Source organism: Brachypodium distachyon, chromosome 3 (genome assembly GCF_000005505.3).
Source record: "Brachypodium distachyon strain Bd21 chromosome 3, Brachypodium_distachyon_v3.0, whole genome shotgun sequence".
Lineage (NCBI taxonomy): Eukaryota > Viridiplantae > Streptophyta > Magnoliopsida > Poales > Poaceae > Brachypodium > Brachypodium distachyon.
In genome coordinates this window covers 49296744-49361044 of record NC_016133.3, presented here as the reverse complement: position 1 = coordinate 49361044, position 64301 = coordinate 49296744, and the positions used below count along the sequence as shown (strand labels likewise).

The window sequence follows — 64301 nt, the reverse complement described above, 5'->3', positions numbered from 1 at the left end:
CCACGATCTGAAACAATTTTCTTGGGTACTCCATGCAAACACACAATTCTGGCCATGTATATATCCGCTAGCTTGTCGCCCCGGTACTTGGTCTTCACTGGAATAAAATGCGCTGATTTTGTGAGATGATCAACAATCACCCAGATTGAGTCATACCCTTTTGGTCCTCGGCAGTCTGGTCACAAAATCCATGCCCACTTCTTCCCACTTTGACTCAGGAATCAGTAATAATTGAAGTAGTCCGGTTGGTTTCTGGTATTGAGCCTTCACTTGTTGGCATACATGGCAACATGCTACATACTCATCAATGTCACGTCGCATCGACGACCACCAATATTTTTCCCTGAGGTCCAAGTACATTTTTGTGCTTCCCGGGTGAATGGAATAGGTTGAATCATGTGCCTCCTTGAGGATTAGCTCTCTAATTTCTTTGTTGTCTGGTACAAAGATTCGGTCCTGATAAAGAATTGTACCCTTTTCATCATTTGAAAATCATGGTGCTTTACCTTTCTTCGTGTCTTTCCGAATATCAATTAGATCCTTATCTACTTTCGCACTTGATCTTCTAAGCTGTAAGTTATTTCCATTACTTCTCCACTTCCAGCCACTGTCATATACAAATGGCAGACGCCATTGTATCTTAGACCTAATTTTTGAGATAAAGAAGAGACCAGAAAAGTCCCAATGTTTGGGGGGCGCATATTGTTGTTCTTGTTTGCTGATCCTGAAGGTCTGGTGTTGTGCCATGCGGGGGAGTTGATTTTAATCAGTTCCAACGCGGGGAGTTGAAGGGATTTTGGTCTGAATTATTTCAGATTGATTTCTCTCGGTTGTTTTTTCTGCTGGTTCGTTCAATCGCCGTGAAAGATTTGGCCTAAAACGCTTTTGGATCACGTTGATCCTTATCATCTTCGTATCAGATTCGATCTGCTTGCACCTGATGATCGATCTGCTTGCAGCCTGTCCGAGTCGGAGCCTGGTCGTCCTCGTCCTAGTCCCATCGTGCGATTTCTCTGTCGAGTCGTCTTCCTGTCCGAATCGTGTTGCATCCTACTCTTTTTTTCAAAAGAAGGAGAGGATTTCCCTCTCCAATTTCTATTAAAGAAACCAGCTGAACTACAAGAAGGTCCAAGCCTTAACATTGTATGCAGAAAACAGAAACCAAAGCCAACCAGCTCCAGGAAGCTATGAGTGACAAAGTAAACAGGAAAAGGAACCTATTATACTACTTCATCAACTAAATTCACAGCCATCAATCCTACGGAGCTTGGCACATTTCAGAGGAGCGCCACAGTACTCCAGCATCATTCCTTCAGTTCATCAACACCAGCTCCCAGACACCAGGTAACAGCAAGGAGCAAGCACCACCAGAAGCAGTCACTAAGTTAGTCTTTGTTGCAGCGGATTCCAGCCATTCGCCGCCTCGAAAATCTCCTGGGCGACTTGCTCAACCAGTCTTGTCCCCCACTGAAGAAGATTTCGATTTACTTCCTTTTTCTGCATAATCGACCAAGAATTAATCCAATAGCAAAGCATCTTAATCACTCCAAATGGAGATGTTAGTCTAACATTCCGAAAGCAGGCATTATTCCTGGCATTCCAGATAGCCCAGAACAGCCCTGCTACCCCCACCATAACCAATCTTCTTGATCTCCCAGCAAATTTAGGCAACCAACTGTCCCATATTTCAGAAACAGTTGTTGGCAACGCTGGTAGATCAAAAGCACATCTGATAACATTCCAAACAAATCGAGCAAGAGCACAATGAAGAAACAAATGATCCAAAGTTTCTTCCATGCCACAAAATTGACACAGTGTGTCCCCCTTCCACCCTCTATGTTGAAGAACATCTTTGGTCAGAATACTCCTATGAGTTATAAGCCAAAGAAAGATACGGATTTTAAGGGGAATTTTGATTTTCCACAGAAAGTTTTGGGGGAATTCAATCCCTTCCCACATCAAACTGGTATAGAAAGAGCTAACTGAAAATTGTCCATTTTCAGTTACTAGGATGCCCTAGTTCGAACCATACTTTTTAGAAAGCTGTCGAAGCAAGTTTTCTTGTTTTTTTGAACAAGGCGAAGGGTCTAGACCTGACGGGGGAGAAAAATGGCATGTTTTGGCGAACCATAAACGGATGAACCGCGCTTAGCACTGCCAAATTAGCCTTACGGGCTTTGACCATGTCTCCCGAACAATTTCAGTACATATGGCGCAAAACGATTCCACATATATATCGAGGTCGGAATGGGATCGGGTGTTTTCACGTCTCACCGTAGTGCCCAGTTTGTCTTGATTGGTGATTGATAAAAAGAAGGAAAATGGAAAAGTAGAAAATCTACATAAGCTTCCGTTGAGGTCCTTAGTTTAGTCAAGTAGGTGAGCGAACGAGCCCAACTTTCAGACTCCTTTCCACTTTCAACAAATAGAGAAATCTCCGCTATGCTAGCAGTGGGTAACCAACGTAGTGCCCCATTTGTTCCATGACATCCAATCAGTTCTCCTCGGATTCCAATCTCCCGATCAGTGATAAATAGATGGTCGGATGAGATCTCGAACGTTGTCCCTAGCTAGGTGGAAGCAATTGAAAACTCCTCATGATATGAGGATGTAGAGAGCTTCTCAATTAACTCCAAATGAATATTACCATCGTGAAGATTGGACCCACCATATAATTCTTCAAGTTTGGTCCACTCCTCATGAGCCGTCTTACAATGGTTGATTAACAAGAATACTTCAAAAGTTATAGCTCGGTCAATGGCAAGCTTAGCTTCAATATCAACATTCCAATCATCCCAAAAGGAAGAAACTACAAGAACAACTCGCATAGTATTTGGACCCATGGCCTTAAATTTACAAAGCATGCGATTTTTCCACAAGTGATAATTTGTGCCATCTAAATGAAAAGTGTCATCGTGCACTATACCACTAGTCAACATCTTTACTCTCAAGGCGGTTAAGCCTAAGCAAGAGAGACCTTGCTCTGATACCAATTGAAAATACCTCGATGTCGCCTAGAGGGAGGGGTGAATAGGCGTTTTAAAACTTTTACGGATTTGGCTCTATATATCCTAAATGCGGAATTAAACTAGTCGGATATTTTCAAGCACAAATCCTAAATATGCTAAGCTCAACTAAGTGCACCAACAATAAAAGCTAAAGCAAGACGAGCACTTAATAAACAAAAAGCTAGCACAATATATAAGATATCACAAAGCACATATAAGATAATATATGACTTCAAGCACGATGGCTATCACAAATTAAAGCACAAGTGAATGAACTCGGTTTAGGAATACCCGAGGCACGCGGAGACGATGATTTATCCCGATGTTCACTTCCTAGGAAGCTAATCACCGTTGGAGAGGTGCGGGCACCACAAAAGGTTTCCTGAATAGCCGTGAAAGGGCACACCCAATTCCTTGAGCCTCCCACACCAAAGTAGGAGCTCAATCACTAAGATGGCTAGCTTCTTCCTCCACTCCAGAGATGGCAAGCTCCACAACCACTTCACAAAGCCCACAAAGGGGAACCTCGGGCCTCTTCACAATCTCCACGAAGAGGTCACCAAGGCAACAACCACTAAGCCGTCTAGGAGGAGAACCTCCAAGAATAACAAGCTCACGGACTCTCACTCAAACTAATCAAGGTGGAGAGCTCAAACCAATGCACAAAATGCAAAGCAAGAAAATGCTCAAATCCCTCTCTCTCAAATCTCACCCAAATCAACAAATGGATTTGAGAAATTGGAGAGGAGGAACAAAGGAGGAGATCAACAAATGAACCCTCCAAATAGATCTACAAACTCCCTTCAAATGGATGGAAGATTTGGGGCTTGGGGAGGTGGAGAAAGCTCTCAAAGATGGGAAAATTTCGGCTCCAAGAACCCTAGGCCCAATGGGGAAGAAGACCCCTATTTATAGTGCCCCCAAAATCTGCCCGTTAGACTCAGATTTTGCGACCCGGAGGCAATCTCGGAGGCTCCGGGATTAATTCCGGACCAAACCAGAAGCTACTGGACACACACACGAAAACGATGATAGCTTTTGCAAACGAACTCCGATTTTGATGAACTTGGTCTTGTTTCGAAGAAGACAACGAGCTCTACGTTTTAACATAGAAAACCAGAAAATATCAACCAAAAGAGATGATGAAAAATATGCAAAGGTTTGAGCACTCTATGCACGACGAGCTCAAATTACCGCCCGAAAACCCCTCTTGATAGAATGGCTATCGAACCTATAAACTGGTCTCCCACCAAACTCCTTGAGACCGTAAAACTAGGAGAACCTAACTAGAATATACATTTGCCTTGAACAATCCACTTTAGGTTGATGCAGGCGTCAATGCTCGTCTCAAGTTGGAATCCTTCACTTGATCACGGTCACTTGGTGAAGATACTCAATTCGCTCCCCCATACTCCAACGTGGGAGACCTTCACTTTAAGCTCATCTTCACATGTCCATTATCACCAAATGGATGGCAAGCTTCAAGCATGTATCTTCTCGGATGTTTATATTGAGCTTGCCCTTTGTCAATCTTGATGACCGTCTCCATATGTGCTATATAAGATTGTTTCTTCAAAGCTCGCCCATATGTATCACCTAACCCTCAACCAAATAACATAGACATAATATTGGTTAGTCCATAAGTGCAATATACAATTGCTTACCATATGATTCATGTATATAATCCTCGGACTGCTTTTATTGATCTTGCTCTTCTCAACCTTGATGAATCATCACCACTTGATCTCATCTCTCATGGGCTATATGAAATCTTCCTTTTTAATCCAAACCCATGAGTTTCACCTAACCCACATATAGATATACAAAATACATAGTTTATGGGTTAGTTCACAAAGCACAATTGACAAATGCTTACCATACCACTAGATCTCATGAGGTACATAATTACGCTTGTGAGTTGATCAACTTGAATCCAATATTTGCACTTATTCTTGGTCAACCTTTATCTTTGCTTTACTCCATCTTTATGATATCACGAAGCCAATAATGAACTCTTCACTTAACCTTCATTGCTTCAAGACTTAATCACCAAATGCACTCTCATGACCATACATGGGATTCACCATGAAATCACTTTGGTCTTCTTTAATCTCTGTCGCAATATCTTAATCCTTCATGGCTCAAATCATGAGCCCAACATGCTCATCTTCATGTCTTCAAGTTCTCTCATTTTCTTCTTCTTGGTCATATTTGATTCACACATTGAAGTCCAATAACTTCATGTCTTCAATTCAATATACTTTTCTTACTAGCATTCTTTGAATTAAAGCTCAATGCAAACAACTTATGCGAAAGGATTGTCATCGAATACCAAAACCACACATCCAATTGTCAATAACTCAATGTATATCTTTATCTTCATGACATTTATCATTGAATTAACCAAGTGGTCTTCATTCATTGCCTATGAAACATTTCTTCAAATATATCTCAACTAAAACATTAGTCCATAGGGATTGTCCTTAATTACCAAAACCACACATGGGGCAACATGCACTTTCAGAAATCACACCCCTTCAAACGTATTTGACATCTCCGTGGATGATAGGCGTTGAGGCTGCGGAATGAAGATAAGCCAGGCATTTCAAATTTCTGCCTGGAGTCTATCACAAGTATACCGGGCACGGGTGGCCTGGCCCGGCCCCAAGCCCGACGTCCCGGGCCGGGCACGGGCCTCACTTTTAAGTCCCAAGCTCACCCCGATAGCCCGAAATGACTAAAAACGGGTATTTTTTTATAGTAAAAATAGGTATAAAAATCATTTATTTATTCTGAAAATAATTATTTTAATGCTTAAATGGCCTATTCTCGAGGTTTCGGGACGGGCCGGGCTCGGGCTTCAGGCTTGACCTTCGGGCTTTTATGAAGCCCGACCCAAGTCCGGTCCGGGGTTTATCCAGGTATAATCACAAGTAATTACATTTCTTGTCTGAAGTTAAGAGCTGGAAAAGGTATCCTATGGCCTCTACCTCGAAAGAAAGAGAAATGGCCTCTACATCGTGCTTTCCGGCCTCTGATGTCACTATTTCATGCATGTCATGGCCACATCCGACAATGTGTTGCTATGGTAATTAGCTTGGCATACAACTGAAACATACACACAAGTTTTCGGTAGCTTACCAAGCAAACAGTCAAACAGTTGACACTGCATGGCTCTCTGCTTCAGCAAGATAATTAAATGAAAAAGGTCTTCCGATTTCCAAAAACCATCACAGAGTAAAATCTGGAAAGCTGATCAAGTCAGAATCATAAATTAGCAAAATTTTAGATTCCAAAGAAATACCACTAGTAAGAGATGTACTTTTAATTCTAATAATCATGGTTTGAATATGGGAAATTTAAAGGATATTCCGTAAGATTCCTATGTTCCAAACAAGTCGTTGCGTTCAAGTGCAATACAATGTTCGTTCTAATTTTTCGCGTGCAAAGATGATATTTGAAATAAGGTCTTCATGCTGTTCAACCCAAATTTAGCATGCAACAAACAAAAGAATATTGAGGAAATAAGTATGGACACCGGAACACATTCTGAATATGACTCCTAACAAACTGGATTCTATTCTAGGGATTATGACAACAAAAAAGATTGTCCGATTATCCCCCTTCCGTTAATGGTTCCAATGTCGACGGAAGAACCGTGTAATACTCCTTCCGTTCTTAAATTGTAAGAAGTTTTAGTTTTGTACTATGTCAAACTTAAACAGAAAATCCACCAACATTTATGACTTTAAATTAGTTTTCTTAGATCTATCATGTTATATATTTTCAAATATACTTATTTGATATTGTTGATACATTTTTCTACAAATTTGATCAAACTTCAAAAAATTGGACTTAAAAATTAGGACTTTTACATTTAAAAACGGAGATATTACTTTGTAAAGCAATGAACACAATTCACACTAGACAGGAACAACACAATTTCTCCACTCCACCACAATAAACCACATGCCCTAGTCCGAGAAATAATACAAGATGGGCTGCAAATGAGCCTTCGTAATAGACTGACTAATTCGGCTGAGGCCGAATTGCTAGCATTGCAAATGTTGCTGCAGGATTTTCAGCTCTCCAATGGCCCCGATTCTCGGCGCTTGCTCGATGGACGCCCCTTCAGCTCGCGTGGCATCTACAAAGCTCTGATGCAGAACCAGCCCGCGACGCACCTGGACATCATTTGGCAAACTGCTGTCCCCAAAAAAGTTCAGATCTTCACATGGCTCCTCTGCCAGAACAGACTAAACACAAGAGCAAATCTCCTCTAGAAGTCCATTATTCAGGATTCTGCATGCCCGCGGTGCTCATGCTTGATCGAAGATTCAGGCCACCTTTTCTTCCAATGCAACCAGTCAAGGGCTATCTAGCAAAAACTAAATGTTCACATCGCAACGACGACTCCGGCCGAGCTCTGGAGCACCCCCTGTCCCCTTCCACAGGGTCAACCGATTTGGCCTACTGTCATGTCCATCATCCTTTCGCGTAGCCCAACATTTCAGCTCTCGTATTGTAATAAGTAACATCATAGATGACCTTACTCTCTGGTCCATATACCGACGTAAGCCTCCTCAAAAGGTACTCGCAAATCTCTGGCGAAACTAGTCTCCGCATGTAACTCGGATTCATGAGTTCTCCTAATCAAACTCGGACTCATCGGATTCTCTTCGACATAATGGAAATTTAGGTGGGGAGCCTCCCCCCTACTCAAAAAAAAGAATACACCAAGTAACTAAACGACAAAACGCCCATGACGCAAGCATCACGACAAAGGAATCCATTCTTAATGAAACATCAAATCCCGATCTAGAATTAAAATCACGCGCTACAACCACAGCAACCTGAAGCATAGAAATTCGAGAGAGTTGAGAACCGGATGCAGAGGTTTATCGATCGATTCCCGCATAAGCTGTGACAAGAAGAAAAAAAGTATCCAATCGCCGCCCGGCCCAGGATCAGTAGCACAAGGCAGGGAAAGGATCGATAAACCACTGCGCCCAGGCATCACCCCTAGGTAAACCCGCAAACAAACCAAAGTTAAATGCGACCGGGAAAACAACAGCGAGAAGAACACAAAGAAACCACTTGCGAGATCAGATTATGCAGCTGCTGCGCGTGCGGCGAGCGTTTGTTCACATCGGAGACAGAAGGCAGAGGGGCGGGAGATCTGGATCTAGGGATTTGACGCGAGCAAGGAGTAGGAATCTTTCTGGTGCTGCAAAGCGAGGCTTGTTTAATGTTCCCGGTAGAAGAACACAGGAAGGAATGGCTCGGCTCTGTCATTCCTTCCTTTTCTTCCTATATATTTGTTTCTGGGAACCCTCGGGCTTTCTGCTTTCTTTTGTGCCTTTTGGAGGAGAGGTAGAGAGGGGTGGAAGGTGAGGAGTTATTAGAAGGGCCCTGCCTGAGTGCCTGCTGACGGATGATATACTATAAAGAAACAATCTGGAGTATAACCTAATCTAAATGAGACCCACACCCACTAGGAACACATAATAAGGTCAAAAGGTATTAGACAAGCTGCATCCAGAAACAGAAATAAACACAGTATGTAGCTTCGATCCACAGTTTTGATGGGATGACAAGACATAAGGAGGCCACAGCATGTCTCGACAGAACCCAGAATCCAGCCACATATTTTTGAAGCCTCTACTTTGTCGACGTATGAACATTGAAGATTAAACTACCGCACAAGTCAAGGTTAGAAAGCCCATAGCATGCAGATGCATCGAGTGTTAGAGAGCATCTTAACGTGAGGTCAAGGCTACAAGAATTGCCAGTATGGACATCATTGTGCTATTTCTCCCATGAAATGGATCAACAGTAATTATCGCCTCCACAAGCCGTCAGGCACGCTTACGCCTCAAACCAAAGAGCTACAGAAATAAGATGAAAGTTCAAGCATTAGTTATACCTGTAATCTAGAGTAAATACCATAGAATTTCGTGCTCATTAAACATAGCAAATAGAGGACAGCAACAACTGTGTCAGGAGCAGCAGTTTAAGTACTTGAGTGTATTCCGTTTACATGAGAGAAATACAAAGATTACCTGGAAAGGGTATTGAAGAATCCATCCAATGATCGGAATCTGAAATAGGAATGCTTGGATAGGAGCCCCATAACCACTGTAAAATGAAAGCAAAAATCAGTATCAACAAGGAAATGAAATACTACATAAAGCTGGGTTGATGTAGGCAATAACCTGAAGAGGACAAAAGATCCATAAAGTTCCATGATCATGCCAGCAACAGGCCATCGGACAAATAAAAGAAACAGACCAAGGAAGAAAGGTACGGATCCCTGCGGAAAAGTTAGCATGATTTCTTTAGCACATGGAAATGGGAGAGATGTCAGCATGGTCAGCATTTCTCTGAGAAATAACGAACACAACTAAAGAAGAGGAAGAGGATATGGAGTATTTTATTATCGCTAAGGGCATTTAAATTTAGTATATGGATATTGATGACCAAGACAATGTGACCTGGAATCAATCCTCTACGTGTCCTGTACTGGTTGTCCATGGTTAATCTATTAATGGTAGCAATTTTGCAGTACATCCCAAGGTTCACAGTAACAACTTTTTAGTATTTACAACGCAGAACATATATCTTCACCTGTTCACCTAAGAACTAAGTAATTACCTACTTGTTCATAAAAACCATGTAAGAGAAGATATATCATTACCATACAAATTCAAGAAGAAATCTAGTTTCAGTAAGCAACCGATAGATAATAAAATGAAAAGTCACATTTTACCCAAGTAAAATTTTAAGCTCTGAAGAAGCAAATGGATAGTGTATATCCACCTAAGAGTTGAGTACCTTAATGTTTGCCTTCTTCGTGAAAAGCTGCCACATAGATTGCCAACCAAGTAATAGGCCCACTCCAGTCAAGAAGAAAATCTGGAAGAAACAAGGTAAAAGAATAAGGTGACATTACAATCTCATTTGATAAGGAGCAATACAACAGAAGGTATTGTGAATTTTTGTGTCATACATTACCCAAAGCCAGCAAACCCCTGTCGAAGAAAAGGATAACACCTAGGAATGAAAATAGCATACCAAAGCCCACCAGACCTATGCCAATTTCTATATGAAATATGGAGATTAGAATTGATATCATTAGTACTTCAAATTTACATGTGAAAAGTTGAAAATACATGACATCAGAAAATATGAACAGGACACCAACTTTCTTTAACTGGAATTTGATTATTATTGCACATACTAGATATTGACACTCCTATTGTTTCTTTACTGCAAGCATAGTTTTTTTAGATCCGTTCTGCAAGCGATAACTTCAGCATGAGCTCCATCTCACACGAGGCCGGTTAAAAAGAAGAATTTTCTCATGCTTCTTAAAATTCAAGCATATAGACGACCCAGTATTATGTGCACATGTGAATTTCATACAAATTTTTGCCCTTTTTTTTGCATGTTCAAAAGTAAATAAATTTGGTTCATATAAACAAGCTTTGTTAGCTCCTCAGACCACAATGAACTCATTTTTCACAAAATTTCGAAGCACACAAATAGTTCAAAAAAGAAAGAAAGATCATGTATGCTTGAGAGTAGAAAATTTATGTGCCTTATTGTTTCTTCTCTTTTGTTGTTTTAAGCATATGATTTCTCTGTTTGGTTCGAAAGTTTCAATAAATACAATTTGACAGACATGTGTGAACCAAGGGTGTACTAGTAAGAAAGCTGGCAATATCTTATTGAACACTTGAATATAAAACCACTTCTAAAACTGATACTGAAACTGATAGTGAAAAATTGCCACAATGTTGTCCACCATAGCAAAACCACCGCTAAAACCAACATACGGGATAAGTCATCTGGTTTCAAGGAGAATACAGGATAAATGTTCAGTTTTGTACTACCTCCGATTCTAAATTGTTGTCGTTGTTTTAGTCCAAATTCGCACTAAAACAACGACAAGAATTTAGAATCGGAGGGAGTAGTTCAGAGGGTTTAGTGGGCTTTACCTCAGGCTCAGAGGGTTTTGTGGACATTTTTCTAACAATTATACAGTACTCAGTTTTGCAATAAAGAAGGTACCATCCTACAAATACTACCATTGCAAGAGATGGCAATTGCTCTCATGCAATTGCTATGCTAGCCTTAATTATATATTTTTCTAACAATTATACAGTACTCAGTTTTGCAATAAAGAAGGGACCATTATACAAATACTACCATTGCAAGAGATGGCAATTGCTCTCATACCATTGCTAGCCTTAATTATTATTTTAATGCCAACCTACTCTCAAGGTGGAAAATGTCGGGATGAGGTCGAAAACACACTTTGAAGTTTTACAAGAATCTGGATAAATCCTACATGTATATTATAGTATAGTGTGAACTCTACAATTGTTTTTGTCCAAAATGTGTCAATCGGTGAAACGGTGAATGGTCTAAAACATGAGCTTGTATGTGCAAGCAATTTGTTGCTTTTTTGCACACACAAACTGATATATTTTTGCCTGCAATTTGCAGGTGCATACTTATCCACAATGTAAAGTTGTATACCTAGAAAATATTCAAAACTTGGAAATGTGCCTTTGTGTTCTTCAAATACCTTCATTTTTTAAGGGAAGTATGTATAATCATTTGACAGTGGTCAAATCCATTGACTCTTCATAGAACTGTTAAAGAAAAGCATTAAAACTACTGCACACGTTTGTGATAGTACTTTGGCAATTGCCATTGTATTGGTATTTCCCATCTGGACAATTGGATACAGTTGCGTTTTTTAAAAACTGAATATCAGAAGTTCAGAACTAAGATTAATGTGATTACTTGTAACTGGAAGTAAGTAGTAGTCTTAATTTGAGAATAGAACTTTACTTTTGATCTCACTGATCTCGTAGGCCATTGCACTAGAACCTGAAGATGACAATACAATTCAGTTCACTACTCCACCAACTGAGCCTGTAAAGTTTCAACGACACATACATCAAAAGAGTCCAGGTATCCAAACTTTAGAAGAAGAAAAAAACTGTCCAGCCATTATCTGAAGAAAAGAAAACTAGCACCATAGCACTTCAGAGTAGCCACATTAGCAAAAACACTTACCGAATTTGCCATCTTGGTAAAACACCACCAGAAATGTGGACCATAAAAAAAATGTTCAAGCTTGTTTACTCTTGCTTTTGGGTTACACAGATATTCTGCTAAGGAAGACGGTGGGCCTGTATGTCTCGAAAGAAGATGCCGGACAACAGAAAGACAAAGATTCTAAGCATGTTTATCTAATTCGCCCCGAGATGCTCGTTGTGCGACCAGTCGATGGAGACCATGAATCATCTCCTGGTCGATTGTCCATTCTCCCGCTCAGTCTGGTACGAGGTTCTCTCTTGGAATCGATCCACGGGCGCCCCACCGACCACCGGTGTCTCGTTCGCAGATTGGTGGCAGGCATCCGTCCGCTCCGTCCCTTCCGCGTCTGGAAAGGGCACTTCGTCGACCATCATGCTTGCGGCCTGGTGGATCTGGAAGCATCGCAACGCGGCAGTCTTTGACAATGCGACCCCCAATATCAGCTCCCTCACTGACCAGATCAAGGCTGACGCTAGGCTCTGGGCACGTGCAGGGGCGGTTGGGCTTGGAGTGTTGCTCCCGGCGAGCACCTAGTTGTGTAGCGTTGTATTCTCTGGGTGTTGCCCTGTTGGGCTTGTACACAACTCTCTTTCTTAATATATGCATCGAGACGCAAAGCTTTTGCGTTTTCACGAAAAAGCATGTTTATCTAATTCTTCCAACCATGCCAACAGGTAGAAGGTTCACAGCCATCGCAATAGCAAACTTAGCAGCACATTTTGCAGTAATTTACCGAGGCAGAAGGTATTTGTCTGAAGTGGCACTTTAGCAGATCTATGGTGATACTATTTTATTAAGAGACAAAAATTACTGAAATGCAAACTGAAAAGAAATAGAAAACAGCAAAGCTCTGATACCAATTGTAGCTACTAGGGGGACTCTCACCTTCCAATAGATGAGCACTCTTTGGTATGTTCACACACAGGATATGAAGCTATATGTGTTCCTTTCAATGCAGTCCAAGCTTCGTTTCTTACAAGGGGGCATACATCCTTATATAGGCTTTCTAGGTCAGTAACTTCTAGAAACTACTACAAGCTGCTCCTTGACCTATTCCAAAACTGACTTGAACACTACTACTCTTACTCTAGTAAGACTCATACCCTGGATACTTCTAGACTAAGCTAGCTCCATCTACAAACAGCCAACTAGATTCTTCTAGATACCACTACTTAATTATGACAAGATTAGTACTAACATAGTGTTCTGAGTTATGCTCTGAAGCCAGACAGGTATCACAACTTGTGGAGGGAAACAACGAACGATGTTCAGATCAGGAAGTGGGGATAGACAATGAGCAACGATGTATCCAAAGAATTATGCAAATAACAGTTAGTTCCGTAGTTTCAGGATTCCAAACCCTTCAGACCTGAATTTCCTAACATTTCCAAACCTGTGCAACATATAATGCTATATACGAAAACTACCCGCTGTCACCAAAAGAAACTACTGAATCACGTGAAGCAAATAACTTGCAGCAACAAACTCTAATCAGGAGAACACTTTGAGCTGTTTGAAAAAAAAAAGGAGAACAGTTTGACCGGACACTCTTCACAATTATAAAATCAACTACTCCTATATTATATGAAGTGAGTGTTAACTGGCCAAGGCAACAAAGTATCAGCTAATCTCAATGGCCAGGTAATTCCAGACACAGGACGGCCTTCTGGAAGGAAATCCGACAGTGAGCCCATTGCTCCAAGCATATGGGGGAGCAACTGCCAGTGGCTCGGCATTGGTAACACTAGTAGATTGTGATGGATCTTCTCTAGGACAGATAATCAGATATGCAATCAAAGCAGAGAAGCTACAGGCATTTTACTTGGGCACGTTCGGTTGTTAGTTGCCGCCAAATTAGCTGCGGGACACAGTTATTTTGCGTCAATTGTTCAGGGAGGTGGCTCCCCGTGTCCGACACTTGCAGGCAGGCAGCGGTGAGTTTGGCTGGGTGAGGAACGGAGCGCGCCAGTGCAGCTCGCTGATATGGGAAGCGCAACGGGGCCGATACAGGGCGGGCGGGCGAGGCAGCACAGCGCACGCGGTGGCGTAAATCTCGGCGAGCGTGCAGGGAATGGATCGGCTGCGCGGGGAAGCAATTAGGGGAGAGCGGGATTAGGGTTTATTACCTGCCGACAGAGCACGGATCCCGCAAGGTGCCGGGGGATGCAAAGAAGGAGACTGCCCTGCGTGCTGCAGCCCGGATTTTGTGGGAGAGAACAACGGAAGCTTCCCGCGGCGCTGCCACCGGTCGCCGGCCTCGATGTCGGTGCGAGGAATGTGTAAAGTGGGGAGAGGAGCGTTTTGTGCACGAGAAAGAGGCGTTCAGTACAAGCATGAGGGCCCACTTGGCAGTGTCGGAAGATTTTCTTTTTTTGCCTTTTTTGGACAGCTTTTAATTTTTAAAATTTTGACCTTTTCTTTTATTAAATTTTAATTTTTAAACTTTTAGTTTTTTCAACTTTTATTTTTAACTTCTAATTTTGTTTTTGCAAAAAACAAAAAACTAACCTCGCGCGGCTCTCCAACGCAGCGGGGCGACCGGAGTCGGTTGTAGAGGCGGCGGCGCTTACGAAGATGATGCAGGGGAGGGGAGGGGGAACACCGGCGCGTGGGGAGGAGAGCGGCGAGTGTGGATCCGGTAGCTCTCCGACATCGGCACCCTCGTATCAAGTCCGGCGAGTGTGGATCCAGTGAGGGGATGATGTTGGTACATAGCGGCACTTAGGTGGAGTTTGTGGCGCGGTGGCTGCGTCCTCATGGCCTTCCTGATGGATCCCGGGCGGGGGAGCACGCCACGGGCAATGCGTCAGGAGGAGGAGGCATGCTAGAGGAGATGAGAACGAGAGTGAGAGGAGAGAGGCAGAGTCGGGGGAAGAAAGCTCGCGCGGTCGGTTTCATCCGCTCAGGGCGGACAAGCACCAAACAGACTTCTCGGTTGTTCTTTCTTTTTCTTTCTTTCTTTCTTTCTTTCTTTTACTTTTTTAGTGCATGCCTTGCCTTATGCATGAGCAGTAGCACGAGCAAAGAGCAAAGGGTCTTGCTGAAAGTTCAATTGAATTGTAACATTCATGGAAGTACTTGGAAATTTGGACATTAAACTCCATCGAAATCAATAGTTGACTAAATTTGTTCTGGTTTTGAAAATTTTGGAATGGAGAAAAATATATAAGAGAGGGTTGAATTTCCTTTTTACTGAATCACATATAGTATTCCTTTTTTGTCTATTAAAAATGGGTACCTCTCTTCCATGTCCTACGTACTTCGAAAGTGGCATGTGTTCTCTAGTGAACCATTTCACGCCTGACACTTGATGCATATGAAGAAGGCGGCAGTCTCTCGATGGTCACTCCCAATTCCATGTACCCTATGTCTGTAGTGCGCGCTGGAGTCTTCCCCTACGTTGGATTTTTTGGTTTTTCTAGCAATTCTAAAAAAATTAAAATGCAATAACTTTGAGCCTAGCATCCAAATCATGAGTTGTTTTCACCACTAACTGTTGTGTCGAGGTCTTAAAGAATAGATCCATGTGTATATGTGTTGGTGATATTTTTATGCCTTTTTATGACCTGGTCATGTCTCATGATTTCCTGCCTAATTTATCATAGTTGTCTCGTCTTTTGTGTTTGTACCGACTAGTTTACCAGATTTGTATCTTTGCCATGTGTTATATCTAATAGTTGTCTTACCTTGTGTCCCTTAAATTTATTGCTCTATGTACGTTCTCATGGTTGTCCAACCTTATGTTGCATGAATCATCGTGTTTTGTGACATGTTGATTCGCCATAGACATGACAATAACAGCAACCAAGGCATGATAAAAAGATTAAAATATCACCAAAGTATATCAAAATATGCGATTTAGATTCAAACAACTTTTCTGTAACTCTATGCTACGGATACAAAATTATATTTTTCATGTAATAGAAACAATTTGCTCTGTGCGATTTAGATTCAAACCATTTTTATTGAAGCCACCTCCATGGCTAGTTCTGCTTTGCAGGCGGAAGCTCAAGCTCCCGAACTTGCCGCTCAAATATGTCTTGCTTTGAAGGTGCAACATCCGAACTTCCTCACAGATAGTCAAGTTTTAGCGGAGGCAGCAGTAAGAAGAGATCCTTCCAAGCATCCCGGGCATTGGACGATAAGACCAAGTCTGCATCAGTTCATATCCTATACGCAGGATAGTGATGCAAGGATTTTCAAGATTAACAGAGATAGCAACAAGGTTGCTCATAAGCAGGCTCAAAGTGCTTACAATTTTACAACTTATTTAGTTGTGATGGCATAATGCATAATGCTTTCTTTTGACATGTAAAAGCTGCTCTCAGCTCTCTAAATGTGCAATCTTGCACATTGTTATCAGTGATTTGTTTTTAAGGTTTAAATAAAAGTTTAAGTTGCTAAAAAAAAACAAATTGCTCTGTGACGGACAAGTCCTTTATCTTCAGCAAAGCATTTCTTTCGTGTGATGTCCGTCGATCCATAGTACCCAACGCTCTCGATTAGCTTGTCGACGGCCAAAGGATCGGTCGATGGTATCAAGGCAAAGCGTCACACCATGGGGCATTGGGGCAATGTGGGTGAGCTTAGCTGTGTCAAGAAAAAAATATTGCGCTGAGCACAAGCGTTGGCAAGCCACGACGAGGGCGAAGGCGCTGGCAAGCCACGAATTTATTTTTTTGAACGACCCGGTAAAAACTGGCAATGGGCCGAAATCAGCCCGAGCGGCTGGCTGTGTCACTGCGTCCGATGGAACACAAGCGGAACGAACACATATCCATCCTTTCTCTCATTCTTCTCTCACGTAGTCCTGTCGTACTATCCACCACCACCAACAACAAAACACACATCAAAATTACACACATCAAACCACGCGTATTGGTCTTTATCTCACAAGTTAAAGTATCCTCGGCTCAGGCTCGTATTTATCAAAGAAAAGGTATCACCCTTTGGGGGAAAAGAAAGGTTCATGATTCTCCCCACCTTTATTCGAGGGCGCATGCATGTTCTGCCTAACTGAAGCTAGCTATGCAGATGCTAAAACCATAATAAAAACGATCAAAATCTGGGTTTAAATATGGTTTCGGCCGGTTAATTTGGCACCTTCTCGTCAGCGTATATTTCACAAATCTTTGAAAGGCCCCTAGCTAGATATCACGCACATCTAGGTCGATCTGCGCTTTCGAAGGCTCAAATCTTGGCTTAGGCCGCTACATAACATGCATGTAGAGCTTTAGCTAGCTGCTGTGTCCATATATTTGGATTAGAGCTACCAAAAGTCAATCAATCGTCAATAATGAGCACGTAGTAGCAGTCCATGGATCTCTTGCTTTTGGCGTCACCGATTATGCTTTGTGCATAAGTTCTCCCGTAGCTTCTTCACCTTTGGAGATTACCTGAACCCGATGCCTAATTAACAGCCCAAGCAGATATATAAGTAGAGTTTGTTCAGTGTGTCATATCATGAGCGTCACCGGCCGGCCGCATCGAATATAATTGTGAGATCACCATATAATTGTGTGTATATAGACTGTTATAGTCTCATCATGACCGATCGCTTTGAATCCCCACGGCCGCTGAGTGCGCAGCCAATGACAGAGCTCTTTTCGACTGGCCCTGCTTAATCATGGAGCTAGGCCAACACAAGAGGGCAGAACAACATTTTTACTATTTTTTTTCCCTGGAGAATTTAGAGGCAAGAGGAAGGAATGTCTTGGCTAGCTTTGTTGCTTTCCGTTTTCTGCACCGCGAGAGAGTGTTGGCTTCCTTTTAAGCAGAACAATATCTGAATGTGACGTTTTTTCCGTGATCTGGCTTTGGACTAGGAGGAGGGGCAGAATTGTTCCCAAATTTCCAATATGATACAAGCATCATCGCATATCGGCATTGCGGTGCATTGAGAGCGACCGTCAGATCATATCTCGGCCTATCGAGAAGCCATGGGAAGCTAAAAGGCAGGGCGGGAGGAACGCCGACCTGCGAATGATGAGCTCCAAGTAGGCGGCGATGATGTTACGCCGCACATGGGCATGATACGGCTCTCCTTTTCACCCAGATGCCTGCAGCCAGTTGCATGCTAATGCTACGCGAGCTCAGGGGTCGCTGTTTTTGCCAGTTACAATGAACCCATGCGAGCCGGCCGCCGCCACGCCACGACCGCGGATCGCAGCGGACGCGGAAGGCAAAATGCTACGGGCGTGAGTGGTCGTTGTGCTCGGTTGGTTCAGGAAATATCTGCTGCCTGAGGCAAAATCCACGACATAAAAATTCTCAGGTTAATGTAACAAAGCAATACGATACTTCCTCCGATCCATAATAAAGTGTCGCTGATTTAGTACAAACTTTTGTGTATATAGGAGGTTGAAGATTGTGCCTCACCTGTCTCCATTAACGGGTGTTGAAAAGCATTTCTCAATGATATTATTTTGTGACAACATACCTCATATTTTGTTCACTCGTAAAGATTGAGAACTATATCTAATATCAAGGCAACACAGAACGTCAAACCTGAGATTAGATCTCTTGGGCTAGAGGTACAATCACCCTTGCTAATCAGTCAAACGACACGACTCCGAGTTACCCTGATTAACCGTGCATGTTGCTTTGATTGTTGATCAAACCTTTCTCGACACTTCGTGACTAGTTGCTGCGACTAGAAGCGCTCTGTCGCGCCGACGTAGGGTGCATGACAGCACCTTTCGTCTCCTCTTTCCTCCATTGACCTGATCTTCCTCCTCCAGATCTCTAGGAAACTGATAAGATGGCGATGCAACAGAGCACAAGCGGATCAAGTGAGACCAAGCAAGCTAGCGACGATTATGCATTTTTTTCAGCATGTCTCCATGACCCCATCTGTGAGCACGGCACTCGGGTCGAGAAAACACTGGCAGCACACTGAGATGGAGGAGGCAATCTACAAGTTGCAGCACATGTACCTAGCTATGCCGCACGCACGCTACCTGGCACTGGCAGCAAGTGACAAAATAATGCTAGCTCATCGACGCTGATCAGACGTTAGGCCTTGGCTGGATCCTCAAATCTGGTCGTTTCCGGAAGGATTTCCCCATCCATGCCCAGATTCTGAGTGATCGGTTAGACTGGCATGGCATGGCAGCCTATATCTCCATCACGAGAAGAAAAAAGGCTGCACTATAACTATAGCACAGGAGGCAATGGCTAGTATGCAGGGGTACTACTGTGGTACATTGCGAGCACTGCCCGAACAAATAGTCTTGGATGGTGTCCTGCTGGCTTGCCATGTAAGGATTGTTCACTTCGACAGAGGAGTAAACAGATTTGCCATGCCAGAGGCTCAATGTCCCAACTACATATATCTCCAGGTAATACTCATAGATGTCTATGCTTGCTTAGAACTCTGAAAGCTTCTCTTTGTGGGAGCACAGGAGCAGACGGCAGCAAAATCCAGTTTTCCAGCAGCAATTAATTGAAGAAGGCAGCAACCAAGCAAGTACCAGATTTTCCATGAAAATCCCAAACCTCACAGGATTTGCTTTTCCGTTTCTGGAAGTTTTCCCCTCCATATGCATGTCTGTTTCATGCAATTCCTTCCGGGAAGTATCCCTGTCAAATGTCCGTGTCTGTACTTGGATAGCCCATGTGATGTCTATCATTTTCAGAGTTCGATGCACCATTGGAGTGGCTGGACCAATGGGATATGCCCACGTGAAGGGCGGCACTGCTTTATTCGTCGGTCAAGGATCAAGACTGTGTATCCACAAACCTAACCAAAAAGCGACCACATATTCCATCAGCTTTGAGGTTCATCTTCACGTTAAATAAACTATTTTCAAATATTTGTTTGTAACTGGCTAGCGTGGCACAAATACTGAACAATTAATTAGATTTCAGAGACAACTATGCTCATTTGAAATTAATTACCTCCGGTTTCAGGTGCGGTGGTACTTCTCTAATCAAATAGTGCTGTTAAGCTTCTTGCTCCATCTTATGAGTTCTAATGCAGAAAATGCCGGGACTTGAATAGCTGGAGACCTGCAGCATGCTAGTAAGGTGAGCATGCAGATGCAGTATCAGGAGAGTGAAGTCCACATAAACTTTGCTGTAAAGTACAAGAACAAAATTAGATTCTATGGTCCCCTGCTAGTCAAGATCAATAGAACTTATCTAACACGCCTTTGCCTCATCTTTTATCAGAAGTCCATATAAGTTGACAATAGACAGTTTTTTTCTCCTTAAGACAAAAGAGGAGCAACTAATCGTGGAATCCTTTGCAAATGATATTCCATCACACAGGGTGGCATGTATGTCAAAAGAGCAAATAAACTTCCTGCAAGTTTTTTCAAAACCTATATAGAGGTAATGAGCTCTCATGCTCAAAGATCATATGCCATCAGATAAACTAGAACATGAGATAAATTGAAGAAGGTGATTGTGTGGATGTATTTCGTCTGAACAAATAAGCATTCAATGAATCTTTTAGGTATATGATATGGAGATTTTAATTTGAGATATGCTTAATTGATTGTACTAGGAGTAAGACATTGAGCAATTCTATTTTCGATTAATTAATAAATAATTTATTTTCATAAAACACCGAAAAGCTTGCACAATGGTATAGTTATTCCAGAAGATCTGTGTTCTCATGCAATGTAGCTGCATGCATAATTTCCAAAACACAGCATGATCTAGGATAATACTATATTATGCTAACAGAACAAAGGCAAATATAATTTTTAGTAAGAAAAAGTAAATGAATCGATGCTTTACATGTATGAGTTCCAAAAACACACACTTTGTTGTAGAATAGAGCGAAAGCTAAAATTACCTTTGTCCAAATTTACTTTTGTAAATCTAAACAGATCTTAAAAAGTGTTGCATTGCCAACACATGGCCTTTGCTGTTTACAACAGCTTTGAGGAAAGAGGCATTCGGTCAGTTTTGAGTGTTCAGGCCACAAGGAAGATTTTAGGAGAACTACTGGCTGACAGCAAAACAGAGAGAAGCGTTTCAGTCGCAAATCCACAGCATAATTACTTGGATTGAATGGAGATTATTGTTAATGTCCATGCCCCACCGCCTCATTAATATGTGAAAATGATTAGCTCTTGTTTATAAAATTTGCTTGATGAACTGGACATGATTCTTAATTCCAGATGATGGCATGCAATGAAAATAGACCATACACCTGTACCACAAATTAGCATCTCAAATTCTCAATTATCCAGCTGATACAAGTGCTATCTATCTAGGGATATCAATATTATTATCTTAGGAGAAGACACCAAAAAAAAAAAAAAGATAAGAGTTCCAATGAAAACCCACTACCATTTTTTTATCACTGCAGTATAGTATTCTCATCCCACCATGCTTATTCCAATTAATAGACCTCTTGGTTATTCTTCTTACTGGGATCAAGACGACAATCCCTGCAATAATCTTACATGTTTCAAGACAGAGCAGAAAAACCATACCCAAACACTAAGCTAAAATTAGGTTTTCCCGGCAAAAAATACTGTCAGAAAGAGCGAAGGGAAGTTTATAGCTGAAAACAAGGAACGTAATGCATTAGTCTGGGAGACAAGTCAAAAGGCAACCCCCTTTACACTAGGGGCACCTATTTAGTAGGCTCTAGGTATAGGGAATAAGTGAGTGCGATTACATCAGATTTTATTCACCTACGTGGAATTGCAGCGAGCACTTCTTCTATTGGTGTAGGCCCAGAGGGTGGACAACCCGAAATATTTCATGTGATGGCAACCCATATCATTGTTTGCAGTTTAAAGATACCACGGCGTCCAGAGCAAATAGTTTTGGTCATCACGAATGGTTCAGCATCTAGGACTGAGAGTATATATAGAGCACAGGCCTGCACCTCTCACCTCACCCAAGTGCATCGAAGCCAAGTTAGCTCCCCTCGATCACTATCTCCTCAAGATTACTGAGCATAGCTAACTATGTCAAGGGATCCACTTGTTGTAGGCAACGTAGTTGGAGATATCTTGGACCCATTTATCAAATCAGCATCACTCAAAATCCTATACAACAATAGGGAGCTGACTAATGGATCTGACCTCAAGCCTTCACAGGTAGTGAATGAGCCAAGGATTGAGATTGCTGGCCGTGACATGAGAAACCTTTACACTTTGGTGAGTTCATAACTACCTGTCTACCTCATTGCAGCATTGAATATGATATGATTTACAGTTAAGCACTCTGCCCTTGGTCTAACAAAACATCAGTTAACTACAACTCAAAGGGCTAGGTCAGGTCACCTTTTTTTTCTTCTCTAGCACATTATCTGCATGACAACATTAAGGACACCCACTTAAAAATTGTTTTTGGTATCGGTAGAATCTTGATTCTGAAGATTTAAGAGCTATCCTTGTTGCTTGAGAAAGACCTTTTACAGTTCTATATTATATTTAAGATATGTCCTTTAAAGATGTTCAACTTGCTTTTGCTAGTGTCAGCAAATATAGCAGTGCCTTTGCATACGGACACACATTACAAATTGAAGTTATACACATTGGCCTAGACATATACACTGCAGGAACTTAGAACCACAATATTCCAGTCTATGCTTCTAACAAAGAATGATAACAAACTTACCAATAGGTGATGGTGGATCCCGACTCACCAAGTCCAAGCAATCCAACCAAAAGAGAATACCTTCACTGGTAAGACCTGAAACACTTGCAATGAATGAATTTAAATGTCCATGCAGAAGTGTTGCTTACAATTGTGTGCATGTCACACAGGTTGGTGACAGATATTCCAGAATCAGCAAATGCAAGCTATGGTGGGTTCCTCTCATTCTTTTACATCTCATATTCGCATTTCCATTATTTAAATGTTTTGAAGCATCGATAAACACTTGTAATGAACCTACCTTTTGGCACTTTTGATGACACTCATATATAGTTTGCATTGACATAAAATAAAATAAAAGCCTACCAACCCCATTAATAATACAAACTTAGTTATTTGTACAGTCCACAGAGTGAACATCATCAGTTCACCACTGCTAAAAAGGGGAGCAAAGAAAAATATATTACTCACCGTACACCAACGCAGTAGACAGCATATATTTACTGTCTTCCACATGATCCATTGAATAGAGATATTCAAATGTCTGGCCCAAACTTGTATAATCGAACTGTCGCTCTGCAGTATATATATGATGTGGACAGATTAAAGCTGAATTTGAACCTTGAAGCACCAACGAGATTCTGCATTGAATCCAACATAAATACTTCTGCAGCAATGTTTGTAAGCTGGGGCATAATATTTATCTAGATTTTCCCTGAGAAATTATATAACTATATTGCAGGAAACGAGATAGTCAGCTATGAAAGTCCAAAGCCAACAGCAGGAATACATCGCTTTGTCTTTGTGATTTTCCGCCAATCTGTCAGGCAGACTATTGATGCACCAGGATGGAGACCCAACTTTAACTCAAGGGACTTCTCAGCACTTTACAATCTAGGCCCACCAGTGGCTTCAGTGTTCTTCAACTGCCAAAGGGAGACTGGATGTGGTGGCAGACGATACATTCGATGACAACGGGGATAACTGCATTCATCCTCTGCAAAAATGAGGATAAACTGAACGATTCATAAGGCCAAGCACACCAGATAAGTGTTGTGTGCTCGATGGGGTGTCATGTAGTTCAATAGATTACTTTATCGCGTGTACAGACACTGACTATGGTGTCCCAGAAATACCATGTAACGTATCTCAGCCATTGGCCCATCTCTTCTTTCTTGATAAGGAAAGTTGAAGGTTGGTGTAAAATAGCGCAATGTGAGTAACAAGCCTTCAAGTTGTCAAAACATCAACAGATTCTACAGTGAGCAATGACGAATTGCAGATCATCTGTGCAAGAAAGCCACTGTAGTGAAAATAATAAGTTCCACAACTTGCTGGTGCCATAGTACTGGGAGCCTTTTTCATCACATGAGCTGAAATGATTAAACCAATCAGGATTTTGCGCTGATGACCTCACTGAGAATCAGAATTCAGAACCCTCTCTCCCATCCACCAGTCATGCTCTCATATTCCACCATAGCGGCACCAGCAAAGATAATTTGCTTAGAATCCCATGACATGTTAGTGCAGTCCTGGTCAGATTATGCCCCCAGAAACTAAACTAGCATGGTCACTTTGTATGCCTGCCTGAATGACAACAGAGAATATGACCACCTAAACATCTAAAGCCCGTCGCGTGAAAGCAATACTGAAAAAAGTGCATCCACTTTTGCCATGATGTGATGAGCTGAACTGCTGAAGGCAAGTTTCAAGGTGCATCCATATCAAGGTGGCTTCTCTGCCCTACCAGAATTGGCGCATCAAACTCCCCAAGGTATAGCCGCGCTGCTTCTGGGAGTTGGACCACCAACCCGTGGTTGTGATGACCACAACAGCTTAACAGTCTTTGAGGGAAATGAGGTGCACAGGAAATACCTTAGGCCTCCTGCAGCGTGCTCTTCATGTCTTGGACATTGGGGCACAAGACTTCTCAGCTTCCTCATTGCAACATTGCTTGCACGGCGACCACGTCCCTTGACATGCAAGCTTTCATTTCTACATACCCGTATGATTAAAATTAGAAGTCAGTTTTTGTTCATTTACTCTAAGAAGGATCTCAATTGATAAGTCTCAGTGGTACTTATACCAGAAGCCCAGACCTAACTCAGTGGCTGAAATCGAGTCTGGTACTAATGCATGGACAGTACCGAAGCATCAGCATCACTGTGTCATGTTTGTCTCTGCAACATCTATAGTTTTGGGCATGTTTAGGATCCAGGAGTTTTACAGAAACTGTTCAGTTTCAGCAGGCATCTTCAGAGCTCAGATTTTTTTCTAATGACCAAAGAGAGAACTCTCTAGGCATTGTCATTCAAGTTTGAAAATGGGGCATGAATTTTTTTTCTAGCTCTGCCTTTGCCCAGCCTCCGGTGAAATGAACTCTATGAAGTGTTACCTGGGTCTGCTAGAGCCTTTCAACGCAGAAAATAGGAGATTCAGATCAAGGTTTAAAATTTCGTTACCCACTGAAATGACCGGCATTTCGGAATTCCGGAAACTATTTTGGATTCCAATGTTTGAAATTCCATGAAATTTTGCATAAATTTATCAAAATTATAGCAGAACAAGAATTTGTCCAATACAAGTTAATTAATACGTTCTCATTCAAAAAAGAAAAACAGCATACTGTATTATAGGGTAGAGAAGGTTTACAGGGAGCTATTTTGGATTGGGCTTAAATTGTAGTCAAACCCAAAAAACTAACTGAATGGCTACAGTTTCAAGGCCCACCAAAATGGCCGAAATTTCAGAAATGTCACCTAAATTTCATCAAAATTTTAAACCCTGATTCAAATAAAAAAATTGTAGCTTGTCGTCCAATGACCATAATTACATTAAGGAGAAGCAAATTCAATTAGTCAAATATTGTCTGTTTTCTGGCTGGTAACAAACAGTAACGTCAACACAGAAGTTATCTACCCCTATACAAAGTGACACCAAAGGAAAATCTCAGACAAAGATGCATTTTGTCATAGACTATATGATTGCTCTTATTGCATAAAGTATTCCGAAATCAGGATTCTTTTGGAAAGAACCTTCTGCTGGATGATAAGAAGCAGAGTAATGTAAACCATGAATTTGACTTAAATCAACCAACGTCTCTCTTTTTCATTTTCAGCAACTAATTGATATATATGCAAATGTGTATCTGATGTCTACTAAACTCAATGCATCTGTGTTTTAATTTGGTGCTTGATTAGCATAAGACCATGTTGTTTTTACCTATCGTCAAGGTAAACAATGTATTAAGCCTTGTCTCGCTGATCCCTGACCATCCCGGTTGTCGAAGTTGAAGCGCCCATGGAAAACAACCGGCCACTCTGACTCTGTACGGCTCAATGGCTATCAAGCGTGTTCCGGCTGTGCGTAGAGGGTACAGCCATGGCCAGAGGGGATGCACCCAAGATACCAGCGCCGCCTGCCCCAGCATTATGATAAAAGAGAACCTCGGTTGAGCTAGTCCCCTTTGCCATTGGCGAATTTGATCCAAGAAGCGGATGCATGCCAGAAGTTGATGCAACCTCCTTAGGATGGAAAGTTGGCAAGGCCGTGGAACCAGTGGCATTTATCTGGCCATCGGCGTTTATAGGTTCCGCGGTTGCACGCTTCTTGCTGTGTGCAGGCCGGCAGTGGAGCTCGCACCCGTCGAACACCTTCCTGGGCTCCTCAAGCGCCTTCCTGAGCCCCCCTGGGGACTTATAGAGGAAGATCGCGTACCTATGGAAACGCCCGGTTGCATGATCGGCGCCGAGGGGCCCCGCCTCGATTTCGCCGAACTGGCAGAAAAACTTCCTCAGCTCGTCGCGCGAGGCGCCCGCGGGCACCTTGTCAACGAAGAGCTTACGCATTTCGGGGCAGGGGCCGGCTGAGCCGAGGGAGGCGAGCTGGCAGGCGACGGGGCGGTCGCCGACGCGCTTGGAGGCGTCGGCGAGCGCGCGGCGGGCGGATGAGCTGCGGCGGAAGGTGACGAAGCCATAGCCACGGCAGCGGCCGGTGGCACGGTCGGCGACGGCGTGGGACTCTTCGAGGACGCCAAAGGGAGCGAAGGCGGCGGCAAGCGCAGCAGAATTGGAACCGGGGCCGAGGCCGTGAACGAAGAGGCGACGATGTGTGGCGTCGGAGGCCGCTGAGGCAGCGAGGCGGGAGAGCAGGGCGGAGTCCCGGAGACAGGCCTCGACCAGGAGGTCGAGGAGCTCGCCCCTGCTGAACGGCTCCAGAAGCCCCTCGATGGCTTCCTCCTCCTCCCCCTCCTCGCAGTCATCGAGCATCAATGGCGGCTGGTTCGTCGCGGAGTCATCGTGGCCCTCCTCCTCCCCGACTCCCTCTCCTGCCATTTCTGGATCGGCTCGCTCCTCCGACAGCTCGTCCTTGGAGGCGCGCCGCTTCCGCTTCCGCTTCCGCCCCATGTGTTTTGTGAGATTTGTGGAGTTTACGGCCGGGGAGCGGCGTTTTCCGGCAGGGAAACAAGGCAACGGGAAACGGCGGCGGTGTTTCGGTTTCCACCCTCCCGCTCCCGTTTTGGGCTGTGGATTTGTCTGCTATGGGCCGGCCTGTTTGAGGAAATATTTCCTACAATTGCAAGGCTAAAAACAGCCTTCTCTAGCCTGGCTGCCTGGATCGCGGAAGGCGACCGGTATCTGAAGACAACATCGTGTTATAAAAATAAAAGACGTCTCTTCCCCTAAGAGCATTTTCATCAGTAGCCTCTAAAACTAGGTGCCTAAACTACATCTAGGGATTTTCCTCAAATTTTAGGACCCCAAAATTTACAAACATCTTCAGCAGTACTCTCTGTTCCACGGCCCCTATTCGCTTTATGACATGTGGGTCCTAGTTTGCTTTTTCTTTATTTATTTCTTCCTTCTTCTCCAGTGCTCCCTCTTCCCCATTCCTCTCGATCCAATGCTCTCTCTTCCCCCATTCCTCTCGATCTCCACCATTTTGCAGCAACCATGGGCAAATGGGGGGCTGTCGGACCGGCGGTGCTCGTTGAGTAGGTGGGGCAGGGGGTGGAGCTGCGGGGTCGCCGGCCATGGGAGGAGATGGAAGGCGGCGGGACGTGAGCAGACGGGAGGGGAGCGAGCAGAAATGGCGGCGGCGCGGCGGGAACGGAGAGCGCTGAGGTTGGGGAAATCAGGGGCGGTGGCGACGGGGATGGGCGAGGGAGCGAGCCAGTCTCGTGACGACGCGGGGCAGCGCTGCTCCGTGAGGAGCAGAGCAGCAACGACCAAGGGCGGCGGTGACCATGGGGGTCGAGGGCGGCATGGGGAAAGGCAGGCGTGGGGAAAGACGGACCGGCGGCGGGGCGGCGCGGACGGGCCGGCGGAGAAGCAGATGGGCGGCATCGAGCCCCTGCGTACGAGCAGCGAGAAGGGCGCGAGCGAGAAGAAGAAAACGCGCGGAAGAAATAAGAAGGCCCCTGCGGACCCGTGAAAATGAGGGCTGGGAAGGGATATTTAGGAAGGTAGGGACCTTCCTGTTTTAGGGACCGTGTTGAAAAGCTTTTTTTTTTCTCAGCCCCTAAAAAATGAGTAGAGTAGAGACTCTAAACAGTCCCTGGCTCCCAAATCCCAATCGAACCCGGCTGAAGATGCTCTAACCCGGCTCCCAAATCCCAATCGAACCCGCCCGCCTCCCATCTCCCCAAACCCTCGTCCTCCTCAAGCTCACGAACCTCGCCGCCGCCGCCGCCGCCGCCGGCAGCCCCCGCTCGACCGGGCGCCATGGCTCGTAACGAGGAGAAGGCGCAGTCCATGCTGAATCGCTTCATCACGATGAAGCAGGACGAGAAGCGCAAGCCCCGCGAGCGCCGGCCCTACCTCGCCTCCGAGTGCCGGGACCTCGCCGATGCCGACCGCTGGCGCGCGGAGATCCTGCGCGAGATCGGCGTCAAGGTCACCGAGATCCAGAACGAGGGCCTCGGCGAGCACCGCCTCCGGGACCTCAACGACGAGATCAACAAGCTCCTCCGCGAGCGCGGCCACTGGGAGCGCCGAATCCTCGAGCTCGGCGGTCGCGACTACGCTCGCAGCTCCAACGCCCCGCTCATGACCGACCTCGACGGCAACATCGTCGCTATCCCCAACCCCTCCGGCCGTGGCCCGGGCTACCGCTACTTTGGTGCTGCCAAGAAGCTACCCGGCGTCCGTGAGCTATTCGACAAGCCACCTGAGGTCCGCAAGCGTCGTACCCGATACGAGATCCACAAGCGCATTAATGCTGGGTACTATGGGTACTATGACGACGAGGATGGCGTGCTAGAGCCCCTTGAGGCTGCTGCGGAGAAGCGAATGCGGGATGAAGTTGTCACAGAATGGCACCGCGTGGAGCGTGTGCGTCGGGAGGCCATGAAGGGTGTGGTGAGTGGCGAAGTGGCTGCAGCAGGTGGGCGTGGTGGAGAGGCAGCTAGGGAAGTGCTGTTCGAGGAGGTGGAGGAGGAGGTTGAGGAGGAGAGGAGGCAGGAGGAGGAGAAGAGGGAAAGAGAGAAGGGAGAAGAGGCTGGGAGAGAGTTTGTTGCACATGTGCCGCTCCCTGATGAGAAGGAGATTGAGCGAATGGTGCTAGAGAAGAAGAAGAAGGAGCTGCTAAGCAAGTACACCAGTGACACCCTGCAGGACGAACAGAAGGAGGCCAAGGAGATGCTCAATGTGCAACGCTAGGAAAAGGAGGTGTGTTTTTTTTGTTTATCTTGGCACCAGCGATTTATTGAACACATGTAGTGTTTCTGACTTGTCATGTTTCCGGGATGCTTTAACATAAAGAATGGTCTACATTTCTTTTGCAATTTGTCTGCCCATTTACAGTTAGTACTATGCTGCAATGGTTCAAATTGATATTAGCAACTTCATCTTACAATATGTTATCTACCAAGCAATTGTATTATTGATTGTGTGGTTCTGTGGTATAAATGTTATAGTTGCTCAAAATCATGGTGGCAGCAATTGAAATGCTCGATTTCTGCTGCTGAATTTCGAGTTAAATATGATTTGATGGTTTGGCGATTGGCACACGCCTGTGTACTGCTGGTGCTCATTCCTTTAGCTGCATCTGATTTGTGTTCATGTCTTGTTTTGACCTAGTGAGAATTTGTATCATGCTCCAAATAAGCACTTGCTGTATTAGAAGATCATTCATATATGAAATGTTGGCTGCAAGCAATGATAGTTGTTGTAGTTCAATTAGCTAACCTGCTGTTGCAACTTCTCTGTACTTTCAGACGAGATGTTGTCATACGCAATTAGGAAGGGCTTGCTCATGCATGTGTAAAAATATTCAAAACTTAAAATAGCTAATAAAACTGGCTGGAATTGATAATTGTTCTCGATTTCTTTTGAACTATCAAGTTGGATATGGAGGGAGTTATTGCCGCCTTGGTGCGAAACAAAGGAGGCTTTCTTAAGTTGCAATCCAGCTGTATATCTTCAAGCAGGAATTCCAGCAAGTCAGACTCGGGGAATACAATATACAAAATTATAGGGAGTCAGTTTTGATTTGGGAGCATATGGTTCCTGAATAATGATTTATTTGTGAAATATTCTTCTTTGACTTGTTTCTGACATGCAACTGAAACACCTTTTTCGCTGTCTGTTAAAGCTGGAATGTGGTCTTCTATATCTTGTTCCGCTTTTTTTATTCATTTAACAATGAGCTTGGTTTCTTCATGGATCATGGTGCGTCAGTAAAACTGATCAGCTTGACTACATTTCTGTCTGAACTTAACCTTTTACAGACACCTTTTCGCTCCTTGTTTCAGCATCTCGTAATGTGTTTCTTCTTATTATCATTATTAGGTTTTACATTGTTGAATCCTCCGGGCTGGCACTCGACAGCACTGCAATGCAAAGGAGGAACAATATATGCAGCGCAAGCAGGGCAAGCTAGGAGATTTGATGTAAAAAAGGATCAAAGGGCTTCCCTGTGTTGTATTCTTTGATGTACTTCCTAGCCTTGAATGAGTGATGACAAGTCGGTGAAGGCTAAAACCTTAGTGTCACACTGGTGATGCACCGTGCATGCTGTACTGTATCCACTATCACTTGTCATCTACAGCAAAATTGATTTCGAAAGATAGTTATAACAGATAATCCGGTAGTTAAGCACTATGGCCCATCAATCTCTGCTTGTTTTCATCGTGTTGCAGGCCTGTCGTGTTGTCTGCTTGATTCCACACTACTACCACCAAATACAGATGCAAAGCTCTGCTGAACGTTTAAATTTTGCAGCTGTAACAATCTTTTTTTTATTACAGATGCATCTTTTTTATGACCAATTGGATAAGACCTTGTATGTTAATAGTTTCATTGCAAACTTTCCAAAAAGGCAAAGAAGGAACGAGCAAAAGAAACAAATGCATGAACATATCATAATGCTGGGGTTTTCACTCCCTTTAGGAGGGTTGAGTAAGGTTTAGCTTGGCGTTGCCGAACTGTGTTCTGCTAAAGTTATTTTATATATTGTTGAAAAATACACACGAAAGCAGGAAAAAAATTGGTTAGCCAAACACAAAAATAGCATCCTGAATGACCAACAGTTTACTCCCAAGAAGAGGGGAAAAGAGAATCAAGTTTATACAGTAGAAAAGGTCATACGATGTAAATAAGTAATCATATCTAAAAAAGCATAGCCAAATTCTATATCAAACTGTTCGTATCCAAATAGAAATAACAGCATTCCCGAAGGTTACAACACATCCTTGCAAAAACGACTAGGTGAACTATGTAAACCTTCAACAGTTCTATATCAAATTGTTCCTATCCAAGTCCTAAGCTTTCGTCAACTGTCATGCAAAGGAACAAACTGCCAGTGGGTTTATCTCTATAGAAGTGCATGATGAGATAAAATTTCTGCGGTACTACTTCTGGAAATTATCAATCTACTGCCACATCAGTTAGATAGATATAACAGAATAGCAACCTAACATTTTTTCCATGTGAACTTGTCCAACTTTGTGCTGATCTGGAAATGAAATTTCACGCTTTATCCATCTTCTTTTGCAGGATTTCCTGAAATCTGCTATCTGAGATTGACAGCATCTGGTTCAAAATCAACCTTACTCCACACCCGGTCATCCGAGCATAGCGAGGTTTTATCCGCTGCTCTAAGCTGTACCCGAAGTATTGTGGAAACTTCACAAGTTCATACCTTGGGTAACCCATTGTCAGGAAGTATTCGTATTTTGGGAGCAGATTTTCTTCCAAACTGAGTGTGTGAATAATACCAAATCTATTCACCATAATGCCAATTTCCTCGATGCTGAACTCTCTATCCAGAAAAAACTTTGTGATCGGCTTCAGCTTTGACTCGATGTTCAGACCAAAGGCCTGGGGGCATTTCTGAATGAGAGATGCAGCATCTGCACCAATGGACCGAAAGTATTCAGCAGTTGGCCTGAGGTTGTCGTTAACACTGTAGCTCATGAGATGAGGACATCGTGTCAGGATCTTGCCAATGTTTTCACTAGAAACTCCTAGCTCAGTAAGGTAGCTCACTGTTACCTCCACCTTCTGCCTGCTATATGTGAGAAATGCAGGGAACCGGCATAGCACCTTGCCCCACTGAGCTTTGTTGACACCAATATTTTCCATATAGGCCATCATAGGTTTCAGATTATCTGTTAAGCTGATTCCACATAGCTGAGGTCTCTTCCTGATGATTCCGGGTATGCTTGACCTTGGCACACCAAGCTCAAGCAGTAGATCCACCAGGGGCTTTATCTTACGATCCACATTGTAATACGCAAATGCTGGGAACTTGCGCACGATATTCTTGATCTCCTCATGATCCATGCCAAAGTCCAGTAGGTAGAGCACTAGCTCAGGCAGGGCTCCCCCTGAGGTTGGTGTGCTTACTCGAGCAATTGCCTTCTGTTTATTGGAGCTTGTCGGTGTAAGTACCATCGAGTAAGACAAGGATTCCCTTTCCGCAGCAAAAGGATCAGGGAAGTTCTCCACCACCTCGAACAAACCATCTCCATGTTCTTTAGAAAGAGCTTCTAGATATGGGAGGAGAGCATCTCTGATTTCAGGTGTGCTCAACTCCCTTCCTGAAAAATAGATATGCATGTAGTGAGATATTGAGAACCTACCAGACACAAGTATAAAGATGGCAAATTCAGGACGCGAACCTTCAGCATATCGAGATCTGTAAGCAATCTGGAGCTTTGAAACCAGGTGCTCAATGAAACCATCTGATTTGTTGGCGATACGTGCAGCCACCGCACTTCTCAAACCTTTCTGCCTTAAGAAAAGCGATAGCACAGCCTTTGCTTCCTCTCTTTCTGCAGCAAGCAACCTTGAGCGAGCAATGGTGGAGCTTTGCGCACTAGCTACCAGTAAATCATCAGCATCTGCAATGCATAGAGTTGTCGTGGACCATAAATATAACCTGTGCGTATCACATACTCCATGGAGGAGACACCTTAATAAGGGGTGAATGGATAACCTCACATGATTGTGCATTGCAAATGGGAAGTTGTCTGGATATGAGAGTGTAAAGCCTGCACAAATAGAAGACGCGATAAGCAGTAGTATGTTGGAGACAATAACCAATGAAGTATGGCACGAGAAGCTTAATACTGTAGTAAACACACATATACAACCCCTAACATTTGGCAGCATACTTGCTGATTCGCATTTCGAAAATCTCTAAAACCTTTATTTGTTGTCAAACACATGATTTTAAACCTTGGCTAGATTTGCTCCGCCTCCATAGTCCATACTGTATAATGAAGAGGCAACATCCAGAAGTCCCAATTTGTACTCAACCAGAAGTCCAATACTAACGCATGCGGCAACAGAATTACAGAACCAATGGCATTAAGGGCGAGCGAGCAGGGAAGCGCGCCTACCTGCAGGAGGACGGGGAGAGGACGAGCCTCGACGGCGGAAGCAGCCGGCCGCGGGGCTCGCACGGGGCCAGGTGGAGTCTGAGGCGCGGGGCCGCCTGCAGGCTCGTCATCGCCGCCGGCCTGCTGGGGGAAGCGAAGCGCCTGGTAGAGAGGGTAGAGTGGTCGGTGACTCGGTGAGGAAGAGTAACGGGAGGTGAGGAGATGAAGCCGGCTTGGGACTTTGGAGTTGCGTTCTATCTTGTTCCGTTCGCAGGTAGACCTATTGGGGACCAACGGGCCGGCCCGGGCCCGGCCCGTCACTTAACCGGAGCCTTGCCGGAGATATTTCAGTTCCCATAAAACAGGGAAGAAATTCTAGAGTGTTTTCATAGCGCGTTTCATAGGCACATATACGGTGATACACCAGATTGAAACGCCTCGTTGTTCTTTTTTCACATATGGGTTTGATGGTGGCTAAGGCGCTAAGCATCGTTAGATAAGTTCAGATTATTATTTTAACGAGACATAGGTATGAGTTCTTTTTTTTTTGACAATAACGATGAGTTCTTCTTTCGTGAATCATAGGTTACATGTTAGGAGGGTACTACATACAAGGATAATTCCATGTATTTCTCATCCTTAAACAAGGAAAAAGCAGTATTCTGCTCATTTCCAACAGTATGTTGCTCCAATAACAGCGTGATCAAGATTCAAGAAGCTCACTTGCGAGTCTAATCAGCGTCTACAAATATGGGTGTGTGGAACTCTTCGCCTTTGGCATTTCAATCAATGCCCAGCAAGTGAATGAACAAGATTATTCCCAGCAGCAAATATACTCAAGGAATATTCTCAGCTACGATGCCAAAATTTTGCCTGACATGTTTTTGAACCGAGGAAAAAGCTTTGCCAAAAGAAGATGTCTGTCCAGTTAATTAACAGAAAAATATACTTTCAAAAAAAATTAACAATAAAATATGGTGCAAACCGATACAGACAGGGCCAAGCCCTCTCACACCGATGTCGCGACAAACGCAACAAAGACATGCCAAACGCACACAGACAGACCAGCGCCAGCCTCCTGGCACTACCAGAGAGAAGAGGCCGCAACTGCTATGGGAGAAGCAGACCAGAGGTTGTAAGAAAGGAAACATGCATTTGCACAAGCTGGTCAAGAAAACATAGAACAGTTTCAGTTTAAAGCTAGCTAATATATCCAACATATATAGTAGTCATGATTCCCTAACTTGAAACCATTCCAACCACCGGTCAACTCGTCGAGGGTTTGTTGATCGACACTTCGGAGTTCAAATATTCATCAGTTTCACCAGACAGGGTTCCCTTCTGAAGATGTTCCTGCACCTTGCGGAATTCATCATAGTGAGCCTTCCGGTGTTCTTCAAAATCTACAAATGAGCATGTTTTTTAGAAAGAAAAACGTTCTTATAATCAAAAGATAATGAAAAAAGGCAAGGGTCAAACAGTACTTGAAACTGATAGCAAAACTCATTGCAGCTTGAAACGATCTTGCCATTGGCAACTATCCGTGTAAAAACTTAACTTGTCAGGAAAAAAGAACTTTTCTCAATTTGCAATTATTCAAGCACTATAACCTAGTAAATACACCAAAATAGCTCCTCACTTATTTATGTTTCAACCAAAAGCAGACGATTCAGTTTATGCTTTTGATACCATTAGTACTAGAGAATTGAATGAAAAGAAACATGATTGGAGTGAACACAAAAGCAACCAGGCTAAAGAAAGGCGTAAACTTAAATAGATAGTATTATACTACATGACAATTGATTGACAAGTATACTAAGTTGGTAACAAGGTGAATTTTCTCTGTGTTAATAGCTTCTGAATTTGCAATTTAAATCAACTGGAAGTTGACATTTAACATAATATTTGTATATCATGGTATCCGATTAATTGATCAACCATGTAGGCAAAATACTGATTTATCCCTTTCCTTTTCTGTTTTTTATTTGTATGAGTTATAGCAAGCCTAAAAATATTAGATACTCATGAAAAGGATAAGGTAGAAGGGAAATATATATCTGAACAAATTGTCAATGCGAATTCTTTTGCAGATTACAAACCTTTGCCTTGATTTATGGCTTGTTCTTCAATGCCACATGATTCCCAACTATCTCTGGCTGAAAAATTTCCACTTGAAACAGCTTGCATCAAAGCGGATGTAATGGCGTCAACATGGGGGGGGGACTTATCCCCTGACTCTTCAATACATCTTTTTGGTGACACAGATCCTTAATATCAGAAGACATCATTAAGCGCATGCTGTATGAAAAATTTCATGACTATACTATAAAAAGGCAGGACAGTGCTTTTTTCTTTCGAAAAGGAGGTCACGCCCCTGGCCTCTGCAATCAACCGATGCACACAGCCATAGGCAGGATTCAGTGTGCAGGACCCAAATCACATACCTTCATGTTCATCAAGCATAGGGTGGTATGGGGTCTTAGGCTCAGCGATTTTCTGTCTTACTGGTTTAGTTGACTCGATATCATTCAGGTTTTCTTCGTTCCATTTCACATGGCCCCTACAATTATTGATCATGCTCATTTTAAGATTTAGTGGTCGAATGATTATTTTGAACAATCAGTTCAAAACTTGGAGGGTCACGAACCTTGCCTTTCTGGATTCATTAGCTTTCATTGTGGTAGAAGACACAGGACATCGACAACACTTGAGAACCTGCAGTCTTACCAGGTGAACATCTCAAAATAACGATTTATCAACATGCTGAGTATTAAGGCTTGCTTGGTCGTGAACCATAGTTTCCGAACATCTCTATCTGCTAAAAACCATATCCACAAAATGTAAACTATAACACAAAAAGGACAGATGAGGCAGAAGATATTAATCAAAACCAAACGTCTCACAGACAAATCTGTACACCATGAATTGGCACCATTCGATTAAGATAATGGACATTATAGTTTTGTTTGTTCGTTTTTCACACTGATTCCCGCATCAATCAAAGATGGTACCAGACTACCAGTTAAGGACGCAAAGGGGCGGAACAGACGCAAGAAAAATCCTGAGCGATCTTTTGATTCGCCATGGTAACCGAAAATAAAAAACCCAAGTGCATGCCCGCGCGCTGGCGATTCTACCAAATCTGCTGCCGTGCTAAAGTAACCTCGCAATTGGGAACGGACACATTGAGAGTTTGAGACGACAACAGCAGGCAAGTAACCTCGCACATGGCTGTGCGCCTGTGCCAAATTGTGAGGGAATCTAGGGATTGAGCCGGGAAAGTACAACTGCGGTCGCCCGCGCGGGGGCGTGTGCGCTGATTGAAACATCTAGAAGAAGCTTCCACGGTATGGAAGGGGATAAGGATAGAACAGTACCTCGTCGGTAGTCGATGTGGAAGAGAATCGCGGGATCAAAGAGGGAAACAGGAGACCACGGAGGGGAGAGTTGTATCAGACAAGGGAATGGGATATACGGATAACTCCGGGGATCAAAAAAGAAATTGGTCGAGTGTCCTTTACAACAAGATCATTCTCTAAAAGTTCTCAAACTTTAGAAGGTTTTCACATGATACGTCCTTAAATCATACATGTATTTTTGGCAAGCAAACAATACTCCCTGTTTCCAAATTATATGACTTTTTACGTGAAACTTTGATCAACCATTGGACAAATTATATTTGGCACTTGTATCCAAGCTATGCTACTCTCTCCAACCGAATTACTTGTCGAAATATTACATGTATCTAGACGTTTTTTTAACATAGATACATTGGACAAATATGAGACAAATAATATGGGTCGGAGGGAGTACTAAAAAAATCAATACGAATTGAATTCAGTGGTATTACTTTCGTGTTCCAATAACATACTCCTCGGCCTTCTCTTAACCTCGCCTTTTTATCATTTGCAAGGCTGTGTGGTCAACTGACCACGCAATTCTTTAGCAAAATCAATGTAAATTTATGTGAACAATCATAGAAATAAGGTAAAGGTTAAAAAAAACAATACATGATAGTGTATTTTACATCACAGGATTAGAGTCTTGGTATCGCCACTGCATAGGACGAGTTCTGATGTGAAATAAAGAGAAGGCTCGGGTCTTCTCTTAACTAAGAAATGCTCTCTTCACAAGAAGACCTTTTTTTCCTAGCCTTTCCTAAATAACATGAAATCGTATAAAAGAAGGATGTTGTATTGTTGTTTTCGGACAACTCAAGAGGCAAGGAATTCCTGCATTTCATCGTAGAAGAAATAGAATCGCCAGTTACGAAAAATGAGACGAAAACCTGATACAAAAGTGACGAAGCCCCACTATTGACAGAAAGACCAAACAACCATGACCAAACCCGAGACTGTTATCCCAGAGCCCCCTGCCGCAACCATGCCTCCCACGCACGAGGGCCGACCGCACTAGATTAGCAGCCAAGACGATGCACCCTGAACCTTGTCGTCTGCCACCGAGGCTAGCCAAGTCAGTCCCCGCCACAAACCGGAGGACACGTTACACCCGCTCACGCAGCTGCACTCCAAAGATCCAAACACGCCGAAACCTTGCGTTGGCAGCCCGAGAGCCTCGCACGAGCGGCTGACTTCACCCCCTTAAACTGGTACGTGCTCTAATGTAATTGTTTGTGAAAATTTCGCCTGATACAAAGGGGACAAAGCCCCTGCCCGTCAATGGACGAAACGTGGTACATGTTGGTTAAAATTTGGTGCAGTATGAAGTTTCACGTAAACTGAGTATAACCATGTACGTCGTGCACAGAAAAAATGTACTTGGGTGACAGGGTGACATTTGAGTGTGCAAGAAAAACAAAAAAAAACATGTATGCTGCATGTGATTACATATCCGGAAAATTACATATCGGTTGCTGGCATGCACGGGCAGTGATTGGCAGCTGAAACCAGCTGAATGATGTGGAAGGAGCCAATAGTGGCTGCGTTGCAGTTTCCACTAGTTTTTGTGCTGATACAATTTCTTTATTTTGTACTCGTCATGTTTCTTAGAACTGTTTCACATGTTTATTCACGTTGAAAATGTACTACTCCCTCTCCATGAAAGGATGTCGCAGCTTCCCCCCTTCCAGTTCAAATGAAAATTTGCAAAAATATCCCTCAACTTTGAAATTTTTAATTCATATCTCAAATTCAAACTGAAATCTTGACCTCTGTCCGTCGCCGTCCTGCTGGCCTCGCGCAGCTGGAGCTCCCGCTGCCCACGTGCAGCCGTATCTCCCGTCGGCCTCCCCCTGCCCTCGCGCCGCCAGAGCTCGCACCGGCCTCCCGTTGCCCTCGCGCGACCGGAGTTCCCGCCGGCCTCCCGCCAGAGCTCGGCGGAGGAGGAAGGAGGTCGCCGGCGGGCCTGCTAGCCGAAGAAGGAGGTCGCCGGCAGGCCTGCTAGCCGCGCCGCTTCCCCGCGCGCGTCTGCAGCTCTCTCCTCCACAGCCCCCTCGCCGCTCCCGCCGTCATTCTCCCCCCCGTCCGCAGCTCCCTCCTCTGCAGCCCCTCGCCGTCTGCCGCCGCTCCGCCAAGGAAGGAGGTCGCCGAAGACCTGGACGAGGACGAGATTCAATTTCACTCCCTGCAGAGCATGCGTCGGGTTCAATTTCGCAACCAAAATCAGTCAAGAACAGTTAACTGAACATGCTAGCTGAACCAAATTACAGATCAGTCAAGAACAGTCAAGTACTTATCTGGAGAAGTAAACCACCAAACAGTTGTTCAATATATGTTGTTCCTCCTGTAACCAAATTACAGATGCAAAGGATCCTCCTGTGGTATTGCAGCACCATAGAACTATGTTCAAGCACCAATTCAATACATGTGGTTCCTCCAGCAGTTCAGCAATATATTGTCTCTTGTAACAAGACCATACTTGTAACCAAATTACAGTTGTTTATCAGAGCAGCAAACTGAATTTAATTTGTTTATCAGGCATTTTGTTCACCATGTTGATGCAGTCCTGGTTTTCTTTTCACTGTTCCGTTGTTCATTGTTTGATCTGTTGTTAGTTCTCCTGTGCTAGCTAACAACTAAAGTGTGGCACTGGAAGCGATGCCTTTTTTCTTCTTTTCTCTAGCAAAAAGAGATTGAGGCTGGTTATGTTGTGAGTTAACTGGTACATGTACATTAGTGGTACATGGCTGCAGAGTTAACTGGTTAGAACAGTTACACATCAGGTCATTGGAACAATAACCTATGCAAATAGGAGCTGCCAGTTCAGTGTTTACCCATGCTAAGCAATGCAGAACAATAAGAAACTGGAAGCAACAACATTATGGCAATGCAGAACAGTCAGAAACTGGAAGCAACAACACTGCCAGTTCAGTGTTTACCTTGTAATGTCCCTTAATTTATGCAAATATGCATGCCTATATGATGGTGCAGGCCTTTTGATCCAGATTCACACACAATATCAGCATCTGTTGGAACATTGAAAAGGGACAATAATCTGTTAGCACCTTGAAAATGTATGGATTATAAAAATAACCATTTGACTAGTCCTGTTAAATCTACAGATTGTACTCCCAGTGCAGCAAATTGGGAGATTCCAGTGCTTGCATAGGTTGGATCTGAAATTGGCCGTGTTTGCAGCAAAATCCCAGTGCATAAAGAGAGATTGTACTCCCTATCTGAAATTGACCATAATTTGCAGCAAATTGGAGTGGCATAGTAATTTGCTCAGGAAGCAGTAAGTTAAGATCTGTTGTTGTTATTATCTTATATCCTTGTTCATGCTAGAGAAACTGAAACATTGATGCTAGAGAATGTTAGAGAATATTCAGAAATTGTTCTCTGTGATAGAGAAATTGAAACTAAAACTTTTCAGAAATTGTTCTCTGAGCATGAACAGTTCATGCTAAAGCAACAGAGGACACAGCAGGAACTTGATGTTGAACTGGTCTACAAAAGGCCCATAAGACTGAAACATTGCAAGCTACCCAAAGCATAAAGATTCATTTCTTAAAGTAATACTCCAAGTAGTTGTACTCCAATCAACTAAGAGTAGGAAACTGAACTAAGTTCCCAAAGCATAAACTGAACTCTTCCTTGATAGAGACATCTCTTCAGGAGTGCATTGAGTTCGAACCATAGATGTTATTTTTTGCAACGTAAATGCTATATATTAATCATTAGGAGTACACTCCTTGTTCATTACATTTACAAGATCATTGGGGTAATCACCCAACCAACAATTTGTCGAACCATAGATGTTAATCTGTGTCTTAGCGGAAGAATAAAATTCAGTGGGTTTTCTTTCCGCACGAAATTTCCCACTAACAGAGCAACGTTTCTGAACCAAATTGCTGGCCCGAATTTCAAGGAAAAGAACAACGTTTCTGAACCAAATCACTCATAACTGCAGAGGCATGAGTGGCGACAGAGGATGGGTACCTGCGGCTGTGGTGAGCAAGGCGTCGAGGAAGGAAGCGCATGTGGTGAGCAGGGGGTCGCCGGCGGCGAAGATCCCAGCGGTGGGGGACCATGTGTCCGCCTCCTGGGCAGCACGACGGAGCGGAGTAGAAATACTCCAATCCTTGCCCCACGCGTCGGCGCGGTCGGCGGCCGGCAGCGGGACGAGGAGCGGCGGCAGAGGTGCAACCTTCACGGCCTCTCCCTATGCTCAGCTCGAACCGCAGTACCAGCCCATCGCCGGAATAATCAAATCTTGGACAGGGGAGGGGGGCGCAGCACGGGGTAGCGGAGCGGGAGCAGCCCGTGGGGGGGGGAAACCAAGGCGAGCTATCCATCGGGCGAGGGGAGCAGCGCCGGGGATCTGCGCGTGCGAGCGGAGCTGCAGCGAGGGAGCGCTGCGAGGAAGACGAGCCCGCGGGGAGGAAGATGAGCGAGGACTGAACGGTTATGTCGGAAATTTGTCAGGGTTTTTTTCGCAAAAACGACCGCGCGATATCAGGGAGTAATGTTTTCCAAAATGATACTACTCGCAAAGTTCATAAATGACAATAAACAGACCAAATATCGTGCCAGAGGATTGAAGAATCGCAACTTTTCTGGAGCAGTTTCATCATCGTCTAAATACTAGCAGTCTAGAATTGAAAAATGCAATCACACTGCTCCCACTACACACTACACACTGTACAAATACTAGGCTGATCTAATATGGACACCAGTTAATTACGACTAACAAATTTTGACAGAAACAGCTACAGAACCTTCCAAGTAAGAATTTCCACTCTTAGAAGACTCCCACGATTTTGGATACAAAACCGACTGGGCCAAATCCCAGAGCCATGCAAATCCAGACATACTCTGATGCCTGCAAATGGTCAAAATGCAGGATAGACCACAGAAGAGGCAGCTATACTACATTAAGCTTGTTTGCCTATGCACCGCTAATTCACATACCTTGAATGATTTGAGCAGACTTTGCAAGGGCATATAAATAGAACAAACTGCAGATTTAAACAAGGTAACATGGTTACATGAATCTCTGAAGAGAAGAAATGTATCTAGAGCTGTCAGCAAACTTTTTGACAGAAAGATCTAGCCCAGACGGTTTAATATTATTTGGAAATAAGAATTTACTTGAGCGTGCAACCACACAGCCTTCAGGCCGTAGTAAGTGCATAGTTGGGTTGTCTTGGATTTGATCACCTCAGCCTGGCCCTGTGGGTTGCATGAATGATGCAACTACATATAATACTAGGATTGAATACAATATATAAGGTACAAGTGTACTTCTCCACCTTAAACACCCTAATCCACACAAAGCTAATAAATGTTTCACAAAGTAAAGTTCAATTCCCACTAGATGAGCAGAGGATATAATCAAATAACGGTGCAGACCTTGCAACTTCTCAAGGCTCCAAAGGCTTGTTCAATAAAAGCCTATTGTCATTCTTCTATTTCTAGACATTTTGCATTCGAGAAATCTGAGGCTGCAGAAGAATTTACCTTGATATTGAAATTGATGAAAACAACAAAATAGAGACAAGATTAACAACGAAGCCAAATAGCATTTCAGTTCACAACGTATGTTGTTCCGAAAAGGTACCTTCAGATTTGTTGTAGAATGCATAGCAGAGGTTGCCTGTGCTGCAAGATTTCCATCTGCAGCAGCTGAGCACAAGTATATTCCCTAATACCGACATGCTTTTGACTCTCTTTTCCACCAGCGGTGCCATTTACGCGCAGGGTAAAAGAAAGCAACTACCAGGGTTTCAACTAACTGTTGCAGTTATCCAACAAATGTTCGACAAAGTCCACATAACAAAAGGGACATAACTACTGGCGGCAACCACAAATAGAATTACCACAACATAAATTGAATATATAGAGGGGGTGGTATGTCAAGAACAAAACTAAGAACTAGCTATTTATTTATTGCTAAATAGGCAACCTAACCTAGGTCACTAGAAAACAGAAATCAACCATGTCATTTCCATGCAGTTTCATGGCATAACATGTAAACAGAAGCAGTATATTCCTAGAAGAAATGATAGCCAAGCAACAGCCAATGAATCAAGGTTTCAGGGGATAGGGGTAGTTGCAAATATAAGAGAAGAGCTGCATGAGGACTGGATAGAATCCACCCTTGGGAGAAAAGTTGAACAAGGAATAGTCCTGCACCTGAACGTAGTTCAGTCTCATCTTGTCAGAACATTAAGGAAACTAGTGTTATTTAGGGAAAATGAAACCAGTCAGCTTCCCTTGTTTAACGGCCTCCATGACTTTTCCTGCAAAAGTACACAATCTAGAATCCACAAATTTATATCAAATTAATACTCCCTCCGTCACATATTAATTGTCGAAATATTACATGTATCTAGACGCTTTTTAGGCATAGATACGTTCATATTTGGACAAATTTGAGACAAATAATATGGGACGGAGGGAGTAGTAACTAAGTTTCATCATGCCAGAGCAAGTATGTGTATTCATAACTAGCTAAATGGACATGTATATTGCACGCATTGTTTAAGTGCTTGTGTAATGCATGAGTTGTTCAAATGCATGTGCCCTCATACTCGTCAATTTTGTGCTGAAGAGGAAATTCCAGTGGATCACTACATAGATACAGTTGAGTCCAATAACTTGTAAATCCCTTCATTTCGATTGCACAACTTAACATTCCGGTTCACGTGCAGTCCAGATATCCCTTTCCGACGCCACACTGGCTGTGTGGGCATTGACATGTATGTAGGTTATGGACTGATTTTATTTAGCAAACTTGGTGATCTCAATTTTACAATGAACCATAAACTTGGCACATATGTACAATTTAGTCTAACAACTTGTAAATCCTTCATTTTGGTTGCACAACTTAGCATTCCAGTTCACCAGCACTACAAATCTCCCTTTCCGACACTACACTGGCCGTTTGTGCAATGACGTGTATGTAGGTTGTGGACTGATTTGTTTAGCAAATTTGGTCGTCTTAGTTTTACAATGAACCCCCATCCTTCTAATTCTAGCTCCACCCACGGGCCCGGCCCAAATTCCCCATTCTCCCCAAGTCGACCTTGGCCCAAACCGAGATACAAGAGCAGCCAAAGCACTAACGTTAACAAGGTGGACAGTATCAGGATTCAGGATGTCATCAATGTGGTTCTAACCTCTAGCAGCGACCGCACACACTTGACCACCGGCTCGTCGCTACCAAATCAGTTTGACTTATCCTCACATGCAGCGAGCAGGAGATAAAATAGGCCTCCCCTCGGGACTAGACCGCAAGTGGAAGGCAATTTACAATATGGGGATTCATTGTAAAATGACGCTAACATAATTTGCTACAAAACACTCCAGTTGATGGACTATGTACACGTCTGCTGCCATGTGGCCAGTTTAGCACCGGAAAGAGAAAATTTGACCGTGGCGAACACAAATGCCAAGTTGAATGATAAAAATACAAGATTTACGACTTGTCGGACTAAACTATACCCACTTGCCAAGTTTTGTGACCCGCGGTGCAATTCCCACTGCGCTAAATACATCAAATCAACTGTAGTCCAAAGATTGTGATGCATACATGTGCTTGATAGAATAGGTCACTGTGATCAGCAAGCGGTGTCTTGGTGGACTGAATGGATGACCACCAACAAAGATCTTTACAGGAGCGAAGAAAAGAGGAAGATAGCGTTCATCCTAGAAAATGATTTACCAGCAAAAACAAACTGCCCTTTAAGAAAAATAATATAGCAACACTATGTGCCTGTTCGGAAGAGGAGTTAGGAATATTTCTTGGTAAACTTTGGTATTTAGCTCAAACTAGCACAATATCCATGCATTGCTACGAAGCAAAAAATAAAATAAAAAGGAAACACTATATCCATAATCGATCGTTGTACTGTCATCTAGTATTATCTTAGATCATGTGGTTTATATCCGTTCTCGTCTTTGTTGCCACGGACTAAAAGATACACTACATGTTTAAAGAGATTGTTGTACTATCTAGTATTATCTTACTCCCTCCGTTTCTATATATCTGTACATTTGGGGCTGTCCTAAGTCAAACTTCATCAAATTTGACGTATCTTTGTAGACAAATAACAACATACTACCTCTGTTCCTAAAAATAGGGCGTATTTTGTTTCCTTTGACCAAGGATTACTCAATCAACGTGTGACTTATGTGATACAAATCATAACCATAAAGAAGTACTTTTGAATATGAATGCAATGATATAAATTTTATTTTACAAAATATATATATTAATAGACTACTTCTTGGTCAGGCTCGGTCGAAGGAAACAAAATACGCCCTATTCTTAGGAACGGAGGGAGTATGAATATGAAACAAATGTGATGTGAAAATATATTTAATAGTAGTCCTAATTATACTAGTTTGGTGATCCATATGTTGGTGTTTTTTCCTACAAAGTTAGTCAAAGTTGATAAAGTTTGACTTAAGGCAATCCCAATGTACACATATTTAGAAACAGATGGGAGTAGATGATATTGTTTATATCTGTTCTCGTAGCAATGATTTTTGCCAAACCAATAAGTGAAGCACTCCAAGGCGACGACCACCATCACCAATTGAGCCTTTTATATATGAGTAAAGAAATTTTGACTTAAATACCAAAACTTTATGAAGAAACTTCATTCTTCCACACAGGAGCGAACAAAAAATAATGCGCCTGATATTAACAGATTTAAGAAAAAATAATCTATTTGTCAACCAAGGAACAGATGAATAGTAATTAAAAAAACTACTAGCATGAAGCATTACCAAGATAGGATAGTAGACTGACCACTAAGGTTCACAAGAGTAACAGACCTGGGAAAAAGGAGACCTTCCACAAAGGAAGTCAATTAGGCACAGTAAGCTGACAGCACTCGAGCTTCCTGTCTTGATATAGCCACAGCTTAAGCTGCAGACGTGTCACAGAACACTTATAGTGAGCTCAATCAACTTCCCAAGAAGTGTTTGCAGTACAAGTAGTCGCACTTCAAAGTTAAAATTGACGAACAGAATCATCTATGCTATCTACAAAGAAACTTGATTCACTCTGACAAATTCAAGCATGGACATCAATCAGAATATAGAATCACATGTATGTTTATCACCAGATAAACTGCACAAAGTTGAAACTGTAGCAACGGAAACAGACTAGCTCAATAAATTGAAAAGTAAAGCGAGGCTGTTCATATACGGTTTGGTCTGAAACTGTGGAAACCGGCTGAGAGCAGCCCAGGCCAATTCCCTTCAAAGATTGCAAACCCACCGGCAGCATTGTACAAAATATTGAATAGCTGGTTTTCACATTTCCAATCCAAACCATTTTTTAACTCCCCTACATGCCAGTATTATGAGAAGATAATATCCCATCTGTGCAACTCTTTTAAGGGCCAAGCACTTGCACGTCATTGTTTTCAGCCCTTTACATATCCAGGAAATTGTGAAATCTGGGTGATAGGGAGAGGGTTTAAACTTTAAACTGTGGTATATAAAGGATTAACACTTAAAAGAGTGGCATATGCGAGAGAATGTAATAAATTCACTTCTCATGAAGGGCAAACCAGTAGCTAAAGAACAGTGGTGAAGACTGGGTGATAGGGAGAGTTGAAACAGTGGTGGAATTAACAATTCAAGGACTGGCATATGAGTGAGGATGTAATAAATTCACTTCTCATGGAAGGCAAACCAATAGCTAAGAACCAGAAAATTTTAGCAACTTTAAATGACTGGTAATTTCTCCAGTTCACAGAAGACTGGCCTTTAGGAATGTTGACCACCAATAGTATTTTTTAAAATATTTAGTTCGGATGTGTGAAAATCATTTGCAGGTTTGTCTTGTTAAACACTTCCGTGAATTCACATTCTGAAATTAGAGTGGACAGTTTGGCTTTCATATAGTATCTTAATATACCTCGGTGCAATAAGCAATGCATGTTTTTATTCTGTATTAACCGCATCTCAAGAATAATAGCAACAGTAACACAATTATATTAAATTTATAATAACTGGAAGCAGCTTTCAGATCGTCAGAGTTACAATTGTAGACCGTGTCACTGTGTCTCTATTTTAGAACCGGACAGACCAAAACACAAAATACAAGCCTGGTTGTCAAACATGGCACTATTTATCATACATAATGCAAGAAGGGCGAAGTTATTCATTCATGCAAGATAAATTGAACAAGACCCTAGCATTAAAGAATCCAGAGACTAGAACACTTCACAATAATGACAGTTCAAGATCATCATAAGGAACAAAATCTGGAAAATCACAAGAGCAGAACTAAACGGCATCTAGCGGAGATATGAATGATCTCCCTCTTGCATTACAAAAACAACTGAGCTGCGCTACTTACGGCAAAAGTTCACAAGACTGCAACAAAAAACTAAAGTACTAATTTCTCCATACTGCAACCTTAACTGTTTGATATTCATTCATTGTATAAGTGGATTTGTCTATTCTATTACAGTTTGATGCCTTCATTAACTTGTAGCAAACATACATGAACAAATAAAGCAAAGTAAGCCATACTTCGGACAAATTCAATATTTCCAATCAGCGTGAAAGGTCACCTGAGCTTACAACGTCATTCAGTAAAAACAGATATTTCACAAATACACACAAGAGAAATGGTCAACTCATCACATTTCAGCACAATAACACATCAGTAGGCAATGAACTCCTCAGCTTATTACCTTACAATTTGCATTACTATGCATCAGTTTCCTCGGGAACAAGCAAAAGGTACTCTCCCTCTTCGCTTCATTCATCTCTTGCAAACAAAATGCAAAGATCAAAAGAAAATGTGCTAGTAACACAGACAAAATAAAGTGAGAAAATTTCATTGATCATTGTTACAAGGAATCACTTTAATACTTTACATACAGAAGTTTCGGATGTGGAACTGGTGTACTCAATAGCAGTCAATAAGCCAGACCATACGATGCAGGTGGATTAGAGTTGCACACCTTATATTGCACATGTAGATTAGTTGTGACCAGAAGTTGTGAAAGAGCTCATTGTGATCAGAAGTTGAGAAAGAGCTAACCCTGCAATGAAACAGTGCCTAGCATGGAACTTAAGGAGAAATATTATCTTCTTAATTTTGTACCCATGGCTGCCAAAGAAGATCATCAGCTGACGCCAGACACCAAGAAGACGACATACTTCATATCCAGTGGGCATCTCACCTTGGAATACATGCACCTGCATAGATCCATTGACATCAGCAGCAAACCAAAAGAAATGGTCTAAGCTCAGCCAAAAATGCCACGGTCCCCTATGCTCCCTTGTTCTTTCATCCGTTGCTCCTCCAGAGGATCAGGACTCCTCATACATTTTTTCATACGCCTGCAGTTCAAAAAAATGCAACATCAATTCTACCTTATTGATCAGGAAAATGGTAGATTTGGCTGTAAGTTAGAGAACTTGAAGGCAAAAATATCAGTACCTGTCTTGTTCATTTAGAGACGGAAATGTTGGCATGAAATCCCTCGATTGAGGCAAGGGTACTTCACGGAACCATTCATGATTCAAGGCAGCATCTGCTGATATGCGCTGTAAGAAACAAACAAGTATGTTCAGAGATAGAAAAGATAAGAATGGGAGAATCAGCAAATTCTCTGCAGGGCATATATTACCGTCTCAGGGTCATACGTCAGCATTCTGTTCAGCAGGTCAAATCCAGCTTCTGACAACGTCAGCCCACCAGTGAAAGATACAGCTGGAAATTTTTCCCTTAATTTATTGTACCTGAGGGAGAGAATCAAAGGACTTCCATCAGATTAACCTGGAATGCCCAAAATAGAAAATAAGCAGCAACAAGAAATGGTTAGCCACTTACGGTTGTTTGGGAAATTTGGCTCTGGCGCCAGGCAATTTGGAATAACCAGGCCATATACTCTCGTTAGGTGTACCAAGCATTTGAATAATCTGCCATGGAAGTTACCCTAACGTAAGATTTATTTAATCTAACTATACAGTAAACAAATAGAAGTCATAAGTCAAACGAGGTACCTTACTAAGTTGGTCAATGTCACGTTTACCATTGAATAGTGGCTTTTTTGTCAAAAGCTCTGCCATGATGCATCCTAATGACCACATATCAATAGCTGTAGAATACTCCTTTGCTCCTAACAGTAGTTCTGGAGCCCTGCAACCATCAGGATCAAACAATGAGACCTTTGTTGGAGAGTTGAAAACTTGCATTCTTTAACAGCACCTTAACATTTGAAAGAACAAAAAAAATCCTGGCTGACGACTTACCTGTACCACAAAGTCACAACCAGTTGAGTGTAAGGCTTTAGTGGGCTGCCATATTGACGAGAGAGTCCAAAATCACATATTTTCAGCTCACCGCGGTTGTTCAAGAGAATATTAGATGTCTTGAGATCCCTATTGAACAACACAAATCATTAGGATATACAGAACCATAGTAGCCATTATGAAATACGCAGATAAAGGATAAAGGAAAATCAATAGTTGGTCATTACCTGTGAATGACCCAATTGTCATGAAGATACTTCACACCCTCTAGCAGCTGAAGCATCAAACATTTGACCTCGCTTTGACTATAAGGCTGCTTCATAGTCTCCATGACAGCCTTAAGATCATGTTCCATATACTCCATCACCATATAAGTGCTATCACCGCTCCCAACAACTATTTCCTGGACATCAACTATTGAAGGGTGGTGGAATGATAACAGGATATTTATTTCCCTGAGAGAAGTCAGTGGAAAACCTTCCCGTTCTTTCTCCATCTTGACCTTCTTCAATGCAACAGTCTCGCCAGTTTTCAGATCCTTCGCCCTAGATACAATTCCATATGTACCCTCATTGATTGTATTGAGCCTCTCAAATTCATCAACACTCCTACAACCCTGAAGCATGTTAATGCACCTACGTGACGACCGTGCGGGCTCTAGGATTCTAGACCTACAAGCATGACTCTCGGAATCAATATCCAGCATATGAACAACAGAAGAATCATCACCAGCATCCTTCTCAACAATGCAGTCACCCTTATCTACTTCAAGATCCCCATTCGCACTACCCCGTACTACCCCTGAGTCAGAAGACACTGAGTCCCCTCCTGAGCTTCCAACCACCAACTCTCCAAGCTCCGGGCTTGCAACTTTCTTTGTGGACCCTTGTTGTGGTGACACGCTTTTCTTCTTCTTGGGCACAATCTCTTCCTCACCATCAGCATCTGCCCATCGTGAAGTCATAATGTTTCTCGTTATTGGATAACCATCCTCCTCCTCCTCCTCCATAATCCTATTATTGCCATGCTCTTGTAGTCTTTCATCGTGTTGTATATCAACTGATACATCCAAATCCATGCTGGCCGTGGTGCTAACATCTGGGAGCTCGGCAACCAAAGTGTCTACCTCTTTCGTGCTCTTCACAATATCTTGAACGCGAGGCTTTGAACCATTCCTGTCCAAAATAACCGGTGAGTGCTTCCTTTTCTTACTTGGGGACATTGCACCTCCTTCCCTCCTGGCTACAGGAACACCATTCACACTCGTCTCCCTTGGCTTCAGAGGGCGCCCAAAAGATTCCTCGGAGCCACTTCTGCTTGAGACCTCGCCGGGCTCCCTCTCCTCCCTCCTTCCTGACGGCCGGCTCTTGGGTGGCAGATGCGGCGAGTGACGACGGCTGTACCCATTCGACAGCTCCCGGTCCCGGCTCCGGCCGCCATCACGACGGTCGTCCGAGTCGCTGTGGCGGCTCGGGTGGCGATGGCGGTGATGGTACTCTTTGCCCCTTCTAGCAGCCTCCAGGTCGAGCTCTCGCTCCCTCGCCACCTCGTAGCCCCTGTACCCCCCGTGGCGCCCCGCGGCCATGAGGCGCAAGCACAAACCCTAGCAATCGAAGCGAATCCCCGCAAAATTCACCCGAAATTCGGCTGCTAAACCTAGATCCCAGGACCGAACCAAACCCTAGGAAATAACAGGAGAGTTCTGGACTGCTGGATCGAACTCAGAGTCGGAGACTCGGATCTGACCTGAGCCAGAAGAATTGGGGATTATATGCTGGAGCTTTTTGCTCGCTTTGCCCTCGTCGCGGAAGCTTATCGGAAGGCGGCGACCAGGCAAAGCGGAAAAGAATCGTGTGTGTTCGTGGTGCCGTGGTGGGCTGGACAGCGACGCCGACGCGAATTAAAAAAAAAAAAAAAAAAAAAGAGGAAGCCGCGTCGGGCATCGGCTCGCGTTCTGATCGCTGCGCCGTCGATTCATTTCTGCGGTAAGGATTCGCGTCGGACTCGGGTGCGGTGCGTTCGAGCTTATGGCAGGTGCCGGTTCACACACCGACTTTGGGTTCGGTTCGCACAGCCACCCTCTGGGAAAACGTTGTCAAAAACGTTGTGACAAACAACGTAATTGTGTCTTCTGGTCCAAAAACAACAGCGTAACTGTATCTTAGATTTGGATGCCCAGTGCGAAACTTAAAACCTCCTTAGGTCCTGTTTTTTTAGAACTACTGGAAATGTCCGTGCGCTGCCACGGCCCAACGCACACGTCACGACCACTTTAAAAAACGATCTCGTGCACTAATAAATCATCATCCAAATTTTGTACCAAATTTTCACATTCTAACATGAAAAATACACTACAAAAGTTCAAAACATAGAGCAAATTTGTATACATTCAAAAATTTAGAACCCATAGAAAGAAGATGTTAATTTCCAAGCATTCAGTCGAACTATCAGTAGATGCTAATTTTCAATCACAGCATGCACATGGTAATCATTCGGTGCATGGTAGAACACTAATCTATCTATTATCCATAGCAGCTACCATCAATCAGGTTGGGAGTACATCCCAATTAGCTATCGAATTCTCCGTCGATTGGTTAAACAATAAGGACTCGCCGGATGGTTGAGCTATGGCCGGCCACCTACTGGATCTCATGCGTGGATGGCGGACGATGGCCACTTTCGGGATCAACCGTTGGGACTGCGAACAGCAGTCGTCGGGTGGATCTCGCGTGGGGTCAGTATGCTTGGAATGGCCAGGCCACGAACTGTAGCGAGAAAAGCAGTGATGTCCAAACGAAGGAAGGAGCAGGAGGTCGGGGGAGAGAAGGGAGGTGGGCGGGGTGTGTGTGTGGGGGGGGTAGCCAAAGAGGAAGGGGGCTGCGGCGGCGGGGGCGATGGAGCAGGCTAGGTGGGGCATCGGGAGGGGATCGAACAGGTTGGGCGCTGGGAGCGTCCGGGTCGAGAGAAATAACGAGCGGTGGCATATTGACCGTAATTTTGATGACATGACGTACGGCGGCGGTCGTACCATCACCACCAACTCCAATTTAATATATGGGGTATAAATACGTTAGGTCCTGTTGGATAGACCTAAATACAATACTCCACTATCGAAATTTGACTCTTAGTCTCTAACCATAACTCTCCTCACTCGACTACCGGATGCACCGGCCGCCACCCCTCTCGCGACTCACTCCCCAATTATGTACGCTTTCTAGTGTATGTTGTTGTTTCAAAATGATTTTTTGTTGCTTCATGGATCTGCACAGATATTCGGATATTTGGTGGATATGAATATGGACGTGGTACATCCGTCCATATATATCCGCTCCATTGCCATCTTGAGACCACCCCACTCAACCCCCAATTTCAGATTCATATTGCCTCTAGTCAGTAGGGTCTCGATGCATGCCACAAATGGATTTTTCCGTTAGCTATTGGATCACCTTTCTTTCCACAAGCGTGGTATGTCACTCTAAAAACCACAACATGTGAAATGCTTGAAAAGCTAGTTTCGATGACAATGGGAAAAGTATAAGATTTTAAACCTGTAGTAACGTACGGGCTTATATCTAGGGTAAGACATGCTTTTCGCTAACTAAAATCATGCACTAGCATGATAGAAAATATATGATGACTAACTGAATTTATTTTTTTGCAGGGGCAAAAATCAGTTAGTCATCATATAGGTTGTTCGGTTGCTTAGGGTGTGTTTAGTTCACGGGCGAGCTAAGATGGATAGGGATAGCCATGGATAGCATGGATAGGGATATTCATTTTCCTTGTTTGTTTACCTATGTTGGATCAGTCGGGTTCCTGTTTGGTGGATGGACAAGAGAAGAGTGGATACAATATTTCTAATTGCAATTTTCAGCTTGATTTAACATAAATCAACAAATTATGAATAGATGATGAGATGAACCAACATGGTAATCAAAATCAATCCATCATGCGCAGTGCCGGTGATGCGGAGGCCGGGGGGCGTCCATCCTGCGGAGAGGGGCTGTGCTCGTTGAAGCAAAGGGCGCGCCGGCTCGAGGGGAAGGCGGGGCCGCGCCGACCCGAGGCGAAGGCGCGCCGCGCCAGCGGGAGTCGCGAGCGGAGATGCCGGCGGAGCCGCGCTGGTCAAGGTCAAGGGGAGTCACCTGGGGGAGTTGTCGGAGGGAGGGGAGCGGCGGCGCCGATGAGAAGTTGCCACCGGTGTTGTTTCCGCCACCAAATCCCTCACGTTGTTGGCCTGGGGGAGTCGCTGGAGGGAGGGAGAGCGGGGGCAGCGCTAGGGGAGCATCGCCGCAGTTGGGCGGGCAGGCGGCGGCGACCTGGCCGACCCCATTCGGTGAGACAATAGTGGAGACAGAGAGCACCGAGAGAAATCTTGGGCGAGATTAGAACAAAAAATCGGTTCGGGAGGTGAGAGCCTGCGCCTGGATGAGCCCATCCGGCCAAAATATCCGAATATCACCCGCGATCCTGAGAAGAATATTCTAATTTTGTGGCTATCCCTATCCACGTGAGCCTCTCAACCAAACACCGGCCATCCATAAAAATTGTGAATATCCATATCCCATCCATGCCTATCCACTCAACCAAACGCATTCTTAATCGAGTTTGGCTAGGTTAGTGGCAATATTATAGGTTCATATTTCGCATGTCATGAATATCATTTTCAAATACTATATCACAGCCAACCCACTAAGAGCATCTTCAGCAGTGCTCCTTAAAACCTGTCCCTACTTGTTGTTTAGGAGCTTCTTCCTAAATTTTTCAGCAGGAGCCTCTGTATTTCAGCCCCTATTTATTTTTTTCTTTACACAGACATGTGGCCCCCATCTGTCGGCGAGACATTTCTTTTTTTTTCTTTTTCTTGTCTTCTTCCTCGAGCCCTTCTTCCCCGCGAGTCAACTCTGGACGGGTCCGTCGTGGCAGCAAGTCGTGATTGCGCAGCACGCGGAGGAGGCAAGCGCGCGCGGGGGTGAGGCCGCCATGGCCGGGAGCGGCGGACGGCGGCGCCTTGGTGCGGGGGCGAGGCGCGGTCGGGGGAGGGCGGCGCATGCGGTAGAGGCGGCCGAGCGGCGAGGGGGCCTGGCCTCGAAGTCAGCGGAGGAGGAGGTGCGGGCGGAAGGCGGCGGGCCGGTCGATGAGGCCACGACTGCGGCCAGTTGCTCATGAGGCGACGCGGCCACTGGCCCCGATTCCTCTGCGGTGGCGCACAGCGGGACAAGGCGGCGGTGCGTGCGCAGCTCGACTCGCCGTCGTCTTCTCTTCGTCGATGACCACGGCCACTTCCTCGCACAGCTCGCCCTCGCCGTGGTCTTCTCCATCCCCGAGGGCGCACGCAGCAGACCAGCACAGAGGCGGAGGCTGCGCAGGCCAACGCAGTAGAGGGGGCCCGAACGTGAGGCGCGGTGGTGGCCGGCGGCGAGGCTCGGAGCGACGGCCGGCAGCGAGTGGCGGGGCGGCGGGGCATGTCAGCGCCGAGGTCGGCCGAGTCCTGCGGCTAGAAAGAGAGAGGAGAAGGTGACGTGGAGGGGCCTCACAGGGAGCCCCGAGGAATGAAGGCCAGAGGGTGTTTCGAGGGGACTCTCTGAAATAGGGGCTCTAATAGGATCCTGCTGAAAACGTTTTTTTGACATTAACCCTTAAAAACCGATTAGAATCTCTGTTTATGGGCCTGCTGAATATTCTCTAAATCTGCATGGTGTGCTTGAAGAACCCAAGCAGGACATCAGTAATTTTAGCACGGAGTATTTTACTCTAGAGAGACTTCTCTTTACCATTATTTGCCTCCGTAAAAAATGCATTGAGGTAATATTCGTAATTCGTTTAAATTTGTTCATGGAGTCATCGGCCACGGCAAAGAGACGCCGAAGAAATCAGCTGCACAGGAGCGGCAGCTTCAGAGAGAGCAACGAGGACTGCAAGCGAGGCCGGCGGCCGCTCCCGAGCAAGGCCGTCTCTCCCCTGATCATGGCGACGCGCCGGTCCAGCTTGGCCTCCGCGCGCGCGCGTTTCTCCTTGGCCACGGCCTGCGTCGCGGCCAGCTTCCCCGCCGCCTTCTCCTGCGCCCGCTGCATCCTTCTCTCGGCCTTGACCTGCCAAGCAAACATGCATTCTGGTTCAAAGAAACTGATCCCATCGCCTTCTCGCGGGCGTGCGATGCGAAGCTACACAGGTCTACAAGCATTTGCGGTCGATTCATGCACAGGCACAGCAGTCAGCGCACCTCTTCCGTAGTTCCGTGTTCATCTGCAGCTGGGCCTTCCGTCGCGCGCGATTCTCCCGGGCTTGTATCTTCAGCTCCTCCCGCCTGTACCTGACAAGATCCACGACGCGAACAAGTCGGAGTACAGGCTGCAAGGATGTGCTCATCTCATCGGCGGGTTAATACGGTCGGTGGCTGGCTGATATATAAATCGCCGTCATCGTCATCGCCTGGTCTTCCCACGCCGTCGCGGGCGACGCCGCATCATGCCCCTGATCGGCGCTCCCACGAGCCGCGCCAAGACTCACCGCGCCGCCACCGGCGTGACGTTGCCACCGCGGCGAAGCGACCGGGACTCGGGACGTGGGCGCGGGGGGTGTTGGCCCTGGACGGCTCCTTGCTGCCGCCCGGCGTCATCTCGGTGCCGACGTCACGCAGGCTCAGGGGCACGCACCTCTGGCGCTCCGACACCCTCCTCATCTCGTCCTGCTCGCCGAGCACGGCCGCCACCAGTAGTGCTGGCAGTGGCACGTCCCCGCCCGCGCTGCGCCAGGTGGACCTCCTGATTCCGTTCCGGGACGACGCTGACGGGAGCAGCAGCCCGTCGTCCGCGCCGGAGCTCAGCCTCCGGGCGCCCTGGACAGCCACTTGTGCGCGTCGTCCCACTTGGACGGCCTTGGCTTCGCCTTGGTGTAGCACGTCAGCAGCGCCCTCGCGTTGTAGAGGTCGTGCCTGGCGCTCGAAGTGCTGGAGCTCTTCCCCTGACGAGACGACCTCATCGTCAGAATAACGCACGCAGGTAATGTCGGAGTGGATGCAGGAGCAGGAAGAAGAACAAAGGGCGGCAGACGACAGTACGAAAGAGTGCGGGGGCAGAGATCAAGACGTGAATTGAAACAAGATCGGTGCCTAGTCGGTCGGCCACAAGTACCAACCACTCCACGAAAAGATGCGATCATCCGGGGGAGAGAGAGTTGCGCACCGTGACGTGAAAAGAAAGAGCAAAAGAGACGTCCCCTGAAAAGAGTCGATGGGAGTGACTGCTCGCAGCTGCAACAAGTGCCTTGATCCGAGTTCATGATTGGGGACACGCACCGTATGAAGTAGTACTCTCTCAGTTTTTAAATTCTTGTCCCAAAAACAATACTTTGAAGTGGTTGGCTACGGAGGGAGTATCCTACAGTATTATTGACGTGTACGGGAGAGGGGAGACGGCACAAGCACGAAATTGCGGCATCGGATAAGCGGACTGTAACCGAGTCCCGACGGCCGCGCGGCCGAACAAACAGGCCCGGAATACCTGGCCTTTGTTTCTTTGCGCTTTTCACACGTTCGCGGCCTCGCGCGCGTCGAGTGGCCGACTCGGGTGGTCAGTGGGACTGTGAGCAGGTGCAGCGAGTGACAGTGAGAGTCTGAGAGGCTCTGATTCTAAAAAAAAGGCAGTGAGAGGCTGTGCTGTTCAAGGCAGGACGCGAAGGGCCACGGCAGAAGCACCGTGCGCAGATGGAACCTGCATGTGGTTTTGTTCCCCCACTGCGTGCTACCAACCAAATCGTGAGAGCCATCAGCCACGTGACTGCGTGAGGGGGGCAGCTTAACTTCAGGCTGCAGTAGCTAGGTTGTTGTGCTAACGCATCGATGGGCTGAACTCTTGTCGGAAGAACACGTTCTTCGATCCATGTACCGTGCCTGAAGCTTTTTTTTTCCAGTTTCGGATTTTTGCCTAGGCTCGGACCCACACGCCTTGGACACAAGGACTGCTCAGTACGGGATTTAGAGTATGTTTGATTCTTGCTTATGGATGTCAACAAGATTTTATCATCTATATTGGCTAAGGATTGATAGCTCATCGTTGGTCAAGAAGTAGGCAAGATTTGTGACGGAATATGTTAGGTGTTGGCAACATGTCATTGGCAACCAAAATGAGCCAAACAAGGATCAAACTAGTAGTCTGCCATAATGTTGGTAAGGTAAATTTAGGCATGAACCAAACATTAGAAATGGATAAAAATGCACTTATGCCACATGCGTCCTCGGTCGTCCTTATTGACGTCAAGAAAACTCAGGCCCCATTTGGATGCAAAAGTCTTATTTAGAGTTCTGTTTTTTTTAACCAGAGTCTCGGGTGATTGGGCTTAAAATTGCTTTCTGACTTTTGGCTTATAAGCCACAAAAGCACCAAATTAGATGCTTTCGGCTTTGACTTTTGACATTTGACTTGATATTGTTAGATGATGTTATAAGCAAAAAACCAAAGTCAAAAACAACTATTTAGGTGCTTTTGTGGCTTATAAGCCAAAAGTCAAAAAACAATTTTAAGTCCAACCAAACAGGACCTCAATCAATTAATTAAGAAGAATAGAGTTGCCCAGTTAATTGACGAAAAACCGGACAAAAAACCGTAACAAACATCCTTATCCCGAGTGTTCTCGTGTGATGAGATTCGACACATCCCTGCCGTGAATGTTCTCGCGTTGGATTTCACTCTTTCCAATTTTTTGAGAGTGTAAGCAAGATAATCTGGCTCTAGTGTTGTCATACGAAGCCACACAACGGCTTGCCCGATCGAGCCACCAAACTCAAAATGCAACCATGAAAGATCCAAGCGCGAGGTTGAGTTGATAAAGGAGCGACTACACCGTGATACAACACCAATCTACTTCAGTGATGGGCAGACATGATGTCGGGGGATGACCCCGGGTAGGGTCACGGCGACACAACTCTAACTGAGATGACGGAGACAAAGTCGGCATGGTTTTGTATGCCGACATCGTAGAGTCAAACTAACACTAAGCCGGCATCCTGGAGGTATGCCGGCGTGACTGCATTGTCTTATGAGTTTGCAGGATAAGGACGAGCACTTTGATCTCGGCGATGGCCGAGATCTCTCAACGGTCTTATCCTGACCACGCAGTGCAGAGTAAAGCAGCGCCACCATTATTTCAGAAAAGCAGTCAGCGCTTACGCACCGACGCCAGGCGACTGCAGAGAGGAAGCACTGAAAGAGAATCTCTGATGGAATCATCCTCAACAGTTGTCCATGTGCAAGCAAAGAGACAACGAGACTGACCTGACAAGATGGAACAATCTCCGCAATTCCTGTGAAGGTATAGTGGAATCGCAAGCCATAGCGTGGTTCGTCCAAGTATGCCGGCACGGCAGCATGTTGTGGCAGAAGCTGCAAAGAGAGATGCCGACCACTCTATCTGAGATGATCAGAATCGCCGACATGTATGCGCTTGGTGATCCGACCCAGCCATCGCTGATGCCGGCAGAATCACAAAGGGAGCAGCCGACATACAATCTTGTCGGGGCATTTCGGAGGAATGATCATCAAGATCATCGCAACAAGAGAAGGGATGATAGGCCGGATTACCGGTATGGGCCAGCACATGTCGCCGCAATTCCAGGATCAACCTGACGCCGGCTCCAGCCAGCGTCAGAAAACAGGAAATCAGCAATGGGTCAATAAGGGAGAGCAAAAGAAGCCCTGGCAGGATAAGCCGAAGTATACGTTCGAGGTGATGTTGGATCAGCCTTGTCGTTTCCACACGACTAACCCCAACAAGCCGGCGAATCACACAACGCGGCAATGCAGCTGGATGCAGTGGACCGAGAAGGGTAAGACAAGTCGGTTACCCCCTCCTCCACCGCTCACAGGTGCAAACGAACAGATCCAGGGACCCCCTCAGGCAAACATTGCAGTCAACCAAGTGGAAGAACAAGAAATCCCGGGGTATGCTGGGAGAAATGAGTACAAGGAGCATCACCAAAGCTACATGATCTTCATCACTGAGCCAACTGACAAGCAAAGTCAGCGCAGGCGAGAGATGGAGGTCAATGATGTTATGCCGGCTGTTTCAAAGTTCATGTATTGGTCGGAGCAAGAGATCAACTGGAACCGGGCGGACCATCCCAAAGTTATGCCCAACCTTGGCGGATATGCCCTGGTGGTCGATCCGACACTCATCGGGCCCGACATTAACGTCAAGTTCACTCGGGGTCTCATTGATAATGGGAGCAGCATCAATATCCTGTACCGGGACACGATACTTAAGCTCGGCATTACTAATAACAGGCTTGAGCCCAGCCGGACTACCTTTCACGGTATTGTGCCGGGAGTGTCTTGTGCCCCGGTAGGCAAGATCCGAGTGGACGTCTTGTTCAGCACCAGGGAGAACTGTCAGACCGAAAACCTAGTATTCGAGGTAGTGGACCTTAGCAGTCCGTACCATGCGCTGCTTGGCAGACCAGCACTCGCCAAGCTCATGGCTGCTACTTACATTGGTTATCTGAAGATGAAGATGCCGGGACCAAATGATACCATAACCATCACTGGCAACTACAAACGCTCAATGGAGTGTGCAGCGCGGGATCTGCTCTAGCCGAGTCGCTTGTCATCGCTGGTGAGAAGAAGAAGTTACAAGAGGCTGTTGCGATGGATCAGGCGGCACAAATTGGCCTGCCGGCTATGACCAATCCCCATGGAAGTATGGCTTTCCAAGCAGCCAAGGAGACAAAGAAGGTACAGGTTGACAGCGAGTTTCCGGACCGCACCGTCATCATTGGTGCCGGCCTGGGAGAGAAATAGGAGGGCGAGCTCAGCAGCTTCCTCCGTGAGAATCAGGATATTTTCGCATGGTCAAATTAAGACCTGGCAGGTGTGCCGAGGGAGTTGGCTGGGCACTCATTGCATGTCAGACCAGACGCAAGACCGGTGAAGCAGCCCCTTCGACGCTTCGCCGACGACAGAAGGAAAGTCATATCGGAAGAGGTAACCCAGCTTCTAGCTGTCGGCTTTATCATGGAAGTGTTGCACCCCGACTGGCTGGCAAACCCGGTCATGGTTGAGAAGAAGAAAGACGACCCAACTGCTTCCAAGGTGTGGCACATGTGTATTGACTACACCAGCCTAAACAAAGCATGTCCCAAAGATCCATTTCCGTTACCTCGGATCGATCAAGTGATAGACTACACTGCCGGGTGTGAGTTGCTGTCTTTTCTAGACGCGTACTCTGGTTTTCACCAGATACCACTGAACCCTAATGATCAAATAAAGACATCATTTATCACCCCGTTCAGGGCTTATTGCTATCGCACCATGCCATTCGGTTTGAGAAATGCAGGGGCCACTTATCAAAGGTGCATGCAAAAATGCTTGCACGATCAACTTGGCAAAAATGTGCAAGTATATGTCGACGATGTCGTCATAACCACCAAGGAAAGTGCCACGCTCCTGGATGATATCCGGGAAACATTCGCAAATCTGAGGAGATTCCGAATGAAACTGAACCCGGCCAAATGCACATTCGGTGTGCCGGCAGGAAAGTTCCTTGGGTTCCTGGTATCAAGCCGAGGTATAGAAACGAACATCAGAAGCCGACGTCACCCCCATGGACATTGACAGTGGCAACCCCCAGTAACCCAGGGACTGAGCGTCTTAATTCGGCAGAAACAATGACGGTTGAGCCGATGGAGGTAGACGTACCGGATGAGCCAATCTTCACTACTCGTCATGTGCCGGCTTGGGCGCAACCGATAATGTCTTACCTCAAAGATGGGAATCTCCCGGAGGAGGAAGTGTCGGCAAGACAAATTCAGAGAAGGGCGAAGGCGTACACCATCATCAATGGCGAGCTTTAAAAGAGGAGTGTCACTAATGTCCTACAACGATGCGTTGAGCCGGAAGAACGGCAAGAAATACTCCGGGATATTCATCAGGGAGAGTGTGGCCATCATGCGTCTTCGAGAACTCTAGTGGGCAAGGCTTTCCGACATGGTTTCTACTGGCCCAATGCACCACAGGAAGCAGAAGACATAGTCAGGAAGTGTAACGGCTGCCAGAGATACGCCAGCAAGATTCATATGCCGGCATCCGAGCTCAAGACTATTCCAATCACTTGGCCATTTGTTGTTTGGTGTCTGGATATGGTGCGACCGTTCAAGCGGGCGCGAGGAGGCATGACCCATATCTTAGTTATGGTCGACAAGTTCACCAAGTGAATTGAGGTGAAACCGATACGAAATTGTGACGGCAAAACTGCGGTATCATTCCTGAAGGACATCATCTTGAGGTATGGGTATCCGCATAGTGTCATCACGGATAATGGAACGAACTTCGCGGAGGGACCTTTCGCGCTATTTTGTGCGGAAAAAAAATCCGGTTGGATATCGCTTCCGTAGCACATCCTCAGTCCAATGGACAAGTGAAAAGAGCGAATGGCATGGTTTTAGCCGTCATAAAACCTCAGCTAATCGAACCATTGGAGTGTACTCCGGGATGCTGGCTGGACGAACTCCCGACTGTGCTATGGAGTCTCAGGACGACTACTAATCGCTCTACAGGCTACACGCCATTCTTCCTCGTATACGGGGCGAAAGCTGTCCTACCAGCTGACATTGAACATGACTCTCCACGAGTAACCATGTATACGGAAGCCCAGGTAAAAGAGGCTCGAGAAAATGATGTCGACCTGCTCGAAGAAGCACGGGAATTGGCTCTGTCTCGGTCGGCCATCTATCAACATCACCTAAGGCGTTATCACAGCCGAAAGGTCAACCCGCAGGTATTCCGGGAAGGGGACCTCGTCCTCCGACTTGTGCAGCGCACAACTGGCATGCACAAACTATCACCCCCATGGGATTGACCCTTCATTGTGAGCAAAGCGCTTCACAATAATTTCTACTATCTTATAGATGCACAAGATCCCAAGGCGAACAGGATGGACCGGTCAGGCGAGGAGAGCAAGAGGCCATGGAACGTAACTTTGCTTCGTCCGTTCTATACTTGAGAGTTGAGTATTTGTATCGTTTTTTCCTTATGTTGAATGTTTTAAGACAATCAAATTATCTGCCAGGTTCTTAAAAGAAACTCGGGGACTTCCATATCATTTAAGTGTTGTATTGCAATTACCTTTCTTATGGCTTAGTTGTGTGATCTTATGTCGGTTTAGTAATGTGTCGGTGTTGAAAATACCCTCTATGACTTCGTTTCTGTCCGCAACCCGGCTTCATGGCAAGCTAGAGACTGGTACAAAATAACCTAACACATGAAAATCGATTGCGGAAAAAAGCAGTGAAGCGATCCGAAATGCACGTTCTTTTAACTCGGTTTTTGCCAAGCAAATTCATCGAGTTACTTTTTTTCGAAAGAGTGGTTTTATCACTTTGCGATTCATACGTCGAACGTCGACAAGGCAGACAAAAGAACCGAACAAAAGACTTAATTAAATTAAAAACATGTTGTCTTACAAACAAAAGTGTATTATTCCGGTTACATTTGCACCCGGCATTCCGGGGATCTAGTAATTCTAAAGTTTTTTCTGACATAAGCAAAGAAGAGACAGAGGGGTTGTTGGTGCCGGTACTTGGAGCATCCGTCGCGGTGGAGGCCGACTCAACGGCGATCTCCTCATCCACTGCCTCTTCCTCGTCTCCGTCGGTCATCTCGGCTTCGGCTTCAGATCTCGGGCCCTCCACAAACGTATGCACGTCGGCATACTGGATGAAGGAGCAAGCCCGCTCCTTGCGCTTGGCGACCAACTCGGGATCCGTGAGATAGGGGGAGCCAACACGCATCGACTGCAGCACGTCGAGGTTGATGCCGTCGTACCAAGACAGTACGGACGACAATGGCTCGTCGGTGCCGATGCGCGCGGCCGACTCCCGCCAGTCACTCAGCCGAGACTCCCCCATCAGCAAGCGCTTCGCCAACTCCGGGATGTCCGTCGGAGCTTCTTGCCCCGGCCAGAGAGCGCGAAAGGCCCGAATGCCGGCATTTAGCATGTTGACGCCGAATGACTTCAGTGGCTTGACCCGGCTTGCGATGCTCACCAGGTAATCCACCAAGTCATATTCGTACGGCACCGCTGTTGCTGCCCCTGCCGGATCCTTCTTTTGGCGGGCCATCCTCACGGCCTCTTGGGCACTCTCGAGGGATTGGGGGAAGAATTCTGGCAAAGACAAGCAAATAGTAGTGAGTCTCGGCACCTATTGCTATTACTCGAACAAATGATCAGATGAAGAAATTTGCACCAAGGCGACTTACTCGTCAGCATATTATCAATTTTGATGAGCTCGTGCCGGACGACCTTGAACAGCTGGGTCTTCTCGACATCCTCTAACTCGGCGGCAGTGGCGCGAGTCTCAAGTTGGGCAACTAGACCGTTGCACTTTTTCACCTCGCTTTCCAGGCGGATCTTCTCATCGGCCTGAATCTCGGGGAGTAGGTGTTCGAAGTTTTATGAGATAAGCTTCAGGCCGACTAATTTTTACTCGCCCTAAACCTCGGGGGCTAGGAGTATGGATACTACGCTGGAATTAGAAGTTAGGGTTTTTAAGGAATTCTTCGTACCTCTGTAGCTCAGCCGGTCTCAAACAAGGCCAACCTTGCTTGGTACATCCGGGCCGATACTGACTCCGGAGTTGCTGCTGGTGGTGGTCCCACCGAGGGGCTCTGCCGCGCCGACTGGAGGGTGCTGGAGGTCACCTCGTAGTGGTCGGCGTTGTTCCAGTCCAACACGAACTGGCCCAACGACCCCCAGCTATGTCGGCTGGTCGTCCGGAGGGGAACTCCCTGCTGCCTTCCGGAAGGCTGCGGGCCAGTGGAACCCGGAGCCGCCGATCCTGCTGCAGTAGCGGGGCCTTTAGCCTTCTTGGCTCGCGTGGCAGCAAGTTGGGTGGTTTCCGACTGCAATGGAGATGGAGGTGGCGTCGGAGGCAGCTGGGGTCCTTGGGGTTCCTGGGGACCCGTCACCGACTGTTGTGGTGTCTCCGAGGCCTGCGGCTCCGTTGACGTCTCGGCTGCTGTCGAGGAAGGAGCAGCCTCGGTTGCCGAGGTCCCAGCCGCAGGAATCCCAGTCAGGCCGACGATCGTGGCATCGACGCTCGGGCCGACA

At 45.1% G+C, this 64301-nt stretch overlaps 7 protein-coding genes, 1 long non-coding RNA gene, 1 other non-coding gene and 1 pseudogene across 25 annotated transcripts; 2 read left to right on the top strand and 8 right to left on the bottom strand.

The window, feature by feature from the left end:
• Positions 1-7890: 7890 nt before the first annotated feature.
• Positions 7891-8023, bottom strand: MIR162 (microRNA MIR162). The gene has a single exon (NR_126936.1). It is a non-coding gene; the product is annotated as a microRNA MIR162 (primary transcript).
• Positions 8024-8516: 493 nt separating this feature from the next.
• Positions 8517-14414, bottom strand: LOC100838020 (vesicle transport protein GOT1). The gene is made up of 7 exons (XM_003575258.3): positions 14249-14414; positions 11871-11954; positions 10018-10109; positions 9843-9923; positions 9224-9321; positions 9071-9146; positions 8517-8896 (listed from the first exon to the last, which is right to left on the bottom strand). Exons 2-7 carry the CDS (start codon positions 11896-11898, stop codon positions 8867-8869), a joined length of 405 nt encoding a protein of 134 aa, XP_003575306.1. The 5' UTR covers positions 11899-11954; positions 14249-14414; the 3' UTR covers positions 8517-8866.
• Positions 14415-18509: 4095 nt separating this feature from the next.
• Positions 18510-23436, bottom strand: LOC112271560. 4 transcript variants are annotated; one of them, XR_002964675.1, is made up of 6 exons: positions 23160-23436; positions 22710-22784; positions 21426-21526; positions 20926-21081; positions 20022-20199; positions 18510-19863 (listed from the first exon to the last, which is right to left on the bottom strand). It is a non-coding gene; the product is annotated as an uncharacterized LOC112271560 (long non-coding RNA). The 4 variants fall into 4 exon arrangements; XR_002964676.1 differs by lacking the exon at positions 20926-21081 and having other exon boundaries at positions 20022-20132; XR_002964678.1 differs by lacking the exons at positions 20926-21081; positions 21426-21526 and having other exon boundaries at positions 20022-20142.
• On the top strand, positions 21550-23932 carry LOC100837712 (protein FLOWERING LOCUS T). The gene is made up of 4 exons (XM_003575257.4): positions 21550-22246; positions 22716-22777; positions 22859-22899; positions 23431-23932. The coding sequence occupies exons 1-4, from the start codon at positions 22055-22057 to the stop codon at positions 23658-23660; spliced, it is 525 nt and encodes a 174-aa protein (XP_003575305.1). The 5' UTR covers positions 21550-22054; the 3' UTR covers positions 23661-23932.
• A 108-nt stretch (positions 23933-24040) lies between these two features.
• Positions 24041-27211, bottom strand: LOC100829612 (UBP1-associated protein 2B). Of its 3 annotated transcripts, none has more exons than XR_002964673.1 (2): positions 25911-27211; positions 24041-24683 (listed from the first exon to the last, which is right to left on the bottom strand). XR_002964673.1 is itself a non-coding variant. In XM_024460907.1 (1 exon), the coding sequence occupies exon 1, from the start codon at positions 27092-27094 to the stop codon at positions 26024-26026; it is 1071 nt and encodes a 356-aa protein (XP_024316675.1). In that variant the 5' UTR covers positions 27095-27211; the 3' UTR covers positions 25491-26023. The 3 variants fall into 3 exon arrangements, 1 of the variants encoding a protein (XP_024316675.1); XR_002964674.1 differs by lacking the exon at positions 24041-24683 and adding an exon at positions 24691-25099; XM_024460907.1 differs by lacking the exon at positions 24041-24683 and having other exon boundaries at positions 25491-27211.
• Positions 27212-28203: 992 nt separating this feature from the next.
• Positions 28204-30801, top strand: LOC100837197 (pre-mRNA-splicing factor ISY1 homolog). Its single transcript, XM_003575256.4, has 2 exons — positions 28204-29356; positions 30479-30801. Exon 1 carries the CDS (start codon positions 28412-28414, stop codon positions 29345-29347), a length of 936 nt encoding a protein of 311 aa, XP_003575304.1. The 5' UTR covers positions 28204-28411; the 3' UTR covers positions 29348-29356; positions 30479-30801.
• A 479-nt stretch (positions 30802-31280) lies between these two features.
• Positions 31281-33763, bottom strand: LOC100829312 (transcription termination factor MTERF5, chloroplastic). Its single transcript, XM_003572645.3, has 4 exons — positions 33535-33763; positions 33134-33183; positions 32812-33033; positions 31281-32730 (listed from the first exon to the last, which is right to left on the bottom strand). The coding sequence occupies exons 1-4, from the start codon at positions 33642-33644 to the stop codon at positions 31658-31660; spliced, it is 1455 nt and encodes a 484-aa protein (XP_003572693.1). The 5' UTR covers positions 33645-33763; the 3' UTR covers positions 31281-31657.
• A 678-nt stretch (positions 33764-34441) lies between these two features.
• LOC100836890 (protein phosphatase inhibitor 2) lies at positions 34442-37023 on the bottom strand. Of its 5 annotated transcripts, none has more exons than XM_010237358.3 (5): positions 36891-37023; positions 36166-36228; positions 35958-36073; positions 35613-35780; positions 34442-34916 (listed from the first exon to the last, which is right to left on the bottom strand). In XM_010237358.3, exons 2-5 carry the CDS (start codon positions 36177-36179, stop codon positions 34780-34782), a joined length of 435 nt encoding a protein of 144 aa, XP_010235660.1. In that variant the 5' UTR covers positions 36180-36228; positions 36891-37023; the 3' UTR covers positions 34442-34779. The 5 variants fall into 5 exon arrangements, with proteins under 5 accessions (XP_010235660.1, XP_010235659.1, XP_010235661.1 ...); XM_010237357.3 differs by having other exon boundaries at positions 36161-36228; positions 36891-37021; XM_010237359.3 differs by having other exon boundaries at positions 36166-36235; positions 36891-37012.
• A 1307-nt stretch (positions 37024-38330) lies between these two features.
• On the bottom strand, positions 38331-51084 carry LOC100836577 (cyclin-dependent kinase G-1). Of its 8 annotated transcripts, none has more exons than XM_024460901.1 (10): positions 49430-50787; positions 49203-49331; positions 48954-49089; positions 48781-48869; positions 48578-48689; positions 48388-48494; positions 47633-48287; positions 40911-45849; positions 39851-39937; positions 38331-39590 (listed from the first exon to the last, which is right to left on the bottom strand). In XM_024460901.1, the coding sequence occupies exons 1-7, from the start codon at positions 50785-50787 to the stop codon at positions 48194-48196; spliced, it is 2025 nt and encodes a 674-aa protein (XP_024316669.1). In that variant the 3' UTR covers positions 38331-39590; positions 39851-39937; positions 40911-45849; positions 47633-48193. The 8 variants fall into 8 exon arrangements, with proteins under 8 accessions (XP_024316669.1, XP_024316668.1, XP_024316671.1 ...); XM_024460900.1 differs by having other exon boundaries at positions 38331-39287; XM_024460903.1 differs by having other exon boundaries at positions 38331-39937; positions 40911-41929; positions 42063-45849.
• Positions 51085-53819: 2735 nt separating this feature from the next.
• Positions 53820-56536, bottom strand: LOC100829011 (annotated as a pseudogene).
• Positions 56537-64301: the final 7765 nt, after the last annotated feature.

Excerpts from the sequence above, each read along its gene's own strand:
- LOC100837712 (XM_003575257.4), top strand. The coding sequence starts at position 22,055 with ATGTCAAGGGATCCACTTGTTGTAGGCAACGTAGTTGGAGATATCTTG. Across the intron at positions 22,247-22,715 it reads TGAGAAACCTTTACACTTTG|GTGATGGTGGATCCCGACTC; the intron begins GTGAGTTCATAA and ends ACTTACCAATAG. Across the intron at positions 22,778-22,858 it reads AAAAGAGAATACCTTCACTG|GTTGGTGACAGATATTCCAG; the intron begins GTAAGACCTGAA and ends CATGTCACACAG.
- LOC100829312 (XM_003572645.3), bottom strand. The coding sequence starts at position 33,644 with ATGACGAGCCTGCAGGCGGCCCCGCGCCTCAGACTCCACCTGGCCCCG. Across the intron at positions 33,184-33,534 it reads CTCTCCCCGTCCTCCTGCAG|GCTTTACACTCTCATATCCA; the intron begins GTAGGCGCGCTT and ends CTATTTGTGCAG. Across the intron at positions 32,731-32,811 it reads CAGATCTCGATATGCTGAAG|GAAGGGAGTTGAGCACACCT; the intron begins GTTCGCGTCCTG and ends TCTATTTTTCAG.
- LOC100829612 (XM_024460907.1), bottom strand. The coding sequence starts at position 27,094 with ATGGGGCGGAAGCGGAAGCGGAAGCGGCGCGCCTCCAAGGACGAGCTG.
- LOC100837197 (XM_003575256.4), top strand. The coding sequence starts at position 28,412 with ATGGCTCGTAACGAGGAGAAGGCGCAGTCCATGCTGAATCGCTTCATC.
- LOC100836890 (XM_010237357.3), bottom strand. The coding sequence starts at position 36,189 with ATGAAAGCTAATGAATCCAGAAAGGCAAG. Across the intron at positions 36,074-36,160 it reads AATGAATCCAGAAAGGCAAG|GGGCCATGTGAAATGGAACG; the intron begins GTTCGTGACCCT and ends CAATAATTGTAG. Across the intron at positions 34,917-35,612 it reads AGCCATAAATCAAGGCAAAG|ATTTTGAAGAACACCGGAAG; the intron begins GTTTGTAATCTG and ends GCTCATTTGTAG.
- LOC100838020 (XM_003575258.3), bottom strand. The coding sequence starts at position 11,898 with ATGGCCTACGAGATCAGTGAGATCAAAA. Across the intron at positions 9,322-9,842 it reads CGAAGAAGGCAAACATTAAG|GGATCCGTACCTTTCTTCCT; the intron begins GTACTCAACTCT and ends ACTTTTCCGCAG. Across the intron at positions 8,897-9,070 it reads TTCTTCAATACCCTTTCCAG|CTCTTTGGTTTGAGGCGTAA; the intron begins GTAATCTTTGTA and ends TTATTTCTGTAG.
- LOC100836577 (XM_024460899.1), bottom strand. The coding sequence starts at position 50,787 with ATGGCCGCGGGGCGCCACGGGGGGTACAGGGGCTACGAGGTGGCGAGG. Across the intron at positions 49,090-49,202 it reads GTTGTGACTTTGTGGTACAG|GGCTCCAGAACTACTGTTAG; the intron begins GTAAGTCGTCAG and ends TGATGGTTGCAG. Across the intron at positions 48,495-48,577 it reads TGACGTATGACCCTGAGACG|CGCATATCAGCAGATGCTGC; the intron begins GTAATATATGCC and ends TGTTTCTTACAG.